General features: G+C 38.6%; 1 long non-coding RNA gene and 1 pseudogene across 1 annotated transcript; one reads left to right on the forward strand and one right to left on the reverse strand.

Moving 5' to 3' along the window:
• The first annotated feature begins 13,613 nt into the window (after positions 1-13,613).
• LOC146889091 (mitochondrial fission factor pseudogene) lies at positions 13,614-13,991 on the forward strand (annotated as a pseudogene).
• Positions 13,992-29,200: 15,209 nt separating this feature from the next.
• LOC125417980 (uncharacterized) lies at positions 29,201-52,473 on the reverse strand. The gene is made up of 3 exons (XR_007237286.3): positions 52,317-52,473; positions 52,025-52,188; positions 29,201-29,801 (listed from the first exon to the last, which is right to left on the reverse strand). It is a non-coding gene; the product is annotated as an uncharacterized LOC125417980 (long non-coding RNA).
• Between the last annotated feature and the right edge of the window lie 19,616 nt (positions 52,474-72,089).

Below are 72,089 nucleotides of genomic sequence, written 5' to 3' on the forward strand. Positions count from 1 at the left end.
GAGTATACCTGACACAAAGCCTGCATCTGAATTAGCTTTACTTTTTTTCAGCTAACAGTGGCATAAAGCAACACTGGAACAAGCAGAACAGAACAAGAGCAGCTGCGATTTCCCTGAATCAACATCTTTCACAGTCACTTCACTCCCAAGTGAGGAAGAGGAATGTGTGGGATTTGGTAGCTCTGAGCAAATCCTTTGCTTTTTTTTTCCATTGTTCTTGTGTGACAATTGCTCATTTAAAAATATTGATATTTCAGAGAGTCTGGTTTGATCACATGCTACTTCAGTTCCAGTCCAGCTGGCCTTGGTGAGTTCCCATTAGATCAGCCCCACCATCACAGTGGGTGGGCCCATCACTCGCAGTCCTTACTTCCTTGCTCATATTCTCTCTTCTGCTCCTCATAAGGACCTTGGGAGCTCAGTCCAGTGCTCCAATGTGGGTCTCTGTCTCTATCTCCATCCATCGCCAGATGAGGGTTCTATGGTGATATGCAAGATATTGATCAGTGTGGCTGACAATGAGGGCTGACTGAGAAGCCAAGGACAATGGCACTGGGTTTTGATTCAACTGCATGTACTGGCTTTGTGAGAGCCTAGTCTGTTTGGATGCTCACCTTCCTAGAACTGGATGAGGGGGGAGGAGGACCTTGGACTTCCCACAGGATAGGGAACTCTGACTGCTCTTTGAACTGGAGAGGGAGGGGGAGGGGGAATGGAAGGAGGGCAAGGGAAATGGGAGGAAGGGAGGAGGTGAAAATTTTTAATAATAATAATGATAAAAAACCTGAAAAAATACTGATATTTCTTTTTTTTCAAAAACATTATAGCATGAAGATTGCTGAGATGGCTCAACACTTACCGTGCAAGGTGGAGACCTGCATTCAAACCCTCAACACCCACATAAAAAGTAGGTCAGGCCATGTAATCCCAGTGCTATAAGGGTAATAAGAAAAAATTCAGAGAACTACAATTAGGTAAAATTTAAGTTGGGAAGAATTCTACATTCTATTCAAATCTTGGAGTCAATATTTATATTGAGTTCCAAAGCCACCATTTCATATACCCAATGTTTATATATATATATATGTGCATATATATATATATATATATATATATATTACAAGACAAGGAGCGGTGTACATAGAGGACTAAGAGGTAAGCAAGGCTGCTGAGATCTTGTTAGTAGGATGATCTTGTTAGTAGGATGTTGTAGCAGATTATTAAAGAAGTTCTTCTGTGGAGTGTGCATCCCTGAGTCCCCATTACTTTGCAAGATGCTTCTGCTGCTGCTTGAATTCACAGGTACTATCTTGCCCCTTTTCTTGAACATGGGATGACTTGGGGACTTATTTTGATTACTACAGTGATCAAAATTCCATTGCACTAATGGAGTTTTTCAGCATACTGAGTATTTCCTGAAAGTAGGTTGTCTGAGTACAGAGAAAGATTTCCTCAATGGCTAGAGGTACTGCTCAGGGGTAAACTTTTTAGCAAACCTGTTAAAGAGCCCAGGTGCCAACTCCTCACATTGCAAGAAAACAGAATAAAGTTGCTTGGACTTTCTATACTTTTAAGGTGCTTGTTACTTCTTTCCTTACCCTTCACAACCAAACATTTTTTCTCTGTCACTTTCATGTGAGGCCTTGTCATTAGCCACATTTCTGGAAGCATATGGAAATGATGTTTCATTCCGGAATTTAAACAAATAAAAGGTTGTAGGCATTCCCTGTGTTCTGCCATGCATCCTGTACATGAGTAGGTATCTCAAGATGACGATGAAGTCATGTGAAGATAATGGAGGTTCACAGTGAATCTTGGCCCCTGACTTACTGGCTAGAGATGAGTATCTCCATCAACATGGCATTACACTATGTTCAGCTTTGTAGTGCTGTAAAGAGACACCATGACCACGGCAACTCTTATAAAGTAAAACATTTCATTGAGGTGACTCACTTATAGTTCTGTGGTTTACTCCATTATTATCATGGCAGAAAGTAAGGCAGGATGCTGGACAAGGTGCTAGAATTGGGAGTCCTTACATCTTACCTGACAGGCAACAGACTGAGACACTTGCTGTGGCTTGAACATATATGAGACTTCAAAGCCTCCCTCCACAGGGACACACTTCCTCCAACAAGACCACCCTACTCCAACAAGGCCACACCTCCTGATAGTGCCACACCCATAGGGAGCCATTTTCTTTCACACTATATTCTACTTCCTGGCCCCCGAAGGCTTGTAGCCGTATCATAAGGGAAAACTGCACTCAGTTCAACTTCAAAAGTCCATATAGTCTATAACAGTATCAAATTTATTGAAAAGTCTAAAGTTCAAAGTCTCTTCTGAGATTCATTCAATCTCTTCTATAATCTTCTATAAAACCAAAACCACAGGATATGTGTTACCCTCCCAAAATGTAGAAAAGGGACCACAGCGAGGAAATACTGGACCAAGGCAAGACTAAAAGACAGCTGGGCAAATTCTAAACTCTGTGTCTCCATGTCTGATGTTGAAATGCTCTTCAGATCTCCAAACCCTTTCAGCTTTGTTGACTGCAACACATTTCCCTCTCTTGGGCTGTTAGCAGCTTTTCTTGCTCAGGCATCTCCAACATCTTGGGCTCTCTAAGGCAATCCAGGCTTTAACTCCACAGCTTCACACAATGGCCTCTCTAGGCCTCCATTCAGCGACACCCCGACACATGCTGGCCTCAGCAACTTTCCTTAGTTGTAGAGTTAGTTCTATCCTTGACTCTAAAGCTAGAACCATGTGGCCAAAACTGCTGCGTTCTGATACTTACTAGTGCTAGATATGGGCCCCTTGTTCAAATTACATCTTCACGTGCTTTCTGTTATACGTGGTTTCCTTCACTGTCTAAGCTTGGTGTTCTGGAGCTTGCTCTGTAGCCCAGGCTAGCCTCAAATTCAGAGATCTACCAGCTTCTGCCTTCTGAGTGCTGGGATTAAAGTACACCACCATACCGGGCTCTAATCTTTTCTTTAATTCCTTTTCACAAATTGGAAATTTAGCTGGGAGGGATCTGGTCCTGAAGTCACCACCCCCTTTATTCCATTTTTTATTCTGTTTATCTCCTTGAACACAGGACTTAGCTACTTTTCACTTCCTGGTGCTTCTTTTCTCCACAAATTTTATAATCTATAATTTACCCTGTTCAGCTCACTTCTTCTCATTATAAATCTTCATTAGAGTTACCACTAATAGCCATGTGACAGTCTATACTAGACTGTTTTGAGATTTCCTCCATCAATGGAATTAATCCAAAACTCTTCATTTTTGCTTCATGCAGACTCTTTGAACAAGGGCAAAAGGATATTCACCAAAATGTCAAAGACCAGCAGTCTCTAGGACACATATTAATATTCTTCTCCTCTGGAACATCGTCATCCAAGTTCCCACAGTTCCTCAAATCACACTCAACACCACTGTCTTTCACGTTTCTACCAGTATGACCCATTAAGCAGCCCTTAAAGCATTCAACTGCTTTTCTATCTACAGTCCCAGGGTCTATCCATATTCCTTCAAACAAAAGCATGGTCAGGCCTATCACAAGAATACCCCAGTTCCTCCTACCAACTTCTGTCTTAGTTAGGGTTTCTATTGCTGTGAAAAGACACTACGACCATAGCAACTCTTATAAAAGAAAAACATTTAATTGTGGCTCAATTACAGTTCAGAGATTTAGTCCATTATCATCATGGCAGGAAACAAGATAGCATGCAGGCAGACATGGTGCTAAAGAAGGAACTGAGAACTCTGACATCTTGACTCACAGGGAACAGAAAGTAGTCTGAGAAACTGAGGTTAGCTTGAGCATATTTGAGACTTCAAAGCCTACCTCCACAGAGACAGACTTCTTCTAATAAGACCATACCTACTTCAACAAGGCCGCACCTCTTGATAGATAGAGCCACTTTCTTTGGGGGCCATTTTCTTTCAAACCATCACACACTGTTTTATCAGAAGGAAATCAGACTTTAATGTATCAAGGAACTGAGGCTCTGGGATTGTTTGCAATACCTTCTTATAAAGGGCTACATTCAGGTCAGTATTTGTATGGGGATCTCTATGTCTCTGTACAAAGCTTTAACTTTTAGTATTTGCTGCCTTCCATGGTATAAATAATCGAATTTGGTAGCTAATTTCAGACTACCAAAGTTTGAAATGTCACTGAACTTGGAGTTAGAAAGGACTTCTAACTGTTTGTTCTTTGTGAGCCTGTATAAACTTAGCTCGCTACTGTATAATGTGCCCTGACTTATCCTAGTTCACTTTAATTGTTAGCTTTCTAATTGAGAAATTGTGTAGATCAGATTAGCCTGTGAAAATATCTGTGGGGTATTGTATTCATCAGAAACTTATAGAGGAAGGCCCAATCTACTGTGGACAGTACTACTCCTTGGCAGGTGACCCTGAGCTATACAAGAAATGTGGCTAGGGCCGGATCTTGACTTGGCCTGTAGTCAGACTGATGAATATCTTAAATACTGCCATAGAACCTTCATTTAGCAACTAATGGAAACAGAGGCAGAGACCCACATCAGAGCACTGGACTCAGCTCCTAAAGTCCAGTTGAAGAGTGGCAGAAATGAGAATATGAGCAAAGAGGTCAAGACCATGATGGGGACACCCACTGAACCAGTCTACCCCAGCTCACCAACTCAAGCTGGACTGGGAGTGAATGAGCATAGGATCAATCTAGTCCCTCTGATTGTGATTTACAGTTGCATGCATGGCTGTGGCAGACTGAGGGACCACTGGCAGTGGCACCAGGATTTATCCCTACTGCAGGTATGGGCTTTTGGGAACCTGTTCTCTTTGGATGGATACCTTGTTCAGCCTAGATATAGTAAGGAGGGCCTTGGACCTTCCACAAAGCCTTACCCTCTCTGAGGATTGGAATTGGGTGGGGTGGGAGGGTATGTGGAGGGAATGGGAGGAGGGAAGGGAGTGTGAACTTGGATTGGTGTGCATAATGAAAAAAGATAATTTGTTTTCTCTGTTTTAAAATAATTCAATTATACACTTAAAATTAAAATTTAAAAAAAAAAGTGTAGCTAGGCACAAACCTATCAGTGAGCCAAGAAGCAGCATTTTTTCATGGCTTTTGTTCCAATTTTCTGCTCCAGTTCTTGTCTTGACTTCTTCAGTGATGGATGGTAACCTAAAAGTGTGGGCCAGAAAATCTTTTGCCCTTAGTTGGTTTCAGTCAGAATATTTTATTACAGAAACATAAGGGAAACTAGAACACTAATTTACTCTGCCATATTCCACAACAATGAGAATCTGTAAGAATCCTACAATCTATCACAAAGATGCCTAGACTAGGTAAAGTCTAGGTGAGCCAACTGCCCCTCCTAATAGTTGCTAACTAATTGGACTGTGACTTAAGTGTGTAGTTACTGAAATTTGAGGATTGTTTGGAAATTTAATTTCTCCTTAGCATCTGGCACTGTGCTTTGCACTTACTTGGCTTGCATTGCTAAATGTTTATGGAATTCAATTATTAATGTTTGTTCCTTACAAAATTTGGGTAGCATTTAATCCTCATGTCCACTTTTTAGTGTTACTCTTAAGACTGAAGACTAAAAATGTTCAGAATCCAAATAGTCTAAATGTCATTGTCTGTAAATTGAATATATGTACAGTCACTCATCAGTATGAAAACAGAAGAGAAATGGGTTTAGGAATCAGAAGATACTTATGTTCCTTCCATTAAATGGCATGATAATTCCACAGAAACTATACACACCCTTCTGCATATTTTAAATTATCTCTATATTATTTTTAATACACAAAGAAATTACAATACTGTGTATAAAGGTGCTGTAGTGCAATGTTTTAGGAGAGATAAAAAAATATTTACACAAATATTTGCAATGTGTAGTTCACTAAATCCACATATACAGAATTCATGGACATGGGAATCTAACTAAATGTGTTTTGTTTTATTCATGTTACTTATGTGCTAAGAAATATCAGTTTGGTGCATTCATGCTATGGTTTATAGCCTTTAAATTGGCTTGCAAAAAACAAACTACCTGCTACTTATACTGAGGAGGAGGATGTATATTTGTACATTGCTATCATCACTGGTCCTAGAAGGTACTGTCATCACTGGTTCAAGAAGGAAGAGTTTCTTTTAAAGGAACATATATAATATATTCTAGGCCTAATATTCTATTTTTTTTTAGTTTTTTGTTCCCACATACCATATTGTTTTGAAAATGAAATCTTAAAATAAACACAGAAACCAACAAAACTGGATCCTTAAAGTTTAAAAAGAAGTCTAAAGACTTTAAGCATATCCTAATATGCACATTGAGGACAGGAAGAAAATTGAATATCAAATTCCTACAGAGATATCTTTTTACAGTCATAAATATTACCGCAAGTAGCATCAGGCTTCAGATTTTTATACCTTCTTTTGCCCTTTCATTCAGTTCTTACTTAAATGTGGTATACAACTGTTGAAACAAACAAACAGACTACATACTGCAGTATGTAGTTACAGGCTCAATTTTTTCCTTCAAGCCTATTATGAAAATGTGGATACTGATTCATTTACGGCAGTGATAGAATATGTAGTTTCATTCGAGATTAAACACAAACTTGAACACTAACATGGACTGGAGACATGACAGACATATAAAGTTCTAAGAAACGGTCCTTCAAACAGCAGAAAATATGGCGGGTTGGTTAAAAATAGAATTTTAAAACAAATATAAAATTTTAGTTTTTTTTCTCTTGAAAAAGATTGGAGAACTTGGAATTGATTTTTGAACTTCTGAATTAAGATTTCTAAAACATATAATACTGTCATTAAAGACAAAGTGTTGGGGCTAGAGAGATAACTTGATGGTTAAAGAATATACTGCTCTTGCAGAGAACTCAGGTTGGGTTCCCAACACCTACTTCAGGTGACTTACGAACATCTATAACTCCAGCTCCATAGATGTTCCATGGGCACTGGCACACACACACACACACACACACACACACACACACACACACTTGCATATAATTAAAAATATAAATAAATTAAAGATAATTTGTAAAAGAAAGAAAACTGTTAATTTGCTAACAACTAGTCTTTAAGTGAGAAACAAATGCATAGAACTGGCTCCCCCTATTACTTTAATATGAAAGCACAAAGAGGCTAGATTCCTTTCTTCCATCTGAGTTAATGATAATCAGAAGGAAAAAAAAAACCATTTTCCAACAGGACTAAATACCTGAAACGAGGGAATGTCATGAAGGCAGCTTTTATTTTTCTGAGGAAAAAAATAGGCATGGGCTGCAGGAATATTTAAAATGTCTCATTTAAAACATAAAGTTGAAAAGTAGATATAATTCTTACACCTCTGAGTATTTGTGGGATTTTTGTCTCTTCCTTACCACTGGGTATCCTTTTTAATGTAATAAGATAAGGTAATCAGATAGTCTTATTCAATCTTTACTGTTTTCTTTTTTGCTGTTTTTCTTTTTCTAAATTTTTCGAGACAGGGTTTCTGTGTGTAGCTTTGGAACATGTCCTGGAACTAGTTACTGTAGACCAGGCTGGCCTTGAACTCACTGAGATCTGCCTGCCTCTGCCTCCCAAGTGTTGGGATTAAAGGCATGCACCACCACTGCCCAACTCAGTCTTTATCATTTTCGTTCATCAGATTGTTCCTGTGTAAATTGAACATTTATTGTTGCACTACATGACTGATTTTAAAATATGTAAATGAGTTAGTACTCTCATATTGAAACAAGCCTGCTAGCTTATGTATAACAGCAAAACTGCTGTTTATAAAAAAGGATATAATAGGGTGGGGAGCAAGTTAATTATTAATTTAACAAAGAACTAGCAATTTTGTATCTGGTGACTTTGAGGTGCACTCACCTCTGGTAGTGATTTGAATTCAGTATGTAAAAAGGGGTTAGTGGTTTTTCATTGTGCTAAAAATGGCAACTTGTTCTGTGTCCTTAAAGCTCTTAGTATACAATTACTTAAAGCTCTTAGTATATAAGTGAACATTTGGATGCAAGACCTTATGTAACAAACAAAGGTGATATATGAAGTATGTAAATTGAATATAAATATTTGATCTAGAGTATGGCTAAACATGTATATGTGCAATCTATTAGAATAACTTAATCTGGCAAAAAAATTCATAGTACTGCTGATGGTTTGACTTTGATTTAAATGCTAAACTTGTAAAACATATAAACTTGATAAACAAAATTTCAGGGCAAGAAACAATTTCAGGCATGTGAGCCCAGTTTTCCCTGACTTGTGGGAAAGACCTCTTTGATGATAGCTTTCATCATGGCTGTGTTTCACCCATCTCAGCTGCACTAAAATTTACTAGGTCTAAATTTTGTGTTTAAAGGGTTTCCTGGAGAAATGGCCAAGTCATAAAAATAAGAAAATCCTAAAAGGGGAGTTATTTAAATTGGAATTCAAGTTACTTTTAAAACCTGAAGATTATCATTCTCTTAATTAGACTTATTATACTCTATTATTTTATAAATGAATGTGAATTAATAAGATATTTATACCTTGACAACACACTTTCATCTTGCTCTCTTTCAAACTCATGTTGATGTTAAAAAGTCTTTGCTAAGCCAGGTATGGTGTCTCAAGACTTTTGGAAGGAAGAGGCAGGTGGAGCTCTGTGAGTTTGAGGCCAGCCTTTTTTACATGATGAGCTCCAGGACAATTGTCCTGTCTAAATTAGAGAGACCCTGTCTAAAAATAAATAAATAAATAAATAAATAGTAAAAATCACTGAGAATAGAATGCAGCAATCATTATGGATGTAACACCGATCATTATGGTTGCAAAAACAAACATTATGATACATTGTAACATACCCTCCTTAAGACAACATGAAAGTTTTGGGTACCTTGTAATATTCTTGGAAGTTTCTATAAGTAAAAAAATCCACACTAAACATACCCCCACTGTGCAATGTTATGTAAAACCAAAAAAAAATACTTTTTGAACAAAATTCATTTGTCAGTTTGTGAATTCAAAGATACGGCATCAACTGCTTGTTTCTGTACCACTTACATGGATCAATAATTGTGTAGGAGTAAAAGATGTGACTCAACGAAAATAGCTTTGAAACATTCATTTGGACAACTTTTTCTTATTCTGCATTGAAGTCACATATTTGGGACACTGGAAATGTAATTTCACATTATATTATTGATCGATTGATTATTCTTAAGCAGTTTCATAATGTACATAATGTATCTTGATCACATTCAACACAAATCTCCCCTTCTGCTCCAACATGCTAGAATGTTGATTGGCTTGATCTTCTGCAACCATTGTGTAGGTTAACATATCTGTTCTGAGTTCATGAGTACAATAGCCATGTCATGTCCAGAAGCTAGTATTTCACAGCATTCGTTCCCATCCTTTTGTTTTTTATATTCTGTTTGTCCTCTCTTCTGTGATTTTCTCTGAGGCTTGTGTGGTTGATGTAAATGTGCTTTTTATGATTGAGTAAGCAACAGTCCCACACCAACTAAGGCTAAATGCAGATGGTTTCACTGAAAATCTTTGAAAAAAGTTGGGTTCAAAATATCATCATTCAAAATGGTCAAGAGACTACATCAAAGCCTGAAGGTTTATTGAGTGTAGTGAAGAAGGCAATGAGCCTCTAAACTAGGGGTAAGAACAGCTGATGTATAGAGAACAAGAGAAGGAAATTGTAAATTGTACATATTAACCTTTGACACAATCATCTTTCTTTTCATATTTAGCTTCCCAAATACTTACAAAAGTTTATGAAGTTTTGCTCTGAGCAATCTAATCGATCCAATGGAGAGGAAGATACTATTAGCATCAGAGATTTCCTAGTAAATCAGTCAGATCACTTTCTATTGCCTCCCATAACCAAAATACTCTACTCATATACACCAACCTGTATATTGTAGTCAAGGGAGAGATCATCCAACATGAGAAGTATGAAAGAAAGTGAACAAAACAAGCAAACAAAAAAATCAGGAAAAAGACTAATCAAAACAAAGAATACTTCCAAGCAAAGGTTTACCCATGTCTTCAGAAAGAAAGTGTCATATTCACAAAACAAGAACAAAGTGGCAGTAAGAAGATTCAGAATACACTAAGAAGTTATTGAATTAAATCTCTAAATATATAAGTAGGCTTGAGGACAAGAGTTAAGATTCCTATTGTAATAGGAAGGCCACTTGTTGGATCCCAGCCGTTTAGCCCCGAAATACTCTGTATTAATTAAATCACTGCTTGGCCTATTAGTTCTAGCTTCTTATTGGATAATTTTTATGTATTAATTTAACCCATCTCCATGAATCTGTGTATTGCTATGTGGCAGTGGCTTACCCGATAAAATTCCGTCCATCTCCTGCAGGGCTACATGGCTTCTCAGTTTGCTCTGCCTCCTTTCTCCCAGGATTCAACTTAGTTTTCTCCACCTAGCTCTGCTCCCCTATAGCTCTGTTATAGGCCCAAAGCAGTTCTTTTATTTATCAATGGTAATCACAGCATACAGAGGGAAATCCCACATCACCTTATAACCCATATAAATACTGAGCAAATGTGGCAGCCACAATTCCATCCAAGTGGAGTCAAATGATTCCCAGAGGAAGCAAGCTAGCAAGGCTACCTATATGGGCAAGTTATGAGTTTTATTGAAAAACCCTGCTTCTGTGAATATGGAGAAAGAGTAATTGAGGATGATTCTTGACATCAACTCTTGCCTACACATGTAAATTTGCAGACATGCACATGTGAACATGCACTTACACACATGCAGAAGAGCTCTCTCTTTCACACACACAGACATACACACACAGACACACACCACTACCACCACCATCCATACAAAAGGATGCAAAAGGATGAAAGCAAAAATAAAAATTTGTTGAGAAAATACAAAATAGAGCAAAAATCATTAAGGATTGAAAATAGAGGAGAAGAAGATATTTGAACAACTTATGTTATTTGTCTAAGGAAACTAAAATATCTATCTTAAATCACTTGATCTTCCTTCGAAAAACAGTTGTCTTTTTACTTATAGTTTGGTTACTTAACATTATAGGGGTAAACAGTTTAAAAATCAAGTAAGTTATTAAGACTTATCAGAAGAGTAACTGCTGTCCCTCTGTCCTGCTTCTGCATCCTCTAAACACAAAATCAGGAAAACAAAAAGGTAAGACATTGTAAACAACACTAATAGAACAATTCCAAAACCTTTCTCCAAATGGACAACTGGAGGCTTGGTGTGGGAGAATTGTCTGTATTCTGTCAATCATGTTTTAAATAAATGCTGATTGGCCAGGCAGGAAGTATAGGTTGGTCAACCAGACAGGAAGTAGAGGCAAGGTGATGAAAACAGGAGTATTCTAGGAAGCAGGAAGCTCCCTCCACAGTTCTGCCTAGACCACCAGAGATGTAAGCTGCCCTGCTGAGAAAGGAACTGAGCCATGTGGCTAACATAGATAGAAATAATGGGCTAAAATAAGTTATAAGAGCTAATAAGTAGCCTGAGCTAATGGGCCAATCAGTTTATAGTCTTATGGAGTTCTCTGTGTGATTTTTCTTTGGGGCTTGTCAGCTGTGGGGTACCGGGGAAGACAGATACCCCAACAAGCCAGCCCTCATGTTACAGAGGCTCCTGTTTGCAAAAATCTTATCACGAAGGAAGAAAACAGATCCACATCAAGGCAGTTTTTAATCACATGGCACAAAGAAAAGTTTGTCCTAGAAAAAGACCTGCAAAAGCATCATAAAGAACAGATAGCTCTTACACAAAGAATGACAGATCACAGTGATATTCTAATTTTTCTCACTAATATTTTCAAAACAGTACTCAATATTAGCAAAACTTGAGAGGGGAGGCTAAAGAAATGCCCCAGTGGTTAAGAGTGTCGGGTGCTCTTGCAGAGAACCAAGATTTGGATATCTGTACCCAAGATTTCAATATCAGTATCTTTTAATTTAGATATTAAGGGACTCACAACTGCCTGTGATTCAGGCTCCAGGGGCTCTGACGCTCTCAGGACTCTGTGAGAAGCTGAACACACATGGACAGGCAGATATATACACATGTATAAATAATATCATCTTCTCAAAAATTGATTTCCAACCTTGGCCTTACATACAATGAAACTGTATTAAATATGAGAACAAAGTAAAGAAGTAAAGCTGTTGACAGTCTTAAAATCTTTGCTTTTTGTGCCCTTTCTCTGGATTCTGTGTTCACAATAAATAGTAAACCAAACAAAAAGAAGACTCAAGGCAATGGGACAGTCAGGAAGAAAGCCAAAGTTGGAGGGATGGAAAAGAGACTGAGGGTGAAGCATTTTTAGGCACAGAAAACAAAAGTGAAGTTAAAAAAAAAGAAATATGTTTATTCCCAACAATGAAAAAAATTATCAAGTGAGCAGAGGAGAAAAAATGTGGCTCCCTAATTTATTTAATCTCAATCAAAATCCCACCAGATTGTCTTATAGGAATGGAAACTGTGATTCTAAAACAAACACAAAACAGTAAAGTAACCAAATAAAGTCTGTGGCAATGCCTCAGTCACTAAAATGTTTGCCTTACATAAACAAAAGTTGAGACCCCAGAATCCATGAGTGAGGGGTGTCGGGAGTGGGGGAATCCTGACATGTTGGTACATACTTGAAATTCCAGCTCTGGAACAGCAGAGATAGGCAGATCCCTGGGGCTCACTGGTCAACGAGCAAGTCAATGAATGATCCTGTCTCAAAAACAAAGAGGTTGGGACCTGGGAAACCACAGTAAAGGTTGTCCTCTGGCATCCATACTCATTTGCTTGCACACACACATATACACATGTAAACATGCACACATGTATACCTATAAAAATAATAATAATAAAATAACCAAATAAGCTTCCCCTATCCTACTGCAATCAGCCCAGCAGGTGTTTGTTTGTTTGTTATTGTTGTTTGTTGTTGTTGTTGTCAAAGTACCTTCCTGTGCTCAATCTGTAGCCTCTGAGAACATCCATTTCCATTCCAGCCAGGGAACCCTCCACAGACCCAACAGGACAAAGTTGCTTCTAAACTCAGAGTTTACACTGAAACAACTCACAGAGTTCAAGATGAAGCATCAAAGCAAACAATGTCAATCACTAAGCAGGAGCTGGTCCATATCTGGGGAGAGGGATAGCACTTCCTTCTTATGTTTCTGCTGAGGCATCAAAAACTAACCAAACTGAAGATGAAACAGAATACAATAATGTCATTAGTCAATCCTGGAACAAGAATTCCAAGGATTACTAAGTGCAAATGTGATGACACAGGTTCCAGAGAAGGTTGTCATGGCAGGAAGTGCCAAGCCATTCCGTTTCAAGACCGGCAGTCTCAGTCAACTACATCCAAACCTTGGCACTACAGCTACCTCATGCCCTTGTGTTAGGAGAAACCTTACAAGATTTCTGAATTTAGAAGATCTCTGACATCTCAAAATGAAGAAATCATGCAGCTGTCAAGCTAAAGAGACCTCATTTCATGAAATGAATAGTTAATCAGCACTCCTGTCTCTTGAGCAGTATCTCCACAGCCAAGCTCCTGTCCATCTTCTCCAGATGTTACCTGACGACAGAGACACTCTTTCCTCTACTCGAGGCTTTTTGTCACTTATCCAGTCTTCCACTCACAGGGCTTACCACCGGATCATGGGTGTGTTAGATCGAAATTGCAGACCTTCAGTGGGTGCCACGTCTCACCCTCAACATGACATTATAAGACACAGCATTTCCTCTTTCGACACGGCAATGGAAGCAAGTTCGGAGGAGATGACTGCCATGGATGCAGCTTCGTTGAGACGACAGATAATCAAGCTGAACAGACGTTTGCAACATTTGGAGGAGGAGAACAAAGAACGAACCAAAAGGGAAATGGTCATGTACTCAGTTACTGTAGCCTTCTGGCTGTTGAACACCTGGCTTTGGTTGCGCCGCTAGAGGTGACCTCAATTCTCAAAAGTAATGTCTTGTCATCTAGGAATATAGTGCTTGCAAACTTCTTTTTTGTTTCTGTCTTTGCTTTTTAATGCCATTTCTACAACCCATGCCTTCTGCTAATGAATTTCTTATAGGAAGTGGGAAGGGAGCAGGCAATGGAGATATAGTCTGTCACTCAGCTGTATTTACTTTGGACCAGTTTCGTCCTGATGGGATGTTAAGGAGTTTTTCCAGTTCTTGTTTTGAAGGCAAGAATTTAGTCATGAATCATACAGTTTAAGCAGTTTATTTACCAAAGTTAAGCTAATCAAACACTCCAAAGAGTATAGAGTGGGCTTCCTCAGAGTAGAACCCACCAAGCTCTATTTTGATAAAGGTGTTTATGAATATTTATGAGGCTGGTAGCACAATTGTGAACCAAGTAAGGAAATTCGTTTTCCCTTCCAAATCATGATGGGCAAAATCTCTCTTCTATGATAGCTTTCTAATGATCTCTCCAAAACACAGGGATCAAAACTGCGATGCCAGTGATCTAATGATATTGTGTCTTTTGAGAATGCATATCCTACATTAGTGCACATGTGTGGGAGAACATCTTGTTGCCTTACTTTCTAAGTAAGAACAACCTAACTGAAGCTTCAGGGATTCTTAACCACAAAAGCTTATCCTGATCATCAGGAGACACAGCCACCAAGATATAATTGGAGTTTTTCTCAGTTGCCCCATATCTAACTTCTGGCCTACCTCATATCAGTAATATCAATTGTAAGAACTCTTCCTGTGAGTTTTGTTAAGGAGATCTAGTTTTTTATAAGCACTTGTTTTTCTTTTGCCTCACCAATCTGTACAAATAATTCTCTGCGTGAAACAGAAAGTACTGAAACAACAGGATTCAGAAAAGCAGCTGTAAAAGAAAATCAATATTCTGATCTTATTCTCAGACACTTTTAGTTTGTTATTTTTCCTTTGCTTTTCTTTTGTTTTTGTTTTTCAAGACAGGATTTCTCTGTGTAACAGCCTTGGCTATCTTGAAACTAGCTCTGTAGATGAGGCTGGCCTCGAACTCACAGAGATCCCGCTGCCTCTGTCTCCTGAGTGCTGGGATTAAAGGTGTGCACCACCACCAACCCAGTGAATGACTCTTTTATTTGGTATTCTTCCATCCAATTTTTCAATATTAGCACTTTTGAAATTCTGATCTGTTCTCAGGTTTAATTTGTCTTTGAGAAAGAAGGAAAATAAAATAAAATATAAAGGAGATACAACTAAGGAAAGCATACACCTAAATTGAATTATTTTTATTCAGAACATATAAAGATATATGTTTTCTTCCATTCTGCAGTATTAGCAACTAAACTAAAAACTTTGTTCATGTCGCACTGGTGCTTTCTGAGATGAATTCCTGGCTATTGGGTTTGGGGATTTTGTTTTGAAGTAGAGTATTGCTATGTAGCTCAGGGTGGTCTTGAGCTCTCCATCTTTCTGCCTAGATTCCCTAAGTAACAGAATTATAGGCGTGGCATGGTTTTCTGGGACTAAGGATGGAGCCCACGGCTCTATTCATGCTGTATCTCCAGTTCCTGAAGAACACAATGAGAAGGGTAATTTAATTATAAATGAGAAAAAGATTTAGAGATATTCACTTTAAAATACACAGGAATGAGAAATAAATAAATAATAGAAAATTGGTAACTTCATTCATTAGAGAAATGTATCTTAAAATCACAGCAAATGGCTGAAAAGAAGGTTCAGATATTAAGATTGCTTGTTGCTCTTACAGAGGATCGAAGTCCATGTCCAAGAACCCACATGATAGCCAATGACCATAAGTTACTCCAATTCCAGAGAATCCAATGACTTCTCTGGTCTCAGTTGGCAGGGAACAAACATTGTGCATAGCCATACATATAAGCAAACACCCGCAGACATAAAATAAAAACAATAATCTTTTAAAAGAGAAAGGGTGCCTTAACTACCCTACTCCTTTAAGCAGATTAATGACTACCAACAATTGTCATCATATTACCCTCATCCGGTAACTGATGGAGCAGATGCAGAAATCCACAGCTAAACACTGGGCTGAGCTCTTGGAGTCCAGTCTTAGAGAGAGAGGAGTGATAATATGAGCAATGGGGTCAAGACCATGATGGGGAAACTCACAGAAGCAGTTGACCTGAGCTAGTGGGAGCTCACTGACTCTGGACTGATAGCTGGGAAAGCTGCATAAGACCAAACTAGGTCCTCTGAATGTCGATGACAGTTGTGTGGCTTGGGCAGATTATGGGGCCCCTGGCTGTGGAACCATTATTTATCCCTAGTGCATGAGCTGAATTTTTGAAGCCAGTTCCCTATGGAGTGATACCTTGCTCAGCCTAGATAAAGGCCTTGGTCCTGCCTCAAGTGACAGACTTTGTTGACTCCTCATGGGAAGCCTTACCTTCTCTGAGGAATGGATGGGGGAAGCGGGGAGAGTGAAAGGAGCGGAGGGAGAGGGAACTGGAATTCATATGTAAAATGTAAAAAGATAGTTCTGGTTAAAAAAAAATGACATCTTGAAATTTGCATGCAAATGGATGGAACTAGGAATAACTATTCTGAGTGAGGTAACCCAGACTCAGAAAGAGGAGCATGGTATGTACTCACTAATAAGTAGATATTAGACATAAAGCAAAGGATAATGAGCCTATAGTCCACAACCCCAGAGTAGCTAGGTAACAATGAGAACCCTAAGAGAAACATATATAGCTTTCCCTGGGAAGGAGAAATAGACAAAATCTCCCGATTTCTCTCCTGATTGGGAGGGTGGAGTGGGGGTAGAAGGGAGGATGGAAGGGGAGGAGGGGAGAATGTCATCATAGACTCTCCTTCCAGCAAGCAATCGAAGCAGATGCAGAGAACCATAGCGGAGCACTGGGCTGAGCTCCCAAAGTTCAGTCAAAGAGAGGGAGGAATGAGAATACAAACAAACAAAAGTATCAAGCTCATGATGAGGATATCTACTGAAGCAGCTTGCCTGAGCTAATGGGAGCTCAACAACTCCAGACTGACAGTGAAAGAACCAGCATAGGACCAAACTAGGCCCTCTGAATGTAGGTGACAGTTGTATGGCTGGGGCAGACTGTGGGGACACTGGTAATGAGACCAGGATTTAACCCTACTGCTTATATTGACATTCTGGATCCCATACCCTTTGGAGAGATACCTTGCTCAGCCTAGATATAGTGGGGAGGGCCTTGGTCCTGCCTCAAAGCAATGTGCTAGACTTTGATGACCCCCCCATGGGAAGCTTTACTTTCTCCGAGGAGTGAATAGGGCTGGAGAGGAAGTGGGAGTGGGAGGAGGGAAGGGAGTGGGAACTGGGATTAGTATGCAAAATGGAAAAAGCGAGCTTCTAAAATAAATACATTTTTAAAAATACAATTAAAAAGTTGAACATACATACAAAAATAGTAATCAGCCGCGCAGTCGTGGCACACACTTTTAATCCCAGCACTCGGGAGACAGAGGTAGGCAGATCTCTGTGAGTTTGAGGCCAGCCTGGTTTACAAGAGCTAGTGCCAGGACAGGCTCCAAAGCTACACAGAGAATCCCTTTCTCAAAACAACAACAACAAAAAAGTAATTGTGAAAAACTACTTATGACCACTTGTGTAACAAAAACCAAAAATGTTTCCCAATACCCAAGATCAGTATAAATGTAAAACAAATGAGCTGCTAAGTGTAGATGAGAACAGAAAGTGTACATTTAGTACCATTTAGTGGAACCATTTAGTAGTTTCTTATAAAAATTCAAGGAAGAGCTACCTGCTTATGATTCTCAGGCACTTTCCTAAAAGAAAAAGAAATATATGTCCAAAGAGAATGAGTGCTCATGAAAGCTGTGTAAGCGTTAAAATCTGAAAACAACCAAAATGTCTCCTGGAATGGGAAGAAATGAACCAATTGTGATAGACCCATACACACACTTCTAGTCAACAAGACAAATGAACAAATGGCAGACAAATATTACATAAATGAATCTCAAAATACTATGTCAAGTCAATGCAGCTCAATTTAAAAACCTACAGATTGCAAACGCACATTAATATAAAATGCTAGACAAAGCCTGGAACACAGACCAGTGTGTCCTGTACATGTGTGTCTATGTACACTACACTAAAGGAGTAGTGGGAATGAAGCTAAAAAAAAAATCACAAGGTAAATTTCTAGGATGATAAAGTGCTTCATATCTAGATTGTGACGTCAATTTATCAAATTCCTTCAAACCATATGCTTTAAATTGCTGTACTTTAATATATGCAAAGTATACATCAATAAAGTTGATTCTCTTAAAATCAGTGTAATTCAGTACATTAACAAAATAAAGGAGCCCCAAACCAGGTGATTATCTCAGTAATGCAGGAAAAGCACTCATTAAAATTAACTATTGACTCATAGTAAAAATTATTCGCTTCAGAAGAGCAGTAAACTGCACTGAAAATTCTGTATTACAAAGACCCTACAGTAAACATCACACTGGAGAGATGTTGAAAGCTGTCCCTTGGAAATGGATGCAGATATTTTCCACTTACTCGTCCATTTAGCATTGTAGTAGATATCCAAGCCAGTGTCATTAGGAAATACAATAAATATGATTAAAATGGAAAAATTAAAACTTACAGATCTGTGCCTGTAGGAAACTTCTAGTTCATTTTAAAGGTAAATTTATCAACATTAATACAAATTTAACTCCTCCTCCTGTATTTTTATACACCAGGAAAATCCATTATAGAGTGAATTTTTCAGTAAATGCTATGTACAACATCATCACAAAACATCACATACCTAAACTCTAATCTAACGGATGAGATGTAATAATTCTACACAGAAAACTGAAAGAGAGAGAGAGAAAGAGAAAGAGAGAGAGACAGAGAGAGAGAGAGAGAAATCTAAATACCTCACCAATAGAAAGATTCCCATTGTGGCACATCAGGAAATGCAGTGAAAACTGAATATCAATTTTCTCAAACATATCACTAAAATTCCAATTAAAATCATAACTTTCTCATTGAAATTAAAAATGGAGTTCAAAATTTGTAGCAAGTGCAAAAAGCCTAGAATATTCAAAGCAATATCAGAGGACATTGACTACAGTAGCCATCAAAACTATAGTTCTGATAATTAGTACAATGTGGTATTGTCACAAGAATAGACAAATAAAACAGGAAGACAGAATAGCTATTGCAGAAATACAAATAAACAGTCAAAAACATTAGATTCATTATAAAAGGTGTTTTGCAGAGCAGTGGGAAACATCTTTTAACAATATTGGATAAAGTGTTGGATTAAATTTTACATTAAATTTCATGACTAACACCAATTTAAAAAAATTCAGTCCCAGGAATATTATAGATTCAAAAATAATAAAGCTTTTGAAGCAGAGAAAGATTTTAGGAAGGGCACACAAAATTAGCATTTATTATTAAAGGGTTGATTAGATTAGATTACATTAAAAGTGAAAATATTTAATTGTAGTGGTTCATTTACAGTTCAGAGGTTCAGTCCATTACCATCATGGTGGGACAAGGCAGTATTCAGGGAGATATGGTGCTGGAGAAGTAGCTGAGACTTCTACATCTTGCAGGCAACATGATGTGGTCTGTCACATTGGGTAGTATCTTGAGCATAGGATACCTCAAAGCCCATCCCCACAGTGACACACTTCCTCCAACAAGACTGCACCTATTTCAACATGGACACACCTCCTAAAAATGCCACTCCCTGTGAGTTTATGGGGATAATTACGTTTAAACTATCACAAATAACAGAAGACTTGTATTCAGAGACTTTAAAAAGAATCCCTGTGTAACAAATCTACCTAATGTAAAAAGTGAGCAAGAGTTGAACAAACAAATCACCAAGGTGGATGTTTAAATGACAAATATACATATTAAAAGTACTCAAATTATATATACCACCACATTTAGTAAAGTGCTAATATTAAAATGTTAAATATTAAAAATATTTTAAATATTAAAAATAATATTTTTTTATTTTTTTGTTTTTTTAATTAATTAATTAATTTATTAGAAATTTCCACCTCTTCCCCGCCTCCCTTTTCCCTCCTCCTTCCCACCTCCCTTTCCCCCTCCCTCTCTAGTCTTAAGAGCAGTAGGGTTCCCTGTCCCATGGGAAGTCCAAGGTCCTCCCCCCTCCATACAGGTCTGGTGAGCATCCAAACAAACCAGGCTCCCATAAAGTCAATCCATGCAGTAGAATAAAATCCCAGTGCCATTGTCCTTGGCTTCTCAGTCAGCCTTCATTGCCAGCCATGTTCAGAGTGTCCATTTTGATCACATGCTCCATCACTCCCAGTCCAGCTGGCCTTGGATCTAATGGATCCCATTAGATCTGTCCCACCGTCTCAGTGGGTGGACGCACCCCTCGTGATCCTGACTTCCTTGCTCACATTCTCCCTCCTTCTGCTCCTCATTTGGACCTAGGGAGCTAAGTCCAGTGCTCCAATGTGTGTCTCTGTCTCTATCTCCATCCCTCGCCAGATGAAGGTTCTATGGTGATATGCAAGATATTCATCATTATGGCTATGGGACAAGGCCAGTTTAGGCACCCTCTCCTCTGCTGCCCAAGGAACAATCTGGGGACCTCTCCTTGGACTTGGGAACCCCTCTAGAATCAAGTCTCTTGCAAACCCTAAAATGGCTCCCTTAATTAAGATATTTACTTCCCTGCTCCCATATCCATCCTTCCTCCATCCCACCCATCCTATATTTTTAAGTGCTGGTGAGGATATAGAACAATAGGCACTCCTACCCACAGTCTGTAGGAGTGTGAAGTGTAATGATCACCATTCAAAGCAGTTTGGAATTATCTACTAAGGTTCATTTCACTATAGCCCATCACCTAACAATTCTGTCTCCACATATAATCCAACACAAAGAGTACATATGTACCATCAAGTTTCGACTGAAATATTTTTATCAAATTCAAATATTTTTACTCAAAATAAAGCACACAACAAACATGAACTTACTAACATGGGGTTGTAGATGTAACTCATTGGTAGACAGTGTGTGAGGCCCAGTATTCTATCTACTGCACTGCCAAAAGATAAAGAGAAGTTTATGTATGGATTAAAATGGAGGCATGAAAATGAGGAAGCTATACCTATAATGGTTTAGATAAAATGATGTAGTTCACTGAGAGACAGTGGCAGGCCATAAGGGTTTGCCAGGTCCCACCACCCAAGGCCTCTGTGGGTCCAAGGAGGGTGGGAGGCAGTGGGTGAGAGACCTTGGCCAGTTGATGGGGTAGCAGGTTCCATGAGGAGCCACAGCAGGTGGGAGATGAATAGGCATGCCATGCAGAGAGAGGGTTTGGGTATAGTTTATTCAATTGGTTATGGAAGGAAAGGAAGGGGGAGGAGGGAGGGAAGAAGAGAGACAGAGAGAGGGGGAGAGAGAAGGAGAGAGCGGAGGGGAAGGGGGGAGAGGAGAAGAGGCAGCAGCCATCTCTTCCAGAGAGAGAGAGAGAGAGAGAGAGAGAGAGAGAGAGAGAGAGAGAGAGAGAGAGACTGGCAGAGAGCAAGCTCACAGGGTGGAAGAGGAAGGAACATCTGCTTGCCTGGGCAGAATTGGGGAGTGGGCAGACTTGTCTCTTAAAGGGACAGGACAGACCATTACATTTCCATCTCTTTTTATAATAGAACGACTGGAGGTTAGGCACCACAGGTTAAAGGAATTGGGATGGCTGATTTTCAAGACTGCTCCCTGCTTATTTGTGGGCATCATCTTAGAGGGTAGAATCCTGAGAAAGCTGGGTGCTGGTCACATCCTGGGGTAACTGGTCTCTTTACTCCTGTCCAGGGTTTGTGGTATGGAAATGTCCAGTGTCTCTTAGGCCTATTTAAGGTGGATCCTTCAATTCAGCTCCCTGGAACTCACAAGAATGTTTTCGATTTGTGAAAACATAAGTTTTAAACAGCAGCATATTTATATCAGAATGACTGTGAGAGAGGAGCGGGGAGGAGGCTGCAGCCACCTCTTGTGAAGAAGGACAGGGCAGAGAGAAAGTTTACAGGCTGGAAGAGGAAAGAAGATCCACTTGCCTTGGCAGAATGGGGAGTGAGTGGGGCTTGTCTCTTAAAGGGACAGGGCAAGTACGTAGCAGTTCATAACATTCCCATCTCTTTCTTATAATAAAATGTTATGGTTTAGATAAACACTACTGTTCCCCGAGGGGCAGCATCAGGCCATGAGGGGCAGCAGGGTCAAACTATCCAAGGCCTCTGTGGGTCCCAGGCAGGTGGGAGGTGGTGGGTGAGAGACCTCAACATGTAGACAGGCAGCTGGTGAGAGGCAGAGACAGATAGGCATGCCATGCAGAATGAGTATTTAGTGGGTTATGAAAGGAAAGGGAAGGGGGAAAGGGAGGAAAAGAGAAAGAGAGAGAGAGAAACGGGGGGGGGAGAAGGGGCCTCAGCCATCTCTTCCGAAGAGAGGGGGCAGGCAGAGAGCTCACAGGCTAGAAGGGGAAGGAAGATATGCTTGCCTCAGTGGAAGTGGGGAGTGGGTGGTATTTGACCAAAAGTGAGATCCCAGCCCTCTAAGACTCCTATATCCAAAGAATCTGGAATGTAATATTAAGTTAGATTCCAATTCCCAGCCTGCCAAGTGTTTGGACTCCAACTCCCAGCCTGACAAGCACTGACCCCTCCCAGAGAAGGATCAGGACCACTCCCACTGGGTATTTAGGCTTGTACCAAAAAAAGGAACACGTAGTTTTGGGTTTGGGTAGGCTTCTCTCCCCACCATGCTGTCTCAGTACACCCAAGAGTGCTGCATTTATTAAACACGAACATTTTAATTCAGACTAATCTGGTTTGATTGGAATTCTTTGTTGTCAGAATGGCTTTTCTTAAGATTAAACCAAACAGGTGGGGCTTGTCTCTTATAGGAATAGGACGGACCATTACAATACCTACAAACAATATGAATAAACCTCACAGATACTTTTAAATTAAAACTATTTTTATAATAGCGATTAAACTCAGGACCTTGAGTACGGTAGGCACATGCTTTACCGCTGATTTACCTTCACAGCACTTCTTTACCTTTTTTCCACCCCTCTCTCTTTTCCTGTATTTATTTATTTGTAACAGAGTCTCATAAAGTTCAGTCTGGTTATTAATAATCAAGGATGATCATCAATTTCTTTTTTGCTTTCATTTTTATTGACATGTACATATATATGATGAATTTTAATTGTTTACACCCCTTAATTCTCCCTCTTATCCCTATCTCTCTCACTAAAACTTTTTTCTCAACAAGTCCCCCTATGACTTACATATCTTCTTTTTGTGTGACCCATTGACTTTAGCTAGAGTTACTTGCCCGAGGTTATTTACTAGAACATGGCCAACTAATCTCTAGCTACATCACTAAACAAAATGATACCCCTCCATGAACAGCCATAAGTAGTCTCTCAGGGAAGGGTGGAGCATTTTGGGTCCTTTCCCATGCATGGTGAAATTTTGAGGGGTTCAAAACAACTACAATGAGTTTATGAGTCTAATACCTATGCCATGTCTAGAAGACTGTGGTGAGCCCACAGGTATACAGTAAATGGCTGGTAGATCTATTAGACTAATCCTGTTCAGCAGAGCTGTGAGAACTTATCTTTTGGAAAAGTTACTGTTAAATCTGTTAAAACCCTGTAAAGTCATGATTCTTCCCTTCAAAATGGGATTCATCCCCAAAATACCTCAACAGTGTCACAGAATGACACTGTCCAGGCAACAGAATGACCTTCCATGAGGCCTTAGAGTGATAACATTCACTCTTTGTTTCAACAGTCAAATCCACATAAACTCAATCCCTCACAATTATCTTTGCCAACAAATCACGTAGGAATTTCAAAAGGATAGGAAGACAACATTTGGGTTTCAGGGACTTTTAATAACTTTATCTAATGGTTTGGAATGTCAGGTATTTCCCTTTGGTTGCTGGCCCCTTCTGGATAGTGTCACCCCCTTCCTGGGGTGCTGCTTTGTCTGGTTTTATCTGCCCTTCCTTGATTCTGAAATGCATATCATCATTGTCTTTGCCTATGGAATTTTTTAACCATATCTGTAAAAACTAAAAGCTTGGTGGAGATTACCCCCTTTTCTTCTTCTCTTTGCTTCTTCACCCAAAGGAATAAAGAACATGTAGAGGTAATGTACATGAGTTGATTTATTCTGTTTACCCTCAGCTCCAATTAGCCAGTTTTTCACTTGCCATAGCAAATTTTACCTGGACTTTGAGGGGGTGCTGGGGCTGGTACTCATGGCCCTCAATAGAAGACATCTTTTTGCTGTATATTTCCTCAGTCCTTTGGTTCTTACTTTTTCCCAATCCCTCTTCTGATATGTCCCTGAGCATTGCTGGAGGAGATACAGTCGTCATTCAAGGCTGAACACTCCAGCGTCACTTATTTTCTGCACTTTAGCCAGAAATAACAGTATTAGATTCCAACCTAGGGACAATGACCTCCAAGACATGAGTTCTTAACCAAGTTTACAGATTCAGGTCTGGGTGTGGGCAGGACTTGGGAATAGGCCTCAAATCCAATCAAAAGGCAGCTTGTGATCCCCCCATAACAGTCAAGCCACTATCGCACTAGAATCTACATCTTGTCTGTTAAGTTGTTATTGCAGCTTTCAAGTTTCACAGTTGAGTAATATTTACTCATTCTTCTACCTCAGCAGCCTGCATAACATCAGAACTTCAATTTCTGATCTGCCTGTCTCAATTTCCACAGTGTTGAGATAACAAGAGTAAGCTGCCATGCCTAGTTTTATGCAGTTCTAGGGATACAACCCAGGGCTTTCTGCATGCTAGATAAGTACTCTTTCAACTGAGCCAAATCACTAGTCCTTATTTTCATTTTTGAGACAGGGTCTTACTAAGTTTCCTAGACTGGCTTCAACTTGAAATCTTCCTGACTAACCTTCTCAAGTATCTAAAATGATAGACCTTCACCACTATGCCCAGTTCAGTCAATTTCCAGCAAAATAAGTCAAACAATAATTATAAAACTTTACTTACAGAAACTTCACTAACAGTCTTAGTGACTGTTAGTCCTAGAATTCAGGATGACAGTAACCTAGGAGTATTCATAACGGTTGAGTTTTAAATCATATCATTATGTATCAATCACTGGAAGGTTCTCTGATGTTTGGAACACCATCTATACTAGGAAGAGCCATGGAGGTGCAGTAAAATCTGGTGATCCAACAACTTTATTCCTCATTATATTACCTATTAACCATTTACTACATAGAACCATGAATGGCCATATGTTTAAATGTTCACTATAATGCTGCTGGTGATACAAGAAATGAGGTATAGAGTCCATCACTGGAAATTGTCACTGGTAGAATGTGGTAGCAGCATCCCATAAAGTCCAGCCCAGAATTTGAAGCAACATGAATAAACATTAAAAACAGTGCTTAATTTGTAAAAAGAAACAAAATGAGAGCTATCTAACACAGTACAACTCATGTAAATTAAACATCTGTACAAAACAGGGTACATTTTTCAAAAATACACAGAAACTGACTGCATGGTGTACATTTTAAAAAGCGAGGAAAAATACAGAATGGTAAATAAAAGGAAATTTTTGGGTGCTGGCTGTAATGGTTATAGTGCAATTACTTCACATGTACTAGACCATAAGACTCTAAGTTCTATTACCCAGTACCACAAAATAATAATAGTAAGGAGCTTCGGGTATAACTACAAACAGATTATTTGCTTAGCATAGGAGGATTTAGCTTAACTCCTAGGACTACACAAAAGGGAAGCAGAACGGGGGAATGTATGAGGTATAAAGGCAGTATCAGATGGACATCTTCAGCAAACAGTCAAGGTTACTACTCCTGGTGGGACACATTCACATATATGTGCCTGTAGATACCATGCACTTAAGGGCATAGCTTCTGTGGTACTGCCAAATATGTAACTTAAAGTTAAACAGGAATCTTCTTAGCAAAATGAGGGGTACTCAGTGAAATAACTGTTCTCTGTTCTTCCAAAATACCAGTCATTACAGACAATGGAGGGATGTGAATCTGTTTCAAGTTCAGGACTAAAGATCTGGTAACTAAGAGTTGAACTGCAGATGAGATGCCAAAGTAGAAACAGGACAAGTCAGGTGAGTATAGAAATCTGAAGGAAGTATGTATGTCACCCTCATTTAATTTTGCTTTTTGTCATGTACACATGATACTGACATCTGGAGGATTCAGAGCACATGGAAACCATCACACTAAAATTTCTGGTATAAACAAACTAGGAATTTTATCAACTCCAAGTGTCCAACTTTCCAGCAATGGGAGACTGAGGCAGGAAGTCTGCCACAAATTCCAGACCAGTCAGAGACACATGACAAGCCCATATCAAAATAGAAGAAACCAAGACAAAAGGTGCAGGTTCTGGTACTCACAAAACTTTCCAACCATCAGCAGAACATTAATCTCCAAGTGTTTTCATCAGTCCAAGAGAGCAACTCTATTCTCACTAGCAGTCACCCCTCACTCCCTTCTATCCCGACTCCTGAAAACCTTTATGTCTAGAGAATTGCTTACCGTGGCAATTGTGTCAACAGAATTGGACAGTATATGGCCTTTTGTAACTCATTTTCCTCACTGAGCATGATTTTAAAGTTCACCCCCATTGTAGTCTAAATTTCTACTGTTCTTTTTGTTTTCTAAGATGGGGGTCTCAAGTTGCCAGTCTGGCTTTCATCTCCTGATCCTCTTATCTTCATCTCCTATCAGACCCAGTCTATAATTTCGTTTAGGGCTAAAATTTATTTCAGTTGATGGGCACTGGGGTTATTTCTATCACTTGGCTATTGTAAATGTTAAGACCACTGTTAATATGCATACTAGTATTTGACTTTGTTTTCAATTCTTTTAGGCATATACCTAGGAGTGGCAACCAGTTTTTGTTAAGAATCACTATTTTTGCAGTTGTCCCATTTTAAGTTTTCACTAGCAGTTTTAGTGTTTATATTTTTCAACATATTTTACTTATACATGTGTGTATCTCTCTACAGTTGTGCTTCTCACTTCTAGACAAAGCCACTAAATGTTTGGTCTATTTTTTTTCCAGGGGTCTCACAGAGACAAGGGGGGAAAGTTGGTGAAAAAGTGAGTCTCCGAACATTTTCACCCTTTAACCCTGTGTTTACTCACACCATTCTTGTAACATGAGGGCCGTCTTGTTGGGGTTTCTGTCCCGCCGGATACCCCAACAAGCCGGCAAGTCCCAAAGAGAAAAATCATGCATAGAACTCCATAAGGTTATAAACTGATTGGCCCATTAGGTCAGGCTTCTTGTTAACTCTTATAACTTATGTTACCCCATTAGCCTTATCTACGTTAGCCACATTGGCTCCGTACCTTTCTCAGCTGGGCAAGTTACATGTTGCCTCTTTGGTGGTCTGCGCAGGAGTGGAGAGAGAGCTTCCTGTGTCCCAGAATATTCCCAGTCTCTTTGCTCCACCCCTACTTCCTGTCTGGCTTTCCCGCCTATACTGCCTGCCTGACCAATCAGCGTTTTATTAAAATATGATTGACAGAATACAGACAATTCTCCCACACCACATTCTGATGAATGTGTCAATGTCTTGGACTTTCATGACAGCGGCTGAGTGTCTACATTTAACTCTACTTTGCTACTTTCTCCTTGGAGCTGGCATCATATTGTAGACAGTACAAGCTCAATCTCCCAGTACTACTTCAAATGTCAATTGCTTGTTGCCATTTACATTTGTCTGTCCACCTATCTATATATCAATAGTTCCCAAAACACCTCATGCTGGGGAAATTGTGGTATAGCTCACAGAACCCAGGGAAGTTGATTTAACATTTCTCAGGTATCCTAAGGGAGCCAAGTAAGGAACAGCCCAACCAAAGTCATGTATGTGGTAACGTGTGCTGGAAGACACCTGGCTTCCATTCCTTCCCAAGGTCATGTGCTCAGTAGAACATCCACCAAAGACATTTTGACCTTCAGAGTTGGAGGATGTTCCATTATATTCATTAATCAGGCAATAATGAATGTCAGCCCCCCACCTCCAATTCCTGTTGAAACTTGTGATCAGAAGTGTAACAGTAGTAAGACTTTAAGATTTCAGGGACTGCTGGGGTAAAATAAGTGTGTTAACAAGTGAAAAGGACATGAAGGAGTTAGGAGAAGAGTACCAGGGTCAAAATATGTGAAAATTATGTTCAACTATCTTTTGTATTTTTACCACATGAATAAACACCAAAAAGGTGCTTATCAGACAACAAATGTTGATGTCTTGGACTTATTCCCTGGAGTTGTTAAAAAATAAATTATCAAGTCTTAGGTATTTTGTTATAGCCACACGAATGGACTAAGAAAGTGATTACTGGGCTGGGGGGATATTGTAGTAATGGCTCAATGTACTTTGGAGGCATATTTGGGATCCACACCTAATACTAAAAATATAGAAAAAAAAGTCACCTATTCAGTTGGAAGAACAGGGGGCATGAAGCTTCAACCCACTATATCATGGTGATTTGGCATCTAGCCACTTTCTGGAAGCCAAACTGGGTACCCCACTTCATCACCACTTATCAATTAGCATACAAAAGATTGACTCAGTGCTCTAGACTCTAGTGACTTTGGGTAGTATTGTGTGAGGAACAGACCAACAACTACAGTAAAAGATGCTCCTAGTATCCCTATTATTCCATAGAGTACAAGGACTTCAGACACTGTACACAAGTATGAATATGTATTTCCTGTTATATCACCATATTTGACCATACTTAGAGCATCCATCCAGAATTGCTCTGTCACTTGGGAGAAGGAAATGAAACCTTGGGTATGAAACTCTTCACATCTGTTTCTGCGGCCAACACTTTGTTTAGTGATTGTCAAACAACTTCACAGAGTTTCACGGGTGCAAGATGGAAGAAAGAAAACACTCTCCTTTTGATAACTATCAAGATAGTTTTGTAATTATGATTTTAATTAAATAATTCAGGCTGTAGAGAGCCATTTATCACACTTAAAATGTTGTCAAATACCTGAATAGAGCACTCCCTTTTTTTAGAAGACCAGTGGCTTGGGAACAAAATAGGAGATGGAATGAACTGGAATGTAGGAAACATAATCTCACAAAGAACAGACAACATTAGCTTCATTTTTATTGAATTCAGCAGAAGATGACAAAAACAAATTATATTACCATCATTAGCAATTAGTTAATTACATAGACATTGATCTTTATATCACTTTTACTCCTTTTCCATTTTTTAAACACATTAATGTAAAATACATGATTTCTTACTAAAAATCTCTAGTTTATATAATAATTAATAAATCCCCCTTTAAAACTATTCCTCCACTGAGAATTTTAGCTTCAATTTCTACTTTCTAAAAATATTCATAAGTGTAAATTTATTTACCAAAAGAGTAGGCAAACAAACCATATTATAAAACTTGAGTTTCTTAGAAGCAAGTTCCATTCTCTTTTTCCTTTCACCATGAAAAGTCATGCTTGAGCTCCTCAACTAAAATTCTTCTCATTCCAACACACAGATGCTTTTCTGCTTTCAGAAGGGATGGTCAGCAGTAGTGGACAGTCCAGTAAATTCTAGGGCGAGCTTTCAGGGAACTAATAATGGAGTGAGATGTTGAAACACAATAAAATGTTCAAATTCTACTGAGACTGGAAAGTCCTTCATAAAAGTTTTGGGACAATGATGAAGGAAGAACAGAAATAAACTAGGCTCCTGTAGATAGAAAAGAAACCAAAATGAGGACAAATGGTGAGGTAGGGGAGCAGTGTGCTAAGGTGTTTTACTCTCTGTCAGCAATAACAAACAGAAAGCATTTATGATAACACAGTCAGTCTTTAAAAGTTGAGGAAGAAAAGGAAGGATGACATTACATCTTATCTTTTATTTCTTCAGCTGACAAGGTTGATGAGACTGTTTTGGATGAAATCACAATGAAACCATTAATTGCTAAGGTGATCAGCTTCATGGAGGTCCTTTTCTTTGTTCTTTTCAATGACATAAGTCATACACTCATTTATGGCTCCTAGAAAAGTGACTCGGAAATATTAGAGATAAAATATTGATAAGGTGGTCAATGGAGAATCGCTTCCAGGTAGCCTGAAACCCAGCAGACAATGTAGCTGTTGCCTAATAAACACAGAAATCTACATTGTATGCCAGGTTCATGCCCCAGACCTGGATGTTCAGCCTGCAAATCATTCAGATTATTTCAATGTAAATGACTGTTTTAACCAAGATGTTAACATTGATATGTGTCTTATTTACCACAGATAAAATAAAACAGAAGTAAAATTTACTGTGATTTACTTGTAGGTGAAATTTCTTCAAATAATGCTATTGCCCGTCATTCATTACATAATCTTTAAAATGCCCTTTAAAGGTCAAAAGATATATGGAAGTACAGACATGAAGATAGAAGAATATCATGTTAGGTATATGATACACAGAGAGGTGAATAGAAAAGTGTATCTTAATGGAGGATAAGGAGGAACACACACAGAGGCCTCACCAGTCATAAAATTCTTGAAATACAATGAATGACGGAAGATTAAACTCTGAAATTGTGTTGTTCCAGACAAAGCTATCACTTCATTAACCTTGCTCTGGGTATCATAACTGATGCTAGATGATGCCACCAGAGACCCAGTAGCCAGATGTAGCTGCTGATTACCAAAGACAGGATCTACACTGGCTACTGAGCTACAGAGGGCACCCTAATCCTTCTGAGAGCTGGAAAGTTTGTGGCCTTCTTAGAAGAAGAGAATCTGTGGAAGAAAAGATATCAATTACAGAAATTAATAAAACAAAACCAGGAGTTCTCAGTTGGATATTTTTCTTGGGTTGTAAAAATATGTAGCTCTTAACTACCTCTAGATTCACTTACTAAATGTCTAAAACAAAAAATTATTAAAATGTAACCATTACAACAATATTCAAAGTAGTACCTCATCTGTTTGTTATTTCCAAGCTGTTCCCCTACAAAAGAATACAGGTTTAAATTACTAGTTAGTTCCTTATTGATCCGGCCATTCATTTATCTTTCTAGAAATACTTGTTAGGACACTTTTCTGTATTTCAGTCTAGGACTCAAGAATACAATATTGAAAAAATATCCCTGACTTTTAGAACTGAGAATTAAAGATGACAATAAGAGTAATGAAAAACAAGAAAAGAATCCAGCACATATGCAACTAGTTCATAGAATAATAAATAGTTGAAAGCACTGGTACTGTTTCTAAGGTAGCTTAGCAGTGTGTGACTGACTAGAAGAAGAGAGTCATACATACATCTAGAGAAAGGGCCCTGTGGGCTGTGTGTGTGTGTGTGTGAGAGAGAGAGGGGGGGGGCAAGTGTCTAAAGCATCAGGGCAGAAAAGGATCCAATGATTTCAAGTAAGGCACTCTATTTCTGCTTTTGATCATCACAGGCAATCACTGTTTTCTGCATTTAAGGTCATTTTCAAATGTAAATATAAGCACATACATCCTATAGTCTTGCCCCTTTTTTATTTTAATAATCTGCAGCATTCACTTAGAAAGATTTAGGAGGGGTCTCATCAGGAAGAAAGCTCTTAAAGGCTTACAACTTTCAAATAATACAAGTTCAATGGACATGCAGTTGGACTATAGAATGATAGTCAAATACATGTACAATCAAGAAAAGTGGCTTATTCCAATACTGTTAACAGTAAGAAAATAAAGCAGCTTTCTGGAACCCAAAGTGTACTTGGCTCTTTTGGGGAGCACAGCTAGGATTGACAAGGGAAGTGGGCTTTTGTTTGATTGCTTTTTCCCCTTTTAATAATTATAAACTAATTTTATCTATTAGTAGTATTTTAATACTCTCTACAAAGGAGCATGCATAAGGAGATGAGTGGAAAAATGAGCATTTGCTCAGTTTTAAGCAGGCTCTTACACTTACTATAATATAAAACATTTATAGAGACACAAACACACATCTCATAACACTCTACAAGTGTTCCTAAATCACCTTTTATAGAAAAAGCTTCCAGAGTGAGGCAAGGGCTTAGTTTGGTTAGTTCCAATGTCACGGTTATACAGATGTTCATTTACAAATCTTAGTCCATCTTAGCTACAATCTGTAGACCCAGAGAGGTTAGATATGGAGGAATGGACGTGATGGGGCAGGACAGGGAAGGAGTTACATGAATCTCCCTGGGAGGGGAAAACAATAGATTTTATGGGTGGAATGGGAGGATCAGGTGATGGATGGCAGGTAGGATTGAGGGAGGGAATTTGGGTGGTATAGAAACATAGTACAGTGGAAAGTTTCTAGAATATATGAAAGCGATTCTAATGAATAATGGGGAAGAGAATCGCAACTGGCTATATCACCAAATGAAGTTTCCACTACTGGAACTGGGTTACATCCAATTGAAGTGTTGGCCAAAGGGGTTCCATGGAAAACTCCAAACAATCCAACCTGTTGCAAAGAATATAGGTTGTTCGCCACAAACAGATCGGAAGGTCCATTGTTGAACACAACACCCATACAACTCATTGAAGATGGAAAGGATTGAGCTGTTGTATACATAGAACTCCAATATTCTGGTGTCTATGACACAGAAAGATACTCTGCAGGCTACCAAAAAAAATGCAAACACTAACCCAGCCACAAAACCTTTGATCTATAATCTGTCCTGTGTGCAAAATATATGCTAGGGCAATGCTGCTACAAAGCTTGTGGGAACATTGGAGCACTGGACTGAGCTCCCAAAGCCCAGATGAAGAGCAGAAGGAGGGAGAACACGAACATCAGGACCGCAAGGGGTGCACCCACCCATGGAGACCGTGGGACTGATCTAATGGGAGCTCACCAAGGCCAGTTGGAATGGGACTGAATGAGCATGCAAATCAAATCGGATTCTCTGAATGTGACTGACAATGAGGGCGGACTGAGAAGCCAATGATAATGACACCGGGGATTTTGATTCTACTGCGTGTACTGGCTTTTTGGGAGCCTAGTCTGTTTGGATGCACACCTTCCTAGACCTGGATGGAGGGGGGGCTTGGACTTTCCACAGGGCTGGGCACCCTGACTTCTCTTAGAACTGGGGAGCCAGAGGGAGTGGGAATGTGGTGGGGGGGGGAGAGGATGAGAGGAGGTGGAAATTTTTAATAAATAAATAAATACAAATTTTAAAAAAAGCTTGTGGGAACAAACATCAATGCCTGATTTGACTTAAGATTCATTCTAAGAGATAGAACCTTTACCTAATACTGCTTGAGTGATCAAGAATCAGAGACTAGATAGCCCAGACCTAGGGTAAAACAAAATATTACTAGTCTTTTTTAAAGTAGTGATAAAATGACTCATAGTCATAATCTGCTATACTCAGATATTATTCAGTCATGAGAGAAGTTTTCTCCTGCAGCAGACAGAAACTAATACAGAGACCAACAGCCAGACAGGGAGAGAGACCTCAGAACATACAGCTCTAATAGGTTGTCTTCAACAAATTCCTCCCCTCAGAGCTCAGGGAACCTCATGGAAGAGGACGCAGGAAGAGTGTAAGAGCCAGAGAGGATGGAGGACACCAAGAAAACAAGGCACTTTAAATCAACTGAGCAAAGCTTACAGTAAGCACAGGGGTCAGTACTAGGTAGGTCCTCTGCATAAATATTATATCTTTCAGTTTAGTATTTTTAAGGGACTCCTGAATGTGTGAATGAGTGGGTTTCTGATTCATTTGCTTTCCTTCGGGGCTCTTTTTCTTCTATTGGTTTGCCTTGTCCAACTTTGATGCGATAGTTTTTGTTTTATTTATTTTGTCATGTTTGGTTGTTATCTTTTAGAAGCCTGTAATTTTCTCAAGAGAGACAGAAAGAGTGAGTCTGAATGAAAGGGGATGTGGGGAGGAACTGGGAGACAGATGGATAGGTAACTAATTAGAATATATTGTATGAAAAAAAGAATCTGTTTTCAATTAAAGGAATGAATTGGAGGGGAGGGCATGGAGGTATATTTATTACTATCTAACAATAAAATTATTCAAAATGTAATTAGTCCTATTGTGGTTAAAATTTCAAACAAAAGATGGCAAAATTTTTTAATTTCCTTTAAATTCATACAAGTAATGCATGATAAACTATAAATAAAACTTTACTCAAGTTTATTTCATGAGTATTCACCACTAACTAATGAAAAGTGAACAGAATGATATAAAATTTTAAGTAACAGTACATTTTAAAAGTTTATAAAATTCAAAGAGAAAAAACATTATTAAACTACAAAGTCAAGTTACATAATATTATTACCTAATAATTAAGCCCCATATGAGAAAAAAGCTGTAACCAAGGGATCCACTGACTGAATCCAACTCACACCACAAAGAGACAAAACACAAACAATACACAAAGGACTCCATTCTGGCTGAAGATCATTAGTCTGTGGTGGGAAAAGAGATTTTAAAATGGAGGCAAAGACTCATTAAAAGTTAAGTCTACAATCTACTGCCAGAGAGCCTGTTTGGAACCCTATTCCTTACAGAGTTACCCTAGCATTTGAAGAGCCTACACTCCACAGTCAAACCGGAGCAGCCTACAGGCTGAACTAGATAGAAAGTTATTGACACTAAAAACAAAGTTGCCAGACAGAACACTACACTTCCATCAAAGTTTCCCGAGAAATGAAACAAATGCTGTTTGGAGGGTCATTCAACTAAAGCGAGAATAGAATCACTCAACTTCTTTTGAAGGTTTCTTTCCTCAGGCAATTCTATTTTGCCTTCCAAAAGTGTCTCCAACTTTAGAAACGACAGCTCTGGGAAGAAATTTTGTTTCTAAACACTATATGGGAAGTAAATGCAGAAGGACCAGCTACTTGCACAGCACTGGCAGAATGAGACTTTGAAAATGTTCAAAGGACTTTTTAAAACTTAAAAGAAAGTAATCTATTAAAAAAAAGAGCTTTTAAACACTTTTTAGTTCTGTGATTGTTCTAATTCTAGTAGTTTTGTTCCACATATCTATCTCCAGAAGCCACCCCAGTGGCATGTCACATATAGCATATGTGCTACCAGCCTTCTATTAACTAAAGAATGTAGTCAATTTCTGTCACGAACACATTGATGGCACTGAAAGAGCACAAGTCAATCCAGGACTTTAACAAAGTCATCATTAATTTAAAAGTGAATAAAAATGTCTCCAACTAGATGGGCTTTATATTAAATGTTCCTTAAAAAATAGACATACACATGGTGAAGGGGGACAGACAAAGGAACAGAGAGGGAGAACATATTCAGAACAAACTTGAATATGAGTGGTTGGAACTATGACATCACATATGTTTACATATATTCACACTCATCAACTGCCCACATGAAGTGTGCTGTTCTTTGTCATACTTTCATAAAGCTGTTTAAGAAAACTCACGTGCCTCTCCAATGGTAGAGAACAAAAAGTCTATTTAACCCTGAGTATAGACCAGTATAGAAATGCATTCACATACACACAGTGTGCCACAAGGCTAAATTATTCTGGACGAGAAATCAACCTTTTAAATACAGGTGTCTAATTAAAGTACATTCCTGTGAACTTAGATTCTTTCTGCATTACGTTAGAGCACTTGACTGAGGCTATCACCATAAGCAGGCACGTGGTGGCAGCCTGTATCACTCCGGCATACCTGAGGTCCTGTGACTACAATGACCAAAAACATTTATATCAGCTGATGGTCACTTGATCCTCACATCTCTCTATTTAGTAAACTGTTCTACAAGTTTGAGGTAAACATTTTCTGGGACATTCCTGCTCAATATACTTTTAAAAAGACAATCTCTGCCAAATAATTCTAGCCTGAACAGGCCTGGGAAGGGTTGGGTTGGCACAAGATCCTAAACACGATTCTAAGGGTGAAACCTCTTCCAGCTAATAAAGACTCAGACTAGTTCTTAAAATTAATACTTAGCAATTAGATACATGTCTTTAATCCTTATGAGTAGAAAAAGATCAATTTTTTAAACAATTATAGGATGAAAACATAAGTGGGTTTTGCTCACTAAATATACTGAGAGAAAAGGATAGCTGTTACCTAAGTGACAGTTTTTTTGTGTGTGGATAAATTCCAGAAATTAATTGTCTTAAATCCATTTTCTCCTTCTCCTTCTCCCCCCCTCCAATCTGGAAAAAATATCTATGGCATTTTCTAGAAACAATGTTAGCAATGTGTAAGGCAGTGTAGGATTCTTGTCTTGAAAAGGGGAAATAAAATTATTTGCATCCCATTAATGAAAATAAAGACATGAAATAACCCTTTGTAAACTTTTAAGTAGAAAGAATAAACAAGCAAACAAACTAGTCAGTCCCTAAAAAAAGAATACCTTGTATTTTGTTTAATTTCTGAAGATATCTAACATCATAGGTTGTAGGCCTCATTTACAATATTGACCACCAAGCCTGTTTTTGCCATTGTTCAACTCTTACATCATCCAATATTTTCCATGGTGCTGAATTTTTAGTGCTTCTGTAACAAGTTCTATTCAGCTCAAACAAACTAAAAGAGAAGCAAGTGGTGGGCCCTCTGTGTGCTGGTTGTCCAGCTCCTCCTGCCCAGCACTAGGACTCCTCACAGATGGGAAGAAGGATGCTTCTTTGGGGCTTGCTCACTGATAGGTCTGTGCTGCGCTCAGAAACAAAATTCACGCTGCTCTGACATTAGTTGTTTAGAAATGTGACTCCCTGTGAGAACACAGGTGCTTTTAGGTAGTAATCAAATCTCACTCTTTTTCAAGTCCCTAGATGCCAGAAACATTTTGTAAACATTTTTCACCAAAGTCAATCAGAGGTCAGTCAACTATAAAATGTCTATAATAATAACACACTTCAAAGAAACCACACACAGAAAACCCTGAAACCCCATGGATGAACATCTCCATTAGGGATAGCACCTGTGTATGTCTTTGTACACTTAAAGGCAATGAAGAGTTCTGGGGTTAGGCAGGGAGAGCTATCAGAAAACCTCTTAACCTTCACTACAGCCCTTAGCACAACCATGAAAGCCTACAAAAAGTCAAGCTACACTATATGCACCAACAGCTAAGGTTCTGTGGTTTTTTTAAAATCTAAGTCTATACAAATAGCTCCAACCATAAAGAAAAAGAAGGAAAAATGAGCTTCCTGATGGAATGTGAAGATATGGAAGCACCAAGTCAGATAATCTGAAAAGGGTAAAATGTTAAATTTGCATCACCACACATGCAGACTCTATTTGATAAGCTGTCAGCTACAACATGCAATGCTCAGCAAAGAGGAAAGGGGAAGAAAATGTGAATTCTAGTGTAACAAGGAGAAATGGAAAAGGTTTGTGAGACTTCAAGGAATAGTCATTTATAAATTGTAGGGAATGTGAGAAAGACAGGAATATATATAATCTGAACTTATGATTAATATAAACTAAGTTAAGCTGCTAAACTGGTTGAGGCTGGTTGTTATGCAGTGAAAATGAATCCATTTCTTCAACTGGTCAGAAGAGCAAGTTATTTTGTTGGAAGTAGCTCAGTACCATATAAGAATGAGGACTTGGATTTCGTTCCTAGCACCAAAGTTTGAACAACAGCAACGAAACAACAACAACAGCAACGAAAAAGCATATGCTGGTGTTCAGCTGTAATCGTAGCAATGGAGAGAGACAAAGACAGGTGGACTCCTTGGGCTTGCTGACTAGCCAGCCTCCTCTACTTGATGAGTTCCAACAAAAGAAGCTGCCTTAAAACAAGACAGGTAGCATTCAAGGACAACATTGGCCTATGCACCATATGAGATGAAACATTAGAGAAGGAGGAAAGGATGGAGGAAGGAAGAGAGAAATCTGTTCTCAATTGAAAATCACCTATTTTTATACTGCATAATATGCAAGATAAAAAGGAAGACAGATACTAAAAAGGATCACTACTAGTGACAAAGTGCAAGGAGAAGGGATGACAGTCAGTGCAGTAAAACCAGAAACACGGATAAGGGAAGACAGGTACCCTGACACTCCTCAGTGGGGACATCTGTTTCCTGGATGGGTGCTCTTACCTAGGTAGACGATGAGAAAACCTGAAAGGCTGGAGAGATGAGTTTAATGAAAAAGTTTGAAAAGTTTAAAGTCTAGAGACCACAAAAAAGGGAAGATTATTTCTAAGCCTAGGGGAAGGCAAGAGATAAAGGAAGTCTTTCTTCCTGTGCAGAGGAACAGTAGCCGACTTCATTACTAGGTTGAAAGGGGAAATAACACAAATAAAATTGCTGTTTATATTGATGGTAAGTAACACAGGGGAAATCTGGTTCCTCTTTCTATGAGGGGAAAAAGAGGTCAGGAGAGGTATGCCTTGAAAGAATTAGCTGGAAGTAAAGTAGGAGTGGATGCGACTGTTAAAGTGCCCTAGGAATACAGCTATCAGTTAAAAAAAAGAAGGGTAAGAGGGCTGGGATGTAACTCAGCAGCAGTGTCTACCTAGCACTTGTGAGGCCCTGGCTTCTATACCCAGGTGCTCCCTCTCCCCGAAAAGGCTCTGCATTCTCCTGAGCTCCTGGCTCCAAGCCTATAACATGATGTTCATTCTCCTTCTTACTATCCTATCAAGACTGTTTCAGATTCTCATGGGAAATTACAATTTGCTTTCTGACATGGTCTCTTTTGTAAGCCTTACTCTGATGATAAAAAGCTGTAATTTGGGGAACGAAGTAGAAGGAAAAATTCCAAACATGCTCATTCTTTTACTTTCCCATCCTAACAGTGGTAGTGCATATATGGAAATCCCAGATAAACTGGAGAGAGCTGTCAAGCCCATCACCACATTTCTTCCTGAGCTGTCCCTAAGAAACTGGCAGGGACCAGAATCATTAGTGATAAAAGAGCAGTAGCAGACTTGACCAAAGTGAAACAAGGCAATAGACTTCTCCTTAACTGAGTTTCATATCTAGACAGAACCTAACATTCTTTGTTCACCTTTATTACTATAGCCCCTATTGCATTTAAAGCCAAAATTCAGCTAAATGAGTTCTCCAACCATGAACACAACACTCAGAGACAAGAAGTCTCAAGATGCATTAAGAAAACAAGTTGTGTTTTGTTTCCAACAGGTGAATGGGAAATAGACAGAAAGTCCTTAGGAAAACTGTCATTTTTATCAATATGTCAAACAAGTTACAAAACAGTGTGTCTACTAGAGCCCTCAACCAGGATATAAGTCACATAAACAAAAATAAAACCAAGCAAAGAAAAAACAACCCCACAGTTCTTTGACTATTACAAATAAGAATTGCATATCATCTCTCTACAAATATAAAGGTACTGAGAAACCTAGAAGGCAAGCGCCCTACTTGATGCTGTTTCTCTGTTTACTTGCCCACAGAACTCTCCTTATGTCTCCTCAAAACATGTTTGCTTAAGTACCATCTCCCAGAGAGCTTATCCCTTAGAGCTTATCACATATGCTGATGACAAGTTTGGATAGCAAATTATGTAAGGAGTACTATGGAGGCAAATTCTTAAAAACCACAAGTGGGAAAAAGTATGAGATAATGAAGGACATTTAAAGTGACTGGTACCTGGAAAATAAATATGCTACCAACATAACCCAGATGAAAAAGATACCAGGCCTGGTCCAAACTTCCAGGGGAAAGAAAAAAAAAAATTCAACAGCACCTGCCTTTACCTATGGTTTTGTGGATCACTTGAAACCAATTATTTATTATTTATTGTCCTTGTAGGAAGAATTGGAAATGAGCTGAGAGTCTTGACCAAATAGTCAATGATATAAGTTTGGGAAAATAACAAGGTGTATGTACAAGTAGCAGGAAAGAATAGTGAATGGTGAGCTTTCTCATCAAAGAAAGGGACGCAAGGGTTCCATGATCCAGGAAACAGCTTGGCATTTCCTGAACCTGAACCACATGACCACGGAAAGGCTTGCACACAAGGAAGTAGGGACCTTACAACCTGAGGCCAGCTTCCAAAGCAGCAGCCTTGCTGATTAGGAGCCCAACAACAATGGTGTGTAAGTTCAGGTTCATAAGGCAAGCAGGCAGCTGCTCTACCAATTTGGGAATGGAGAGAACACTTTGTTAAAAAATACATTCATTTAAATGACAAGGGAGTGGTGAAAGATTACAGGCTACATTCACTACTGTTCAACTTTGGATGCTCACCACGAAAGTTCTATTATTTCTATACCAAAACCATTGAAACTCTATCAGGTTTTCCCTCCCTAAGAGAGCATAATCTTAATTTTACCAAACTGGGACATTTTGAAACCCTCCATTTTACTATAATGATGATATCTTGTTTTCTTCAGGTTCTTCAAAAATCAAGGAATAACCAAGATGCAATAAACCACACATAATTAAATTAGATGATCAGGAAGTCCAGAAAATAGAATCATCCATGAAATAACAACATAAATAAGAAAGTGAAATTACCCACTAGATCTAGTTTCCCTTTGCAACCCTTCACCTCTTGCTATATCTACCCTTCTGTTCTCTGCTTGATACAGTAACTTGTCTTTCTGTCATTAATAACTTCTTTGCATTTTCTAGATATTTATGTAAGCAGCATTATATTTAATGTATTCGCATAAGGGTCCCTCATTTTATTTAAGGTAGTAACTTTTTCCATTACTAAGCAGTATCCATTGAAATACAGTGATATATTTGTCCATTAAGTTGCAGTTGGACATTTTGGATTTTCCTCTTCTTGATCATAGCTAATAAAACTGGTATGAACATTCACGTATACATGGCTTTCTTATCCCTCTAAACAGGACAGCTAGATCACATGGTAAGTGTATGTTTGACATTCTAAGAAATTGCCAAATTGTCTTCTAAAATATCCCTACGGCTTCACATTCCTTCATAAATGTCTGAGAGCCCCAAATCCCTGCATTCTCAACTTCCACTTGATAGTCAGCCTTTTACATTTCAGCTGTTCAAATAGTATGTAGTTTTCATTTACATTTTCCTAATGACTAATGACGCTAAACACCCTTCTTGAGCTTATCTATGTAATATGAGTATCTTCTTTAGAGAAATGTCTGTTGAGATCCTTTGTCCATGTTTTAATTTTGTTGACTTCTTATTATTGAAAATGTTATCAGTTCCACAAGTGGTTGAAGCAAACTCTGATTTTATAGTGCACAAGTAAATAAAAATTCCCATAATATTTTCTAAAGCCCATGTTCTATTTATGATAAACCTGAAACTCTTTCACAGCTTGAAAAGAATTTAACTATTTATATGACTACTGCTACAAGAATCAGAGTTTAATTAGTGAATGAATAACCCTATATACTACATGGTAGCCCCGAAAACCTCTTGGTTACTCCTCAGAAAATTACCAGTTTTCATCCATAAGTCACATTTCTTTCAAATCTTTGAACTATATACACTAATCCTACCGATTCTATTTTACAAAATAATAATTTCTTCTATTCAAACTCAGGCCCATATTCAAAAGTAAATAAGGTTAAAACCAAGTTGCATTGCTTGTGCAAATGGTGGCAGATGAAAATGTGACATGCAACCTAGAACGTGAATTCCCAGTGGCGATTCGTTAACAGCACCTAAATAGGAGGGCAGTTCTAGGCATTGCTGAGAGAAAACAGTTTTGGTTCTGTTGTGTGGCACCACCAGGTCGTCGCTCAATTGTTACAGTTGATGTGGGTTTCCTTTTAGATGCCTGGAAAATGACTCTGCTGACCACATCCACATTCTGAAATACTTTTTGAGAACTTGTAACCAAACTGCAGGAACTGACTCATTTTTGCAGTGCCCAGCCACCACACAATCGTTTCAAAGAGGCTCAAGTCGAAGGCAGAAACACCAAGGTTTCAGAACACAAGCAGAAATCTGTCTGGATTTACATGGAAGGAGAGGGAAACCCCAGGGCAAAGAGAACAAGGATTGAGTCCAGGAGATTAAGATTGGGTCTTGGAGGAAGGACTGAGCAACAAAATCCTTATAGACAAAACATGTGCAAGAAGTCATCTATTTCTCGAAAGTAGATTCAGTGAAAGATGTACACAGGACGATTTCATACAAAATAGTGCCTTTAAAGGCCATTCTTGAATTCCTCACTCTTTCCAGTTCCTCAAGCAAAGTGATGCTCAGTCATGAGTACTCCCTTGCTTCATAGGCTGTAAGCAGTAATGGACAGCATAGCATGCCCAGGACACCAGGAAGAATGAAGGACTGATATTCAGCCCCTGGGATTCCCCTTCCTCCTCCCCTGTCCATTTCTCCATCTTCTTCTTGGCTCTATATGCAACACAATCAAGAAGATAGGTGTGTTCATAAGCTCCAAGCCTCTCTGTATTCACCCTGAGTTCTTGAGTCAGGTCAGGGAAAGAAGAAAGGCAGCAAATGGAGCCCTCCTCCTGGACACCACACTTTTCCCAAAGTACTCATTTCTCCTTCCGCTCAAGTGAAACAGATCAGTCACTTTCAGCCAGAAGCAATGATGATATATGGCCCAGTTGAATCAAATTTTAAACAATAAAACCAGAAATTCTTTTATGCAGGTGAGCTCCTTGCTAAAAAAGAATATAAGGGTTAACAGGAATACATCACTAGCTAGTCAGGCCAGATGATAAGAAGTTTTGATAAGGGCTCAGGTATCAGGAAATAAGATCCACTTAGGTAAGATCTATAAGTGGCTATCAAGCCCCATTTATTCTAAATCTGGTCTAGTCTGCTTGTCTATAAAGTGGTATGCATATGCTTTATGTCTGGTCTCACGCTTGCCATGCAAACTCGCAAGTATCACTAACTGCCAATTCTTTATGCACAAATCAAGACTTTTGGTATTAGATTACAAAATAGACAATAGGGAGTATTTATGGCCATCATTGCTCTACCTTTAATGAATTGCAAATATATGTTTTCAACATAACTTTAAAAAGGTATATAAATTCTTACCCTTCCCAACTGACCAACTGCTTTCATTTTCCTAGGTCCCCTTTTTGTTTCCAGTTGTAAAATCAGTAGGATTATACAATTTTCTAACCTGGGTCAAACAAAATTTTCTAATAAGTTAGAGGGACTTTACTAATTGACTGAATATAAAATAGAACTAGTAAAAAAGCCTAGGTTGCTTTAAGTTGCAAACAAATTGTACAAAGCCATTCCCTATGGGAAGAGAGTAACAGGAAACATACGTGAATCAAAACACACCACTATTTAATAGTCAGGCCCCTCACATCACTCTCTGAATACATGGGATACCCATGTATTTTTCTTTACTAGGAGCTTTATAAGACACATCACAATTAGAATCACAAAGGAAGCATTTTATCAAAAGAAAGTCCTGTACAATTTGTACTCACTTTGATTTTATAAGGTGCAAAGACGTTCAGCTCTCCAAGTTCCCTATTGCAAATATTATCCCTCCTCTAGTTAGTTTCTGCCTCATACCTTTCAGCACAATCTTACTGTGGAGAACAGATTCCTAAATGGTTCATCTTGATGTGTCCATTGCTGTCCTCCTTTTCTGATTCCTAAAGTTCTCTTCCTCCAGCTACCACTGTGGCTGTGCCAGATCTCTCTATGGATTTCTCTGCACAAATGCCACTACATCAGAGGCTTTTTCATCAGCTCTAACCCTGCAGCACTCCCTATATGTCTGAGTTGGTTGCGTTTTCTGCCATAACATTTACTAACACTTGTCACATATTTATTTCTTCCCACCTACCATGTAATCAAGGACTTCATTCACTGCTGCAGACTATAACACTAAAATGAACCTTTCTCTGTGTGGTATCTCTGCCTATTAATTCTCCTACATACTTACCAAGTCCAGTTGGGACCTGAAACAACTTTTATTAACACCTTACCAAAAAATTCAAACTTTAAGGGTCAGAAGTACAGGGTCAGATGAATGATCTGTTTAGAGAAATTGTGCATAGAAGATAGAATAGTTGCTTTATAACCTCCCCACCACTCAGGGGTAGAAACAGAAGAGGGCCTATTAGGGTGTGGATGCCAAACAGAATGTGGGAAAGTAAGAAACCCTGTGTTGACCAATTTGTTTGCTTAACTTTGATCTACATTACCTTTTTATCCCAGTGAGCCATGTGCTCACTAGAAATGAGAACTTCAAAAGTCACACTGAACTACATATTCTTGGCAATGTCTTTGTGGCTAAAAAACACAGGTCATTCTGTTTTTTTGAGAAGAATTTGAATAGCTATTTTTAAAAGATCTGTAGGTAGGAAAATTCATGTTAAACTTACTACTTAATTATAAGGAAAAGTCAATTGTGTTCCCAATGGTAGAGTGGTGAGAAGTATGACTTTCTCTGGAGTGATAGCAGTGTTATATCTTCCTTTCTTCACAAAAGGTATAACTCCTTACTTGTCACAACTTTACTTAGATGTTAAAAACCAAATAGCCACCATCACAACAAAACAACCAAAAAACCTTGAATTTAACTGAGGTGAGAATCAGAGTTCAAGTCTCTTTTAAACTACTCTTTAAGATATCTTTGGGGATGCTCTTGTTAAGATTTACTATTCTTTATAGAAATGATTTGAAAGGTTAGGTGTTCAGAAATCACCTTTTGGCCAAGAAGAAAAGAAGTCAATCAATCCAAGCAGCTCCCAAGCTTTTTCTTCCATTTAAGCAAGGAAACTAATTGACAGAAGATGCTTAAAAACTTGGTGTCAGTCTGGGAGAGGTATACTGCCCCCAATGACAAGTATCAAATAAAAGACCTTTACGGAGAGAAAAAGGACAAAGAAAGTTTACCGTTTCTACTTCTCTCTCCAACCCCATTCCAAGGACTCTTATTCTGTCCCTTCTTTGTCTTTAGGAAGAAGATGAAAGAGGGAAAATAAAGATGAATGAATGAGCATAAAAATGATGGAATGAAGGCAAACACCATTTTATATCCTCCTGGGAGTAGGTCCAGTTCAAGGCCAATGAGAATTTTTAGAGATTTCCAAGTACTCATGGACTTGGCTGGGCTGGCCTCACATACCTTCTAAATCAAATTTCAGCAAGTGCAGTAAGAAGAAGCTATTAATTTTCAAGCTGAAAGTTAACTCCTGGTGCAAACATGAAGCTTTCCTTTTAATGGACATCAGTGGCTGCTTCCAAGTTCTGTTCTATAGAGAAAGTCTTCAGAACTAAATGAAGATAAAATTAAAAGACATTCATGAATACAAATCCTCATTCACTTTATCTTCCTACCAAAAGTCCATCCTAGGATAACAGTGCTCACATAATTCTCCCCTCTACCCCCACCTTCAAATGGAAACTTGAGAGGGAAAAATAGGGGAAGTTAGATGAGTAAATGTATTAGTGATTTAGATTAACTGAAAATAAGAAATTCCCCTCCTGGATTTCAGCGGCCTAATTAAAATTCATAAAACACCCATGACTAAGACCGTTCCTACTGATTTGTGATATAAGAAGAAGCAAAAGTCAAATGTGTATTTCAATATTGAGAGACCCAAGCATGAAAGATGTGACTTTTTTAGACAGAATTGAGAAGATCACTGCTTTGAGCTTCAGTCAACTTTAACTCTGCCTTTGAACCCAAAGAACTTCCCATCTGAGCTATCAACAGTCTATTTGGATTCAGATTCTGTTTCTACAACAGACACAGTGTCCCAAAGTAAGTTCCTTTGTTTCTCTGTGCTTTAGATTCCTCACTTAGAAAGTAGAGGAGACAGTGGTACCAACAGCTTGCTATGAGCATCTAATAGGGTACTGCCACTGGAGTACCCACAGAAGCAACTACTCAAAACATACTAAGTGCACAACAAATGGCAACCAAAAACTTGTTGCTATTTTAGTTAATCTGATGTACCCAAAGTCACATATGTTAGCATAAACCCATAGGTCTTGGCTTAAACCGAAAGGATTTGGGAAATACAAGTGTATGGGGCACCATTACTCCAGGTTCCCTACCATGTACACTTCTATGTATGATCAGGTAGAAACACCAAAACTCTCCTCAGGCTCTGTGCTTTAGAAAAACCAATGGTGTCACTCAGGTACCGAGGGGCAAAGTACACTTAAAGCACAAGCACATTTGATCCCCAATGTTGGGCCTCTCACAGAATAAACAGTTCAGATTTGGAGATAATTTTTGCATGCAGGTAATCAGAACTGCGAAAGGTCCAAGCAAAGTATTGCTGTGACTACATAAATTCAACCATGCTTTCTTTGTTAAAAACTAAGCTAAGGTCTTTATAAAGTGTATGGGAGGAGGATATCAAAAGAGTCTCTTTTAAACAATATGTTATCCATTAAAAAGAACAAAGGCAGAAAAGCTACAATAACACCAATAATAAGGTCCCCAAGCAGAACAGCCAAGTGCTTCAGGAAAGAATTCTTTTTCATTGCAAGAAAGAGACAGAGATGTGCTTTAAAATGAAATCTTAATCTGGCCACCCTGTAGCTTAGAAAATTTACATTTCTTTTCTTTTGAGGGGTTTTTCAAGACCAGATTCCTCTGTAAAACCTCAGGAACTCACTCTGTAAACCAGGACAGTCTCAAACTCAGAGATCTCTCTGCCTCTGCGTCTCAAATGCTGGAATTAAAGGCATGTACCACCATCCAGTCTCTGAAAGGTTCAATATATATATATTTCTCTTTGTAGTTACTTTTCTTCTTTTTTGTTTTGTTTGTACGAAGTTATTACTACATTGAGATTAATAGTTTTAAAGTGATTTCAAACAAAGTAGATGTTATTTACTCTAGCTAAGAAAAGCAAATGTTCTGGTTGCTATACTGACTTACAAAAGCATCAAATCCAAATTCTATATGTATCAAATCTTTTCCTTTAGAAAAATTAAAGAAAAGGAGCTATAATGATGTACTTACATAACAACATAATTTACAGCTAATAGCATATGTGGTATGCCTTATGTCTTACATTAGTCTACACACTTTAGAATGTATAAATTAGAATAAATGGAATAGTGAGAGATAAGTTATAGTATGAAATCCTAAGGATTTGAACTAGAAGATGTTAATATTAAATCACTTCCATTTTTAATATATCGTATGTATAACAATTGTTTTATATTGACTATTTTCCAAAGAAACAAGGGCAGTTTAGTAGGTAAGTGTTGATATTTTACCTGAAATACATGTTCTAATTTTGCTGCCAATCTCTATAAGTTCAAAGTAGTTCATAAAATGATTTTACTTTAGATGTTCTCCTTAATTTTGACTCTTCTTGATAGCAAGAAAATACATGGCCAATCATCTCATTTCTAAATTTAAAAAATATATACCTAGTAACTCCATTCGAAACTGGTTCAGTTTCCCCTTCTGAATAAAAACATCTGTTCTCCAAACATTGAGCATGAAATCTACATGATTTGTTTAGGAGAAATAAGTTTTCAGAACTATTAATATAAAATGGTAAGTAATAGCAAAAAAAATTGGTGTCAGGCACTCAGGAGGCAGAGATAGGCAGATCTCTGTAACAATAAGGCCAGCCTGGTCTATAGAGCAAGTTCCAGGACAGACAGTCAAGAGATACACAGAGAAAACATGTATGTATCAAAAGACAAGAAAGAAAGAAAGGAAGGAAGGAAGGAAGGAAGGAAGGAAGGAAGGAAGGAAGGAAGGAAGACAGGAAAGTAAGAAAAAAAAGTCAGCAAAACATTTTTCCCCCTCATCTACAGTAGTTTGAAATGAGCATAAGGGAAGTTGAAGACAGAGATCAAAATACATATTTAAAAATCTTTACATCTGTTCAAAGCAAACAATACCAGGAGTGATTGACTAAAATGTCAAGCAAGGACATAAAATGCACAATATGCCAAAAGGAAGTAAGAGCTATAAAAAAAACCTAAGAGGGGACAGAAGGACAAGGAAGTAAAACAGGGGAGGGCTGAGAAGAATTTTTTAATCACTAGAAACACACAGGTACAAGAGAACCACCTTAGACATATTTTTAAGAAGCACTCCTTTTCGAAATTCAGTAAAGGCAGTTCAATTTACTGGAGCTGCCTCATTTCTTGAAGCCACTTCCTGTGCCCAGCATAACTTCCTCTGAGGTGACCATTTCTTCTTTCACAGTCTAGACCTCCTTCTGGGAAAAAAAAAAGTCCCAGAAAATAGCTATGGAAGAATTTTGTTTCTAACCGTATAAGTAAATTCTCTTGGGATTTTTTTTAAAAAAAAGTATTTTTTTCTCTTAGGTTTTACCAACTAAAGAAGTCAGGTTGATTCACTGAGAGGATAGATCCCTTGAACTCCCATAATTCCACCACAGACCAGTCAAAAAACATTTCACAGGACCATAGTAATGACCAAAGTGGTGATATTATTACCTTCTGATGACACTAAGCATAAGATAACCAAGAATGAAGAACCCAGGTGATACACCCCTGTAACTTAGCCAGGTTTCAGTGTTTGTAAAGCCTCACTGTATTATTTTCTTCTATGTCATTTTGGGCAATTTGCTTCACTTCTCTATTCAGTTTTCTCTGCATAAAATGGAGTAAAAATCTAATGGCTTTTCAGTTAATACATGTAAAACATTTGACACTAAAATATATCTCCTGGGTAACTATCAGGAACTGGTAAGCACTATACTAGATGCCAGGATATATTTAGAAAAGTTCCTAACACATAGCATGAGTCCAATAAATGTTAATTCAAGAGTCAGAAACCCTTATCTGGCAGGAGGTACTCAGATTATTATAAATCTTACAAAGAGGGTGATTACTTAATATACACACATATGTATGTAACTACAGGGTAGGTCTGGTATTCTATTCTAAAACAAGTATGCAAATAATTCTGTGATAAAACATACAGACCTATTGAGCTAAATAAAGACTACAAGTGGCCTCCTGTAAGCTCAGGTCAGGACTTGCTATCAGTTTGTGACAAAAACATTTTCCCTCACTTGTTAGAAGCATTTGGATTGAGATGAAATGGTAGATTTATATTTATTAAGTAAGGGATAAAACTTACTGAAATCTTTCCCTCACTAATTCTTAAGATACTATTGACAAAATAAATTGCCAAAACCATTGAGTAATAGAAAATGGGAACATAAAATGCCTTCAAGCATAGAATATGCACAAGTGGATAATCAATCTAGGTACGTTATTAGTCTAAACAGTCTCTTGCTGATACAGTGTTCCCTAGATTCTCAGTCTGCCAATTCACTTCCATAAACAGGTCTCAAAAACTCTTTTTGAAGTATATTAAGTAATTTTTTTAATGTAAGAAATTTCTTAGGGTTTATGACTATTTAATAATGCAATCCTGTCTATTTCATTGGAAAAAGACATAAGCTAGTAAATGGCAGATGCACAGTTGGTTGAAAAGCATGTTGCAAGAACACAGAATCTTCTGTAGTCAGCCTAGGTAAGAGGAATACTATGCCAAAGTGGTAAGCCACCTACCAAAGAATTCTCTTCACATTGCATTTGAATATTAGCAGCTCTTGTAGAGCCTACAATAACTGGTTCAAGATGTTCTCACTGCTGCTCAGCACTGGACAAAGATGTGCACAACGTCACATAAGCTGACTTATTACTCCATGTTGGTACTTATCTCTCCCAAATTTTCTCATAAGATTTTGTATTTAAGTATTATTATCCTCAAGACCTATGTTCCGTGGTGATCCCATACACAAAGGCAAGTCAAGGAGACATGAAAGGAATACAGTGTTTCCTACTTATGACACTTCATGCTTTCCCCTTCTCCTCCTACTCAATGAGACTGCAACAGAAGGTTTGAATGACATTTATGAACTGAGATCTTAAAGCTAAAGATCACCACCCAACTACTCGGTTGTCATAGGAACAACATTGCATGGCTTATCTGAGTTCTGATAAACAGCCAGTCATTTCATTGGTTATTAAAGCCCCCCTTCAAATAAATGTCACACACACACACATACACATACACACACACACACACACACAGAGAGAGAGAGAGAGAGAGAGAGACAGACAGACAGACAGACAGACAGACAGAGACAGTGATTACCTCAATAAAATTTAATCATAAGTCTCTCAAATGTCTTCCTTTCATGTTGTTTTTTTTGCAAAGCCACAGATACAAGTCATTAATATATTTTACCGAATATACCAAAATACTAATACTTTCAGTAACTCCAGGATAGAACTCAAAGTAATGCTTTTTACATGTATATTTAAGCATAATACATTGAGAACAAAGAATGACAAAGTAAATTTAAAAATAAAGCTTTTGATAATTCTTCTGGGATATACTTTGCAACATTTACTATCCCAATGTACATTATATCCAATTTTATCACTCAAGACAATGGCTTCTAAATAAATGCCTGAAGAACATTTAAAGGTTTTATAGTCTTTTTCCTATCCAGCATGTATTTAGCTTAATATTAAATCATCATGTCTTATCCAAGTATTTACATGAAATCCAGAGATAAAAATAAGTATTACTCCCTGCATACACACTAGCAGTAGAATATAAATTATCTAAAAATATTGTCATGCTTTGTCACCATGTCTTTCTCTCAAATGTATAAATTCATGTGTGTCAGGAGGGCACACTAAGTCAAATGGATTGTGACACTCACACAAATTTGTGATGCCAATGTACTGATTTACGGCTGGGTCTGCACCTCACAGTCATACTTGTCTTCCAATTTAAATGGACGTCTTGGGAGCTATTTATGAGCTGAAGAAAAATGATCTTCAAACTCTCAAAGTATGTAAAGTTGGGGGGGATTTACAGAATGTACTGTACTCACTTTCCTCCTCCCCATCTGTACCCCACTCAACTAACAGCAAGCCTGTAGTTTTGCTATCCTGCTATAACTTGCTTTTTTTAAGTTGGGAATTTTATAATTTCAAAAGCAGCAGAATGAGAATAATTTAATTGGAGATACATAACACAAAATAAACAATATTATACTCTTTAGAATTCAAAGCACAATTCTGTTCATAGGATATAATTATATGCTTACATTCATAAATGAAGATTGCCCAGAATACCTTCATAATTACTGACACTTAAAATATTTTCTCTAATTCTATGTAAGTATATGTCACATGATTACTTGAACTGACCAATAAGAAACTGGCAAATCAAGCAGCCACCAACTATCTAATCTTTGCTTGTTGTTCTTAACCTTTCTCTACATTCTTTATTCAGCAAAGCCAAGCAATCAAACATTTACATTTAATATAAAACTGTGCCATCTCACTGTCTTTAGGAATATAGGTATTCAAAGGTTATTGTCTTTTTCTGGAAACCTTAAGCATAGGAACAGCTCAGACTCAAAATCTGAAAACTGAATTTCAGGTTTCAGAAAAAGGAAGCCAGACACAAAGGGACTACACGGCTAAGAGTTGTTCATTACCAACTTCAAATGTTATGGACTATTTGGAAATAGGCACCCTTTTGCTTTATTAATGTAATCAAACAGAACAATTTCAAAATTGGTACATGAATATGAAGCAAAATCCATGACCAGAATCTACCATTCACAATCAGATGTTTTGGGCGCATTGCTTCAACTTTCATTTTGTAAAGATCTAGACAAAGCACTCAACGCAATGGGGAGGGAAAGGAGCAGACTAATTCTGAAAGTATCTCTTCAAATTTCAAATTTGCTTCTTTCAAATTTCTTCAAATTTGCTAGTCAGAATGAATGCAATTTTTTATCCATGGAAAGTTCATGCAGTAACTCAGTACAACAGCCCATTTTGATTTTAGTTTCCTCCACTGAAAAAGTAAGACCTAGTTACAGTACGTATTTGGCTGCACTTGTAACACTCAGCTCATTTTTTTAATTACCTGGTTCCTTCTCGGCCTTTAGGCTATACTGTAGGGCTGCTTGCTTTTAAAATTCCTACCTTTCATGTTATGTTTTTGTTCTACACAGTTGTTAGGGGTCTGTGAACAATTTTGCAATTCTCCCACACACCATATGATATTTATTAGGGACAATGCCACTTTTCACTTACCGATTCTGGAAAATGCAGTGTTTCCTGGTGACAGAACACTGCAGCTTCCGTTTGCCTGGAACTCGTTCTCAGCTTTGTAAATCTGATTATAAAATGGCTTTGTTCTTATCACACAAGACACTTTGCTTATAAAAGTTTTCTAACGTCTTATCTGCGTTTCATTCCTGTGACAAAATGAATCAGACAAAAGGGAAAGAGGAGACAGGGAATAAGTCCACACAAGTTCTTGGCACACATTTTCAGTTACATTTTTCTTAGTTTAATCAGTAAGCTACATTAAAGTTACAGTTACCAGTTCAGGAAGCCAGTTTGATCAAATCAGCCACAAGTAATCTGAGTGTCTTCCACTGGTGTGCAGACCCCAGGGTAGCAATTACTTCATCATCTATCACAGGAGGAATCAGTAGACAGACCCCACCTGCATCCTACCCCTCTTGAGCAGCAGTCAGGGGCTGAATAGACAGTGGACAAAATCGCCTAACCCGGGACTTCTTATAGGGACCCATCAATTAGCTGCTGACCAATCACAACTAACACCTAGTACCTAAGTCACATGACAGGGCAGTCCCTATGACTGTAGGATTTCTGAATTACTGGGGTTATGCAAAGGCCACTCATTCAGGAAAGGGGGGGGGGAGCAAGCTGAAACAGAAAACGCCCTGGCTGCAACAATTCAAGCTTTAAAACAAGTAACACCCTAGCCTCACAAAGACAGAGAAGAAGCCGAGACCCAAGCAGGATAGAAATTAGAAGAATGTCTGGCATGTATTAAAAAATAATCCCAAAGCAGAGGCTGAGTTTAAAAACTCACTTCAGCTGTAAACGTATAGCTCATCCTGCTTCTGCCAGACACACTGAAAATCTTACATTCAAAACTTCATTCTGTACAGTTCAGTTCTACAGAGCCTCGTAGAACCACTGGTAGGGAAATGGGAAAGGGGCATAAGCCTCATTTTCCTTCCCTTAAAGGGCCGAAAAAAGATCCTAAGGCAAACATGTTTTATTAAAACAGTTGCAAACCATAAGCAAGTTTAAGCATCATCAGGACAAATCCTTATGCTAGCTACAAATCATATCCCCCTTCCCTGTTCATTTTGTTCTGTCCATATAAAGCACATTCTTATTAAATAAACAAGCCCACTTCACGAAGTAGCTGCCCATTCATTCTTAATATTTCCAATTTCTTGTAAATACCACCTGAGGAAGAAATTCAATCATGAACACCCTTCCATTTCTTCATTCTCTGAAAATGGTACTTACAAGTGTTCCTTGTTCGGATCTGTCCATTTCTTCTCCCCCTCCATTGAAATTTAAAGTCAATAAATGGGCTTAGCTTCATCTGTCCAAACCAGACACCCCATTTTCCTCAAGCGAAGCTGCAATAGTCATTTCTCCGAGGCAAGCCCAGAGCACTGTGCTGCTTGCCATTCCCAATTTATGGAAGGAAGCATATGTCAAACAAACCAGGTGATGACTCACTCTGCCTCCCCCGGCCACATTTTCCCCAGAATGGGAGGGTAGTGTAAGCGCAGCCATTTGGATATGAGTCAGTTTTATTAGATTGGCAGTTGAAGTTGATCTGACAAGCTCATTTTTTTTTCTTTTCTAACTTTTACATTTAAGGATCACAATGCATGTTTTAAAAGATTTCAAAGCATTTAATCATGTAAACAAGAAAGCTCCAAGATTATTTTTGAAGCCTCAGTGAAGCTCCCTAATATGTAATGTTACAGAACCATGTGTTAGAAATTTTAGTTCACACACAGTGGGGAAATGTGCAGTCTGCCTCATGTCTTTACCAGCGGAGGAACCCGATTTAAATCTCGTGTTGGGGCCCATGTGGCAGCTTCTTCAGGAAGTGGTTAGGGACGTGAGAGACATGTAAGAGGCTTTCGCTTTTGTATGTACTGCAGTTTGCACTCTAACTTGAGTCACTTACATAGAAATAAAAATGTGATAATGACCCTGCCCTGCCCCAACATCTCAATAGTCTTTTAATATCAACTTATTTAAAAACCAAAGGCAAAAACTTGAAAGTCACCAAACGGTCTCTGGAAAAAAATCTCAAATAAACTGCTTAAAAAAATCAACTTTTCAGTAAAAGATAAAGTAACTAGCATGATGGGAGTGGCATTACATGGAGTCAATTGTTCCCAGGTATCACGTAGACAGGAAGAAGTGGAATAATGAGTGCAATTCCCTACACACAAAAAATCTGCAAGGCTCATGCAAGTAGCTGAACTACAGTTATCTCTTTTCAGCATACTTCCTTTAACCTTGACCAAAGTCGACAACTGTTTTGACAGAGGCTTAGCATTACTATTGATTAAACCTTGATGGATAACTAGTTATGTTAGGTAGGACATAAATTCTATTTTTACAACATAACACAATATTCAGATAGCAATTTTCGAACTCATAGATGAAGACACAGAGAACATATACACACTTAAGTAATATAAAAAGCTAAATCTGGGGTTGATCATTCACTTTATTAAAAATTCCCCTGAAATACTTCACTGGAATAAACACCACTCTAAATTTTCATATAGAGTCAGTTTTTAGAAATTAAATCTACACAGACTATTTGGAAGTGCGTTTCTGATTTAAACTTTTCAAGTCTATTTTTACTACAAGCACATTTTTCAACTAGTTATTAAAACTTGTTCATATTTCAGCAGGGATATATTAATCTAACCACTGAAAAACAGCTACCTCCCTATGGTACACAGAGAGCATCAGGTCTATAATTACATAGCTTTCCATGAAAATACAAAACTTTAATAAAATCATACAACCAAAACTCTGGGATCTGAAGAGACCTTTAACATCTTTTAAAAGTCTGGAGAACGGCTAGTGTTTCGATTGTGATTCCTTCATTCCTAGCTGTGCTCCTGAACTGAAAAGCGTTGGAAACAGTGTTTGAGACACACCCAGTAGAGTTATTCTGTCATAAAAAAAAAAACACATGAAACTACGTAGTATTGATGATGAACACCTGACCAAGCTTTCACTTCATCAGAGTGTTTCAGTATCTGTTTGGACTTTTCCCACCACATTTTCTGGGGTCTCTTAAAGTCACTGCAGAAGGGAGCTAGGAACCAGATGGAACCAGTCAGAGAAAGGTCATTCAAAAACTCCCATCAGAACCAAGCATGGTGACAAAAATCCTGCCATCTCAGTACATGCAGGAAACTGGAAGGTTGTAGGACTGTGGCAGGAGGATAAGGAGTTAGTTCCAAGGCCAGCCTAGGTGAAACCCTGTCTCAAAATTTAAAAAAAATAAAAAAACAAAAAACAAACAAAAACAGAACTCACATTCTAGTTGGCCCAGATGGGTCAAGATATTAGCACTGTTACCAGCCAGGAAAAGATAAATGAGTCAAAGAATTGGCAGGACATTAATAGCCTGTTTCAGGGCAGAGCACTGTCTGTTACCTCCAAGCAGCACCTAATAAGAAGGATAAAGAAGAGCACAGACCAGACAATGGCACTGGGCTTTGATTCTACTGCATGGGCGGACTTTGTGGGTGCCTTGTCTGTTTGGATGCTCACCTTCCTGGACCTGGGGGGAGCGGGGAGGACCTTGGACTACCCATAGGGTAGGGAACCCTGACTGCTCTTTGGCCTGGAGAAGGAGGGGGAGAGAGAGTGAGGGAGGGGAGGGGAGGGAAGTGGGAGGAGGGGAGGAGGTGGAAATTTTTAATAAAAAAATAAAAATTAAAAAAAAGAAGAGCACAGACCTAGGAAAAAGTACTCATGTCTACTCCTTTGCTTTATGCTTTTTATTCATAAGGCCACAATGCAAAACCCCACTACATTTACCTTAAAGGAAACTCGGGAAGTTGGGCGGAAAGCCTCAGTATACATTCTCTGTTAGATTATCTTCAATTAGAAAACGTACAAGAAGCTGAATGCTTCTTGTGTAGCAAGAAAATGCTATGTGTAGCAGTTTAACCACTTCACGAGGCCTCAGGTAACAAAAGCTAACAGTTTCCGGTCAGCGTGTGACATAAAGAATGCTAACAAGGACAGCAAGCATCTGAGGTGTGAGCAGACTATACAAACATGCAGATCCTCAACTCCCCTGTTCTGCAGAAGGTCAAGCAACTGCTCCAACTTCTCTTTAACATGACGGGGGAGAAACAGCATAAGGAAGAGAGGGTGGTTTGAATTACAAATGAATGGCCGGAGAAGGCTCAGACTCGCACCTTTGCACAGCAGCTTGGATCAGAGGCACAGATTCGGTTAAGCTCTGAACTGAAAGTTGATTTGGAGAAACAGCATAGAGTTGCCTCTCTGTCAGCAACTCAAATTACCAAATAATCTGACTTTGTCAGTTCCAGAAACCTCAACTACAGTTCAAGATGAACACAGACAGTCAGAGATCCAATACTGGCCCTGGGAGAACATTGCCTGAATGAATGTGAGAGTTACTTCCTTTCTGATTTTCATCACCTGGAGAATGGACGTAAGCAAGAAAATACAAGAAAGAAAAAGAAATCGCTGTTATCTATAATGCTCATCACATCACCAAGGGTAGCAGCCACCCCCAGTAGTTCTTTTCTACTCCAAGGGTAGGAAGAACAGTCTTAAGCTTCTAAGTGATACTGTTCATTTGAAGGCAAATAATGCCAGGTATGATGGCACATGCCTATAACTCCCTGCCTTGGGAAGCAAAGGCAGGAGGTACACAAAGTTCAATAGTGCCCTGAGCTACAGAGTGAGATCCTGTCTCCAAAACAGAAGAAAAGAAAATTCACTTACTGTTTAGCAAAGTACTCTACTTTGAGAGCACATTAGCTTCATATATAATTTATATAAAATTTCCACTATCAGAATTATCTGAGGAACTTGACTTGCCTCCGTGGCTATGCTATGGGAATGACTCTACAAACATGCATACAAACTACACAGATTCACGTAAGTCACTGGGATCATGTCTTTATGAGGACTGGACTCAGTTCCAAGCTTTTCATGTCATATAAGAAACTGCCTGTCTTCTTGAAATGATTTTACACAGAAGCCGCATACTTCCCTCAGAAAAATTTTTTATTACTTATCTCCTGCCCCACCCATTTTTAAGAACGGTCTGACTCATTTCTTTGATGACAACAACATCGTGGGTGGGAGTGAATACAGGAGTGGGCAGGGTAGGAGGAGAGGAGGGGGGGAGAAGAGGAGAAGGAAAGAGGAAGGAGCCAAAAGCTGAATCACAGCCATGTGAGTAATCTTAGGGTTATTTTTCTTCTTCCTAAGGATATAAATCAAATTAAGCTTGTTTTGCTATGGATGAAGGAAAGAGAATATAATAATATCATGAATCAGAGCAATTATCAACTATGTGACACTCACTAAAAATTAACTACAATCATGGTTTTCTCACAAGCTGTCCAGAAGATGCAAGAGAATTGGTAAATCAATACAATTTGACAAAAATCCCACAAGTTTGAACTGACAACCCTCTTCTTTAAAAAACATTCCATTTACATATATATTTCAGAAAAAGATGTGTTTCAGAGCCCACTGTAAGACAATCTTTGGCTCTTGGAGGTAGGTGAGAAAAACACAAGGATAATACTGGGTAGAGGCCAGGTTACACACTTTGTAGTCAAGACAAAACTCAGAATTTATAAGAACAATCACTCAGAAAACGATCATAGCCTCTGAAAATCATCCACTAGAACTGATGAGTACACTAGTAGGGCAAAGCCCCAGAAGAAAGTGGGCATGTCTGTAGTAAGAAGAAAGTTACCATGGGAACCTTAGACCAAAATACATGAATCCCCAGGAATGAATGAATTTACTAGGAATAATTAGAAAAAGATGGACTGAAGCCAAATTTAAAAAAAAAATCAAGCATAGAAAATGTATATGGGACTATTACATGGGAGGGGGATCAGCTCTCTTGGGCATACCTATAATCTCAGCACCAGTACACAAAGGCAGGAGGACTGCTAAGTTCAAGGTCAGCACATAGATACACGCTTCTCTTTGTTAACAGAAGTTTTCAAACAAACACATTAATATTTTCTGCTCTTGGGTAAAATAGAGTTATTAAAAAGTTAAAAGGTCATTTTCCCTCTTGGCAATGTTGAGTCTGGAACCCAGGTATTCAGGCATGCTAGGCATACTTAGCTGCTTGCTGTTTTTTTTTTTTGTTTTTTTGTTTTTTGCTAAAGTACAGAGCTCACAAGAGCTAACAAGACAAGTTTTTTCTACAAATCCAGTCCCTTATAGAATGATCTAGAGAGCTCAAAAAGGACAGTGCTTTTATCATATTGCTAGCTTTTCCAAAGTTCATTTCTATTTATAGGACAGTAACTTTGTACTAGTACCATTAATGGGGTCTCTAATAAATTATTTCAAAACAACTTCGAATATGCCAAGGCTTTTAAGCTTCTTGGGTTCTTTGTACTCCTCAATTTGGAAATTTTAATTAGTAATGAGTTCTTCTTGGATGACAATTTGTATACCCGAGTTTACCTATCAGCAAATCTGCCTGAATAATAGTAATAAATCTTAACCAAGATAAACTATCTATTAATGCTGGGTTTATATAAAATAAACCATATCTGTTCTCAGACTAGATGACTTAGCTATCCACATCCTCAGCCTTCAATTCAATGACTCTTCCAAGTTACTAGGACTTATTTTTCAATCAGCATTCTCCAAACTCATAATCTCAAATTTCCTATGTAACAAAATCAATATTCTCCAGCCCAATTTTGCCACATCCTATTCTGTGCCTACTGTAAAGCCCAAAAGAAATGTCCAATTCATATTTAACTCTCTCTCTTTCTCTCTCAAAGGAAACAAAAGGTTCTGTAGCTGAGTAGATGGTTCATTTGGAAGGTACTTCATTTGCAAGCACAGAACCTACATTCATTCAGAGCCCATGTAAAAAAAAGTCAAGCATTGTTGCAGAAATCAGTAATCGCAGTGCTGGGCAAGCCAGAACAACTGGCTCTCTAGGACTCACTGATGAGCATGGTCTAGCTTAGTCTACTTAAGAGTAAGAGTCTCTGCATCAAAAAAGTGGATGGTGCTGGAGAAGTGACAAGGCTATCCTCTGGCCTCCACACATGCATGTGTACCTGTACACACATACACACAACATGCAGATGTTCTAAATATTAACTCAAGGGGTAAAAGTACCCTAAACAGAAGAGCCACTGAGCACTCTGTTTAGGTACTTTCTGTTCCCTAATACACTAAACATTTGGAGTGGCAGCAAGGGGCAGTTCAGGGGCTGCCGAGCATTTGTCAAGTTGTGGGAATCACAAGTTTCAGAGACACCACAGATTTTAAGTGTAAGTGAATTTCAGACTTGATAATCAGTCATTAAGTATGGAATAAGAGAGACAAGAAAAAATGTAGTTGCAAAGACACCCTGGAAAGCAGGAATCTGCTCAAGGACAGCAGGATGTGCAGGTGGGAGGCAGGTGATCTTTGTTGGGAGGAAACAAAGCAAAGGAGTCAGTAGAGGCAGAAACAAGAGGTAGATACAGTGAGTCTCTCTTAGAAATGTCCAGAACAAGGGATATGCTGACATGGAAGGGGGAAATTTCATGGAGTCCCATTCTTAGGCAAAGTACTACAGGCAACTAATGACAATTAGGACAATTAGTCTCTCCCTGGGATAAACCCCCTCACTGGCTTTCCAATGCAGAGTGGTCACCCTTGAAATAATATACACAACCATCAATAAAACTTGACTGACTTGGTAGGTAGTATTTACACATATTTGTGCATACACAAAAACATGTATATAATCATAAAACAAAAAGGTTATTAACTTTAACTGAGCAGAAAGGAAATGGGGAAATGGATGTATTTCTTTTTCAATTAAAAACATTAAAATGGAAAAGGGGAACATAAAAAGAAGTCATTACTTCATTTGAAGAATTCTATTTTAACAATAAACTTTAGTTCCCAACCTTGTAGCTATTAAATCATCACTTTCAGTTTTCCTTTAATGTACCTCACTATCTCCCTCCTAATTTACCCTGATTCACCATTATCCAGCATAAGACCAAGCTATCAGAACCATGCCACCTATGGAAAAGTAACTAGCAGGATGGCATTGGGACCTTAGATGACCACAACATTAAATGCATTTGGCGTGGGCAGCGTAAAAAGTCCTACCTAATGCTTGAAGTGTGGGGAAGAAAGTCATAGCAAACAGAGATTGTATTGAGGCTCTAAACAAAAAAGAACACTTAAGAACAGCTGGAATAGGGAGGACAAGTGGGGAAGCCACTTAAGTACAAACACTCCATACTTTTGTTTTGTTTTGTTTGTTTGTTTATTAGTTTTTTCAAGACAAGGTTTCTCTGTAGCCTTGAAGCCTGTCCTGGAATTAGCTCTTGTAGACCAGACTGGCCTCAAACTTACAGAGATGTGCCAGCCTCTGCCTCCCAAGTGTTTTTTTTTATTTTTTATTTTTATTTTATTTTATTTTTAAGACTAGGTATGGAACTCACAGCCTTGTGTGTCTTAGATATGAAGGACTTCAGGGTCAACTTGATTGGATTTACCATCACCTAGGAAACACATCTGTGAAAATGTCTGTGAACAAATTTTCAGAGATGTTCAACTGAAGAGGGAAGGGCCACCCTGAATGTGAGCACCAACACCACAGAAACTGAGGTCCCAGCCTTAATGAAAACAAACAAATGTGAACTGAGTGCTTGCCTCTGGATGCAATGTACCCAACTGCCTTTGCTCCCGTTGCGTTAGTAGCACATGCAATGAAAAAGTGAGTAGAAAAGTATCAAGCCTTCCTTTTCCTTCCATGACTTGCTTCTGTCAGGTATTTTGTCACAAAGCAATGAATACACCAGGCTGGACCCTAGGTCATTTTACTTTTCATTTGAGACAGGGTCTCTCAATTCTAGGATCAAATAATTCTCCAAGTTCAGCATGCGTAGCTGAAGCATATCGTGACAATAATGCCTTCTAGCCTAACGTCAAGACCAGGAATTATCCTAATGTGAGGAACTACCTTTTTCTCTATATTCCACCCTATTAAGCCATTAGACAAGAATGTCACAGTTTCTAACAGTTGTAGAAGATGACAACACAGGTCAAAAACCAGATGCTGGAAAATCCAGACATCTTTGCAGTGGTGACCTCTTACCTTAGGAGCCTACAGCATTTTCAAAGAAAACAAAAAATGAGAAGCAAACTTACAACTGTATGAAAAAAAACCAACCACAACAAACAAAATCAAATCTCACCAATTGATAATTAGTTCCAATGCAGAGAGGTAAAGATGTTAAGTGGGGAATCCAAGAAACCCTAACAAATGCCTGACCAGCCTTTACTGTTCCCTGAGTAATTCCTGGGCAACAGCAAAGTTTGCTTTCACAGAAACTGAAACGTCAACACTCCTAACAAAAATGGACAAAAATAAAATTCCTAAGTTCACCTCACAATTCTAAGATCCAATATCATCTACACTGAAACACTACTGACTTAATGAAACTCCATTCTTTCAGAATAACATTAGGAAAGTAACAAACTTTGTCACTTAAGCGCACATAACATAGTACCTCAAAGACATGGATGATGGTCAAACTCGTTATTCATTGCTCTGTTCTGAGGAACTGGGCAACACCCTTTGCCTTCACTTCACTGCTTGTAATGGATCAGCAGGTAAGTATGTAATGTTGTTATGGGGCATAATACAGCTTCAACTACTTCTACAGTCCAACATATTGCTCTGAAAGGTAGAGTCTCAATCATCTCCTCAACTTCACTAATATTAAAGTCACTCCCTACCACCATCATGACTTTCTGCATATACAAGGGTACTGACCCAATGCCAACAAGCAGGCACAATCTGTACAGAACCAGGAACAGACAACACATACAGTCAAATTGTGGATCCACTTATTGTGGATGTCAGGGTAAACAACAGCTATGAAGTCCCTTCCACTGCCATATGCACCCAAATTTTAGAAATGTGAAGATCTCAGGGAGTGTCCAAGAGAAATCCCCTTATACTATGCGAAATACAGATGCTGTGGTTTTCCCTTCAACTGGGTGAATACACATCCTCTACCATTTATTTCTCACTACACTGCCAAATACACTCATTCAATGTCTTACCAAATACTTTCTAACCTCTAGGCACTATGCTGGGTTTAGGGAATACAGCAATGAACAAGAGAAATAGGCTCTGCCCTAATGGAGTTTCCAAACTATAAGGAAAGGAAATAGAATCAAATAAATACAGAATAGGCAAGCTGGTGATAAGGTGCCCAGAAAGAATAGAGGAGGCATAGGAAGGCAGATTAAGTAGTCATGAGAGCAGATTCCATAATTATCTAGGCAGTGAATGAATAGCACATGGCGAGAGGAAAGAACTTGAAATATACCTTCTCAGGAATAAAAATCAGTAGAAAGTCCAGTGTTACATAGCAGAGTGAGCAGGGGAGAAAGAAGAGAGAAATGAGATTGATTAAGCTTGAGAGGCATGGAGAAACAGGTTAAACAGGGCTTCCTGGCCCAGTCATCAGAGTCCTTACTCCGAGAAACAAAACCATATGAAGTTTTTGATTGTGAGAGTGGGCTATCTAAGGATCTTTGGAGGGTGTTTTAGGACAACCTTATTTCAGTTACTATGGCAAACTATGTGACATAATAGAAGCTTTCACTGGGTTCAAAACTGGTTTGTTCTATTGCTTTGGGTCTGTGCTGAGACTAAGAGAAGAGGAGAAAATGGTAGGAGGAGGACGTGGCCCTTGAATATGAAGGAGTTGGGGCAATGATAAGTAGCTCAACAAAAGTGTACAGGGTAGTTTTATATCAACTTGACACAAGCTCAAGTCATCAGAGAGGAGGGCGTCCCAACTGAGAAAACATGTCCATAAGATCCAGCTGTAAGGCATTTTCTTACTTAGTGATTGATGGGGGATGGCACAGTCCATTGTGGGTGGGGCTATGCCAGGGCTGGTGAACCTAGGTTCTACAAACAAACAGGCTGAACAAGCCATGGCGAGCAAGCCAGCAGGTAGCACCATCCCTCTATGGTCTCTGCCTCCAGGTTTCTCTCTTCACTGATTTTGATAATGAACTGTCATATGGAACTGTGCGCTAAATAAACCCTTTACTCCCCAAGTTGCTTTGGTCATGGCCTTTCGTCACAGCAATAGTAACCATTACAAAAAGAACTAGCAAGGAATACCCCTTCTTCAGGGAGTCAATGGCATCAGGAGAAAAAAAGACGAACATGATAAGCTGATGAACACCAGGACCAGTATATTACATTGAATTTCAACTGTGGAGGTCCTAGGTATTCCTAACAGGGGAATATGGAAACACCATTCCTAAAGGAAGTGAGGACTACAGAGGACAGAGAGACATGCCAGGTTGCCCTAAGGATAACTTTGGAACAGAGGCTTCAGGAAGAAGTGGGTGGTAGAACAGATGAGTGAACACAGACAGGTCAATTGCAGGAGCCTACTCTTTTCTTCTCTGATAAGGCAAAATGAGAAGTTAAGTCAGAGCACACATGGAGGTATATTGGTACAACTGTTTGGTTTTCTTCCAAGCTCATCTATTTTCTATATCACAAGTCTGTTTAAGACCTTCTCTTCAGACTTGGGTAATTTCATCTCCTGTATGGCTGCTTATTGTTGCTACTGATACAATAGCCAAAGGGAGTAGACAACCTCAATGCATGTTTCATAAGGCAATGCAACAAAAAAGCTTTGTTGGTAATATAACCCAGAATAATCAAATTGGCTATGGCTATAGACTAACAAACCTTAAACTGCAAGTGGTCAGCAGAGCTGTGAGCAATCAGTGAATGGTGCTTAGCTTTTATTACTAAAGAAGACAAACTCTGAGCAAAAGCACATTGATAACTGAAACTGAATACTACTTCAGAGACAAAACAACCAAAGCAGCATACATTACTTGAAGACACCTACGTATATGATTTATTCAAATCTGTCTCATGAACTAGAGATTGAACATGTCTCCATGAATGACCTTGAGGGCTCCAATAAGCAGGGGTACCTTCCAGACAGTTGGCAAGGACCAGGTAGAATCCATCTGTAGCTATACAACAAAGTCTGCGCAGAGGTCTTGGTAGATGAGAACACCAAATCCTTCCACCAAGCATCTTGAGGTCCAGACAGAATGTACGGCACATTAAATTAACATTTTTGACTTTAAGAATGCTATATTCCAGATATTGGCTATGAAAAGCAGCCTCCAAATTCTTAGGTTAATATAAAGCACACACACAAAAAGATGGGGTACCTGAATTAGTTAACCCCAGATAAGGACAGTCAAATGGAATTCAGAACACAGAATGCTCAGGCCAAATGCCAGCTCTACTCAACCCTACTACTGATTATAAGATGTGTAACCTTGGAATTTTCCAGAATTAGCATAAAAACTTTTCAGGAAAATCACAAAAACAGAGCAGAGAAATGTTACATATCCTTAGAATACCAATTGTACTATAAAATTTGAGGGCAAGGAAAGCTAAGGTGCTGCCAACATAGCTATTATGAAGATTAGAATCAGAATCATATTTTAGGAGAAGGCAGAAACTGAAAATAGATTATATGTTTGCCTCAGGCCCTTTTGGTCCTCATCACCTCTGAGGTTATCTTCTGGAACTCCAGAGGGACATTGGCATAAAACACTGTCTACTGAATCACAGAAGACATGCTACCCTGTAGGAAAGAAAATGGCCTTATGAGGGCTCTCCACCTTGAGAAGAGACAAATTTAAGCAAGCTTAGCAAGAACAAGGAGTGGGTTTAGAAAGTGAACCAAGCAATGCTACCAACTCTCAATTTTGCCATCTCTGCACCTTGTCATGGGATTTTGGAGCCTCTTAAAATTACACACAGCTAGTCAATGAAGTTGTGTTATGGTGTAGGTACAGTATCTTTTCTTTCTTTTGGTTCATTGTTATGCTTTTGTGGGTTTTGAGGCAAGTGCCTATAGTGTTGCTGAGGATAGTGTACTCTAGGCAAGTGTCTGACCACTGAACTACATCCTTAGCCCTATAAGCTATGAAGTCTGAGTGTGGTCTCTACCCAAAATCTCATCAACACACCAGCCCTCACTGCCTTCCCAATCTCAGATAACTAAAAACTCCCAGTGATACTTCAGCAAGGCTTGTCCCCACGTTATATAATTTTAGCCCCAAATGGAAGGAGATATGTATTAGGAACTCCGTAGAACAAGATGGCATGAGTTGATTTCCACTTTCAAAATGCAAATATTGAACAAGGAACAGATGTATCCAAACAAAGGGAAAGAATGTTTCAGCATATGAAACTGTAGATCTGTATCACCTATATACTAGGCACTCTGAAGACCACATAAACATTGGTCTGCTCTTGACAAAAAAAAAATCCATTTCAACCTTAAAATGTGCAATACCATGGCTAGGATCTGTGACAGGAGAAATACACATAATGAAGACCCAATCCTTCAGAAAGCAAGATGTGATCACAGAGACCTGGCACAAAAGTGAAAAAAGATCAGACAGGGCATATGACTCTAGTACATTATGCACAGTGGTACAGTATTTACTGAAGCCCTAGGCTTTATCCCAAACACCACAGCAAACAGACAAATCAGAAGACTATAAATCATCTAAGAAAGAATGTGGACTCCAAAGGAACAGAAAGAACATTGTCAGTTTTTCCATCCTTTCTTCAAATGATTGGTGGGAGAGAGCCCAACAAAGTAACATCAACCAAGGCAAACCTTCTGCCAGGAACTAGGAGAGTGTCTGTTAGCAGCTGTGTTCCCTACTGCCTGCCCTAGTCTCAAACTCCCACAGCACTCAGCCTTCATAACATTCAAGTGTGTGTTCTAGGATGAGCAGCACTCCGATGAGTAGTAATGACTGCCAAGACACAAGGATGAGCCAGCTGCAGTGCCAAGGTTGAACTTGGAAAGAGTAAAAGAACATGACTGGCAGGAATAAGAGACCCAAGGCCTGGTACTATCACTTCCTTTGTTTTTATTGTCTCCTTCTTCTCATACCTCTTTGAAAGACAGATCATCTCTATAACCTATGCTATCCTTGAACACTATTCCCCATTTCAACCTCCCCCGTATGCTGGATTTACAGGTTTACAGTTTTCCATCATTCAGGAATGACTTAGTCTCTCTACCTGCATTTTTACTCCTACAGAGAATGAAGAAGGAGCTGCAGCTGTGGCCAGTGAGCCATGCAGAGGGGGTCAGGAAGAGTTCCATAAAAAAACACATCTCAGAGGTATCACCCAAAAGCAAGGAGTCCTACTCCCCATCTTAAGCCAGCAACCTGGCCCAGTTCTGACCCAAGACACCCAATTCCACAGAAAGATTCTTGTGAAACATGAATATCCCAAGCCCAATATCCTTCCCAAAGGCCAAAGCTGCGCATACAGACTAAAGACGTAAGCAAGCAGTGCTGACAGTGCGACATGAACTTGCTTACCAGGAAAGGCACTTCTCAGCAGCCCCATCTTCCTAACATTGCTATGTAGGGAGATAGGTCCAAGGAGACCCATTTCCAAGGTTGGGATTTTTTTTTTTTTTTTTTTTTTTTTTGGTGGGGTGGTTGGTTTTGAGCTAGGGTCTCCCAATGTAGTTCTGGCTGTCCTGAAATTCACTATGTAGACCAGACTGGCCTCAAATGTACAGAAATCCACCTGCTTCTATCTCTGTCTCCCATGTGATAGATCTAAAAGCATGCACCATCATACCTGGTCCAATTTCCCGGTTTTCCAAGTAGGAAACATACTGTAATATAAAGTGTATAAAGTAAAATAACATGCCAATGAGCCACTGCTCACTGTTTCCTTCACTGTTCATACCTTCTTGTCCATGGTCTAAAGTATGAGCTCAAACTATAACATAAAATCAGTATATGAGCCAGATATTAATTAGGGAGCAAATTATGTCAATATCTTACATTCTTCCTCCAGCAAGATGGTTGGAGGTGTATCTCAGTAGCAGAGTTCTTCCTAGCATATGCAAGGACTAGGGTTTCAACTGGAGCACTATGTGCTACAACAAACTAGCAATAATTATCACCAACAAAAGCAACCCCATGTTGTCACTGGGGAATATTCAAAGGGTTTTAATCCAGATTCATGCTGATGTGCCCAACTTTTGCATGGGTGTTGGAGATCCACTTTCTAGTTCTTATGATTACGCTACAAGTATTTTACCAATTGAGCCATCTCCCAAACCAACATTTCAAGGCTATTAAAATAGTGACTCTTCTTTCAGGGCGGGGGGGTCCTACCCGTGTGAAGGAAATAGATCTCTGAGAGAATTACAATACCAACTCTTTGGGACTGGAGAAATGGCCCAGCGGTTAATGGCACTTGCTGGCTCTTTTAGAGAAGGGCTTGATTCCCAGTACCCATATAGCAACACACACCCTCAAACATGGATTCCATTGGATTTGATGCCCTCTTTGGCCTCTACCAGAACCAGACATATACATGTTGCACAAACAAGCATAAATGCAAACATTCATACACATAAAATTAAAATCTGAAAAAATTAAAGATAGTGACTACAACCATTGAAGTGAAAAAAATCTTAGAGTTTCAACCAAAACCAGTGTCCCTGTAATGAGCATTCTAGGAAAGCTAAGACAAAATAAAGTCTTGTTCTCATTTAATGGGCACAACTATGGAATTGATACTACAGCAGAGCAATGACCAGTGTAGGCTGAACTAGTGTTAGGCTACATAAGACAAGTTCATTCAGTGAAGGATTTCTAACAGCAAAGGCAAGGTGAATCATAATTCCCACACTACAGCTAATAGATTTCCATGCGTGACCTTCCTCACTCATTTTTACTCCTTTCATTTTCCATGCCTGCCACACAGACACTGGAATCAGTTCTACATGAAGTAGCTAGTGTAGGTATACTTCAACTTATATTCAGATCTTTTCCTCCAACCTTTCACAGATCATCAATTTCCCTAGAACATTTGTATTTTCTCTTTCTGCTGCTTTTTAAAAAAGAAGTTTATGGCAGAAAACTTCAAAGTATATACAAAAATTAAGAGAACAGTACATAAGGTACAGTAGTACCTTAAATAAATTTATAGTAATAATAATAACAACAACTCCTCCTCTTTGGTTTTGGGTGGTTAAGAAACCATCACTAGGAAAAAAAATCAAGTGAATACATAAACCTTTCTTAGGCCAACAGATAGATTTTCTTTGTTATTTGCTTTGTTTTATTTTCAGACAGTCTCATACTGTGATCCAGACTGCCTACAGCTCACTATGTAGCATAGGCTGGCCTCAAAGTCATAGAACACTTCCTGCCTCACCCAATAGGTGTTTGAATTATAGGCATGAATTCACCACATCTAGTGAGTGACTTTCAATTATTTAAATTTATTTATTGTGTTATATATGTATAGATGCATGCCACGGCATGAATGTGGAGATCTGTGAACAACATATGGGAGTTGGTTCGAGCCTTCCACCATGTGGTTCTGGGGATCAAAACCAAGCTATCAGGCATAAGCCAACTCACCAACCTGAGATAATTTTAAGACATAATTTTCTGGAGTGTTTGGTTGTTTTCTTAAGGTTTTCTATAGGAGTTAAATCATTACCAAATGAAAAGTTAATATTCAATTAATTGTATCATTAATCTCTAAGTCCATATTCCAAATTTGTTTCAAAAAATATTATGAAAAATTGCTTTTAAATAAGAAGTGATTCTTTTGTATTCTCCTATCCTTTTGTTGTTTATTTGTTTGGCAGAAGTCAGGGTGGCATCTTCTTAAATGTAATTTGAAGGAAGCAGAGATCATTTCCCAGAAAATCAAAGTAGATGCTACAATTAAAAATGAGACAGCTGGTCTTCTTCCAAAGACTAGAATTAAATGCATTCATTGTATAAATTCAGCAGCCTTCAGTTCTAACTAAATCCCATCATTCCTTTACCACTATAACATCCTTAAAGTTACTACCACAACCAACCCTCTGTTTATTAACCACTTCTTACCCTAGTCTATACTCAGCAAAATAAATGATAGTCCCTCCTCTTACCAATGAGGATAGTGTGTCTAGAGCATGCTATAGAGAGCAATTTTTCTGATTCTCAAAATTCCTACATTGATTAGAACAGGGTTTGCAAGAAACACATGTTTATTCTCTTGTTCACTTTCAATTATCTCTAGATGACTTCATATAAGACAAATGTGGCATGTAAGAAACAACTGCATGTTGCATAAAAATGCAATGAACTTTCTGTAAACATTTTGGACTTGATACTCTCCATCAAAATGCTCCAGAGTTCCTAAGTTCAGCATCCCCAGAGTACTCTCACTTGATGAAAGCTATTTCTGGCATATAGAATAAACCACCATTAGTCTATGTGACTATCTCCCATACCGTTCTATTCTTCACAATTCTTACATTTTTATGCTTTTTAAGTTTCTCTCTCCTACAAGCTCTGCCCAACCTCTTCATTGAGGTTTTAACATGTGATAAGTCCTCTGGAATGTCTAAGAATGATAATATTATACGAGATGTCATGGTTAGTAATTTTTACAGCTCTCTGGTCACTTAGGACACTATAGAAGAGAAAGCATTGTGAGGACAGAAGAGAACGCACGCCGTCTAAACTGCTATGGCCCTGTAATGCATTTCAAGGTACAATATAAACATTGACATACAGAACTTTGTGGGGTTGAAGAGGTAGATTGGTGGTGAAGAGGACTTGCTTCTCTTCCGGAAGACCCAGTGTTGATCCAACATCTGGTGGTATACAATCACCTGTAGCTCCAGTTCTAAGAAATCCAACACTATACTCTCTTCTGGTGTCTATTGTACACACACATGGTACACATAAACTCACATGAGCATACATACATAACAATGGATAAATAAATAGTTTTAAAGAAAATCTTTTTAACAACTGGCCTATAGTAAAGGCATGTGATGTTCACAAAGCAGTGTCCTTATAGTATGATATAGTTCTGTCTTTGCCATCCCACCGGCTTTTATGCTTACTAACAATCTCTTTACAGCTTTGTGTTATTTAAGGCTTGGAGGCAATTTAATAATGACCTTTACATACCTAATGCAAATTATTCTGAACACAGACTTGGTCACCAACTAATTATCACCTCATGACTAAGACCTCTAGGCAAAGTGGAAGACACCCAACAGATGACTGGAAAATGGCTTGAGAAAAAGTTTATCATAGACATAAAAACTTTTTTTAAAAGGTAACTCATGCCTAAATCCTTAATGATAGTAAACTTCAGTTTCTCTTCCTTGAGATTTATCTTCTAGGCACCTGATTTCCAAGGCACACTTATAAATTCCAAATATGACATTACGTCCAAAATACTACAACTAAAGATCACACTGCTACCTTCTAGCATCTTTCTCAATAGGAGGAATGAATTTCTTAAGTTTTAGAAAGAACCTGAAGTAAATAAATGCTTCAAGTGTCTTTATCACTTCAATGAACACTCCTAGGCAGTCATAAAAATACAGTACCTTCAATAAGGATGCCTAATAATAGTAGTTTACATACCCTCCCCCAGTACTTAGAAACGCCTACCCAAGTTTCTATGGTGATTCTCACTCCTCTCCCTCATTCCTTCCAGCATATTGTATAATTTATTGGGGAGCCATAAAAGACTGAATATTTATAGCTTTTCATAATATATTTTTCTCAAAATTAAGAATTTAGATAGGCCAGAGATCTCTCTTAGATACTAAATGCATAAAGGAAGTGTAAGAACTCTAAGCTGATTTTTCTAAGGCCCTTCACATTTTACACTCAGCTTTCACTTGTGTCATTTTTAGTGCTTCCTGGATGTAAAGTGTAAGCTGCCATAGAGTTGAAAAGTCACTAGTGAAATATTAATTATAGTTGAAATCTGACATTCTCTCCTATGTTCCTTAGGCACAATAAATTCCCATGATTAAAAATACATTCCATTCCTTTAAGTGCAAATTCAGTCTGTCAAACTGCATGACACAAAAAAAGCTGCTGAAATTCTGAAACTCAACCCACTAAAATTCTGAACAGCCCTTCTCTAAGGAAAAGTTAAAAAAAAATCTACTGTATCCTGTACAGCCATCCACATCTAAAAATTACACAAGGGTTTTTAAATCATCCCCAATAAAACTGCTGAATAGCAAACAGGACAAATACTCAAATCTAAACTTACATCTCGACGCTTGTTGTAAATGGTACCCAAATAAAAATTTCCCTTCTGCTCAAGAACACAAAAGATCATAAGATCTCTGTAAGAGACTTGTAAGCAGACATTGGCATAAGACTCTGGATACTGTATGTTGTATCTTTAAAAGGTGTCAAAGGAAAGGAGATGAAATGCTGTGATCTCCACCCACTGCCACTTAAGACTTACTGCCCACGCACTGTATAGCCCATGCCAGCATCCTGCATCCACCCTCTTTCAAGCCTTCTACATTAGACCATGGAAACTCAGGATGTGTGGCCAGAGGCTCATGCTTTGAATGCAGCTGGTCTGCTACGTGGCATGACCATGACCTTAGACACACTTCCCCTGACATCCTGTGAGTGGGCTCAAGTTGGAGCCAGACCATCCCACTGTGCAGCCCATCCTGCTTCTGGAAATGCAAATCCTCACTCCCTAAAAGATTCCATTCTCACTTCCACAACAGGGCTTCCTGCCCCCAACCCAGGAACAACAGATCTTTGACTATCCCTCAGCACCCTGGGAACACCTAAAACCATTTCCCCCTTCACTGCTAAAGGCGGGATTTCCATCTTACTTGAAACTTTGAGCGACGCTTATTCCCAGATCCTCACTAAACTATTTTATTTATGGTCATGATAATCACATCTAAAGAAATTATAAGCATATTTAAAACTCCAAATCCCAAACAGGACTCTACATATAATTTATGTACAACCAAGCTCTTCTCGTGAAAGAGGTACCTGTTCATTGCCAGAGAGTGAATCTGCTGGATTGGATTCATAGAGCATCATTTCCATGGTCCTTCTTCTAGGCTGGGATGAAAAGATTTCAGAAATTCTTAACTTTGCCTGG

Source organism: Myodes glareolus, chromosome X (assembly GCF_982192425.1).
Source record: "Myodes glareolus chromosome X, mMyoGla1.1, whole genome shotgun sequence".
NCBI classification, from domain to species: domain Eukaryota; kingdom Metazoa; phylum Chordata; class Mammalia; order Rodentia; family Cricetidae; genus Myodes; species Myodes glareolus.